This window comes from Numenius arquata, chromosome 10 (assembly GCF_964106895.1).
Source record: "Numenius arquata chromosome 10, bNumArq3.hap1.1, whole genome shotgun sequence".
In the NCBI taxonomy this organism is placed as follows: domain Eukaryota; kingdom Metazoa; phylum Chordata; class Aves; order Charadriiformes; family Scolopacidae; genus Numenius; species Numenius arquata.
Window position 1 is genome coordinate 6,467,052 of NC_133585.1, and position 70,040 is coordinate 6,537,091.

Below are 70,040 nucleotides of genomic sequence, written 5' to 3' on the forward strand. Positions count from 1 at the left end.
GCGTTTTGCTGCAAAGCACTACTCAAATGTAAGGAAGAAGTTAATCGACCCATCCTGGTTCTCAAATATGCTGAATTTACCGCAGCTTCCACTGATGTTACAGACTGCCAGGCCTCAGAAGCCTCAAAAATGTCTAATTTTTTTCATAGCAAGTCTGTGGACCAGCCAGCAGGGCTCAGACCTGATGATCTCGACTGTTTCAGGATGTACTTCAGCATACAGGCCCCGAGGCAGGGTGGCCTACTTTTTTTCTGTAACTGTAGTATGAAATATTCTCTTGTCATCAGCTGGTTAGTACACTTGTATTTACCAGCCATGTGTGTGGTTCCTGACGGTGGCTAGACAGAAGCAGCCACCCTTTCACGTGCAGCAATGTTGTACCAAATGTGCAAAACCTGGCCACCTTCTCATTTTGCTAATTATTCTGGGTCTTGCATGTATATTTATTTTATTCTTTAGCCACGGGAAATCATCTCTGTAGAGATCCTACCCACACTGCAGCTTTGACTGGATAAAAGAGAAGTGAAAAATATGGGCAGCTAAATGGATTTTCCCTGACCCACCCCTGCTTCACAGAATATAAACCCAAGGGTTTTCTGGACACACTTGCATTTTTGTAATATAAATGGGATCCTAACCATGTTTCTGAGGCAGGACAGAGGCAGGGGCAGAGTCTGCACCAGGCTGGGGTGGGCACAAGGAGTTTGCTTTACAGAAACCATGGCTGATAGGTAGCGCCACCAGAAGGACTGCAAAGATAAGAGGAGATAGCTCATCCACCCCAAGCTTTTCCGTGGCCTCTTCACCTCTGAAGCTTGGGTATATTTTGTTGCTGAATTGGACCTTTTATTTACTAGTTACAAATTTTACATGCCATTTTAATAGTGTGCATAGTAACTACCTAAGGCTGTGCTTTAAACAGGCCCAGACAATGTTAACAATCTCCACATCACGATATATTTTTTTGTAACTGCTTGTTATAGCATCAGCTATTAAGAATTTATTACTGGTGCATTTTAGGTGGTGCTTTACAGTCATTTAATTACAGCCATCTAGCAATCATTACATAAATATGCATCGAGAGCAAGAACCCCAATGTAAGGTGACCCAAAAGGCTTTTACCTGCCAAGACCAGAGTTCAGGCCCTCAGGTGGCAATGATGTCATCGGCATATGCAGGGAAACACAAACATTTAAAGCTGTGCAGGGAGCTGTGTTCCTCCCGTCACTAGGTGTTCGTGAAGTCATCCGCTGGAGCAAGAACACTGCAGAGCTCTAAGGGCCTGAACTTGGCTCTTGGCAAGCAAGCAAAGGAAAGTCGGTTCCCCTCCAGCCCCGGTCCCAGCAAAGACGCAGGGCTTTTGGCTGTGAGCACAGAAGTTTAGCTGCAAAATTGGGCCCTCTGGAGCCCCTTGGTACTCCTGTGCTCTCAGCTGCCAAGTGCATCCTTATACCCATTAACCCAACCTGATCTGGTAGAGAATCAGACACACTGCGTGTGACCCAAGGACAGTAGCTGGTCCAAAATGCATCTACCGCATCTCCATGCTGTATTTCAGCCTCTTTAGCTCCCTGGCAGGCTACCGCTCCTAGATCAAACATTATTGCTAGTTTCTTCTGTAATGGACATCAGACTTGACCAATGATCGGTTCTGACAGTCTGTAACTCCTTCCTTCATTCAGTACTGATATTTTTCACTCCCTGTTGATGACAAGCTTGCCTAAAATTGAGATATTCCTGTGTAAGGGTGGCTCTTCTCCTATGCACAAGGGTTGTTACATCACTTTATCTCTATTGTCTCCAGCAATGACTTTTCTGAGGTGAAAGCCAGTATACTCTGAATGGGTAAACTCTGTTTTTTCTTCTGGAAGCACCCTCAGAAGATTACTGAAAAACTCAAAGGATGAAACATGTCTGAAAGGCTGGCAAGCTGATGCAGGTTGCTGTAAATCAGGAGTGATGTGTGCCACTTTGACTTCCCTTCTGAGCTGCCAGTAACCAGCTGGGTCCTCTGGCTGACACTGGTGTTTTGGTACAGCCACTCCAAAGCCTTCACCCTCCCTGAACAACACAAATCCCAGTTGCTTCTTCATGGCTTTTAGTAATGCTCTACCAATATTTGCAGCCTGAGGTTTCAGAGAGCGTGTGGAGCGCTCAATACCAGATGATGTTAGTACAGCGTGACCCTGCGGAGAGGCACAAGCTTGGGTTTATTCACAGGTTGCTTGAAATGTGCCGAGTCTGTTTCTCTGAAGCAGATCCAGTGGACTGGAGGCTCGTATTTACTGAGGTGCATTTCAGCCTCAGCGCTGCTGCTGTGTGGGATGCACTGTTAATGCTCCACACCATGGGGTACGTTTTCTGCTCCCTCTCTGTGGCTGCTTGGAGTGAAACTGCGACTGCCAAGCAGCCTGGCTGCTACACGCTTTTGCGTACTGTCTACTTCCTAAGGGGTCTTGATCTGGACATCTCACTTCCAACTGAACACAACGCAAGAAAGCCATGGATGGGTTGCTGGGCACACTGCATCTAGCTTAATGAAAGACAAGTGTCACTCGGGTGTTGTTTCCAGTCTCTCAGCCATGGTTTTGCTCTTCAGGCTTACTCCGTGTTGCATACTCTTAATCTGGCCTGATCTAGGTTTCCCAGGTCGCCTCCAAAATGATCTGAGGCAGAAGTCGTGTTTATTTCTTGCTTCAGCAATAACTGTTCAGAGGCCAAGGATGTCCTGCTCTGCGCCTTGCACAGAACCCCAGTTGTGATGCAGTCCCTTAGGTCGGTATCTTGTGTCCCCACCAGAGTTTAGCAGGCCACATCTGAAGGTGAATGAGGCTACTTTAACAATAACTAATATAGCAGTGTCCTCCAGCCCAGTGCTGGAAACATCAGGCTTCAGAATTCAAAGAATCCCGTTACAAATGAATGCTTTCTGCCCCAAGGATTTAACCAAAAGGATGGCACAATGCAAAGCCCTGCTCCCCTGTGACTAGCTCTGGTATGTTCTTCTATCTTAAAAACAATATATTGCTCCTTTTTGGGTCTGTTCTGTTTGGGGGCATTGACAGCTTCACTGCTCTTTGTTCTTGCCCTGTGGTCCCTACCAGCACTATGAAGATAGCTCTGTGCTACCCAGCCTACAGGAGACAGCAGACGCCTATCCCTACGCTGGCGTGGCAGGAGGGCTGAGCAATCTGCTAGGAAGGAAGATGGGAAACAGCAGGAGGTAGGCAAGTGGTTCCCTGGTGTTTCTTGAGCAATGGAATGCATTTTATAGCTGTTATCGCAGTGAGCCTGTGAGGAAGACACTGCTGTTGCTACCGCACAGGTGGAGATGGTAAAGTTAAGTCGGATTTTTCTACATCTCTCCGCAAGTCTGAGCTGGGAGGCAACCCAGGGGCAGAGTGCTGCCAAACACTTGTAGTGATAACTAAACCAGGGTAAAGAGTCACCCTTGGGTTTAATTTGGGTCAAAAGCTGTGCACACCTCTAGTGAGTCAAAGGCAGCTTACATTATGAGGTGAAAGTCATGGTCCAGTTTGAACTTGCATGGTGGGTGACGAGGTTTCCTAGGAATGCTTCGGCAGAATACAATTCAAAATAGAATTTGGAACGTGAAAAATCAAGCCAAGGACACAGAAACCCTCTATCACTATGCTGTGCTCGCAAAATCCTTCTTTAGAGATATCTTTAAAAAGTAGCATGGCTACAAAGAAGATGGAGACTCCCTTTGTACAAGGAGCCACGTGGAAAAGACAAGGTGTAATGGGTACAAGTTACTCCTGGGGAGATTCTGATTGGGCACAAGAGGAAAATTTTTTACAATGAGAACAATCAGCCGTTGGAATGATCCCCCCAGGGAAGTGGTAGATTCCCCTACATTGGGCACTTAAGATGGCCCAGCACCCTGCCCAGCTGAATCTTGTCTAGATCGTGTTTTTGCCAAGAAAGGTTGAGGTCCCTTCCAACCTGGTAGTCTACGATTCCTTATTAAACGCAATGACATTATGGCTTAAGAACAACTGCATTGTTTTTCTAAGTATTTCTTCATCTTTCTTTCTCTCACCCCAGCCTTTCTGATCTGAGACTTTCTAGTAATGCGATAGCCATGGCAGGACTCGGAGAGGTTTGGAAGGCTAGTTCCAGTAGCCTGTGTTTCTCACCAGTATCTTCTGGCAGAAAGATAAACCACAGAACTGATAGCAAGTTCCTGTTTTCCAGGTTTCTGGCTACAGAACTGGGAAGGATAAACACCTCCTTAAGCTCTGTAAGATAGAAATAGAACAAGAGAAAGGAATGGAAATCCTCTCATAATGCAATAGCTAGAAGCAATCCAGCTGTTTTGTTTTATTCCCACCATGAGAACTACGGTCAGTCCCAGTGCAAGCTTGGCCACCTGTCAAATCAGGTTTGTGAACTAAAGCTTATTGGAATTTGACACGCTTTTGTCTTGGAGCACACTGGTATGGATCAATACATACTCCCCTTATAGCAGTGACCCAACACGTATGCTACCCATGCTGTCCCAGATGCCCCTCATAAATCATTAAAATACTGACCAGTTCTAATCAGACCCTTTGGGGTATAACGTAATACACTATTTGAGAACTAGAAACAATAAATCAAGTTAGTACAGAGGTCAGACTGAACAGAGCTGAGACTTGCTTGCTGATGTGTGTGTAGTCTAAGAGATGCAATGGAAGGAGATGAAATCCCAAGTCAGCTAAGCAAATTGCTTTCCTCTCATTGTAAAATCTCGCTACTAAGTCTGCTGAAGGGAAAAAAAAAAGGGAACTCATCATATTCTGTAGCACAGCTGATTTGAGGTCTAGAATTTCCCAGCATTTGTGTTAGCTCTTGGGAATACAGGTATTTGTAATAATTTGTCCTTTAGGTTAACTCTTACCATATTTCTAAAACAAACTAGCAGTTAAAAACATGTGCCCCCAAATGTCATAGATAACCTGGTATGAAAACAACAGAACTCGTATTCTTCTAGAGCTGGAAACCAGTTAACCATTAGCAAAACCCAATTCAGATCCCATCAGATGACATCTCCTGTGGTTGCTCTCCTCTGTCTCTCCTGGGACACAGCAGCAGCTTTGTGAAGGGGGTGGCCGTGCAGTACCCAAGTGCTGGGAACCAGTAACAGCCTGTGCGCTGCATAAACCCAAATAATCGATCTCTTCTCTTTGATACAGAAAAGGTTGAGTCCCATCTATGTTTTTCAAGTGTTGTCTGACTCTGGTTGTACTCCGTATCATGTTGTTCTCAATCTCCATGGCCAACATGTAGTTTGGCTACCATAAATGTTATTTGGCAAAGAATGGTACTAAAGGCTAACTCCCTCATTCGTGGTGTATCTGCATGTAGCTTTTGTTTCTTACCTTGCATTCAGAGGAGAAATAGCTAATAATTGTGTCTTGTCGTACCTTAAGGCAAGGACAGCCTGTGGCAGAAGATGCCGTGCTGCATGTACGCTGCAGATGCTAAAGCTCTATAACTCTCAGTACTGCTGCTCAATTTCCCTTGCTTTCCTTGCACTTCTTCCTCAAAACATTCTCTGTTTGGTCTAAATTGGGCAGAGTGTTTTTAAAGCCCACGCAGCAGAGTAGCTTGGCACCTGAGTTTTACCTCTGGAGCTGTATTTATACTAGTGGCCTGCAGGAAAAGCTGTCAGAGGCTCCAGTTGTGGTAGGCTCCCTTCATTCCTGAAAAGGGCTTTGCTCTAATCATGTGAAAGCTGCTGTTATGCCGAGCACCAGCTTTGCTGTGGGGAGGTGTGAGTTGTATGAGCCCTTGGGGTTGACGCTGGTGGCTCTGGAGCTGAAAGGTCTGGAGAGCAGTGCCAGGAGCTGATCTCAGACCTTGTGTATGGTAATGCAAGCCACTAATCCAGAAGGTCACCGTAAAGCAGTGAACAAAGTCTCTGTGAGACACTGGCAGTAAATAAAAAGAGCTAGTGAAAACCAGGGCGGTAAATAACTGGTGGTGAACAGAGTGGAACCTGGCCTGTTTGGACGATGCACCAGCACCTCCAAACTAGGTGCATGCATGGGGCAAGGTAGATTAATATTGTGTTTAAATTCAAACTTGCTTTAGGTCTAATTAGAAATAGCTTTAAGCCTGGTGGAGGAATAGTTGAAACACAGATGGAGGCACAATAATCAGTTCCATCGGAGGTGCTGCACAGCTTGGTGCGGGAACTTAATGAAGATTTGTTGGTCAACAACAATCTCCCAACCCGCTTAACGTGCTCTCCATTTAATTTGCTCTGCTATTGTAGTAACTTTGAAGCCCTCAGGTCAGACTCAGCTTTTGTGGCTCTTGCAGTCTCTGCAGTGTCAGCAGGAAGCACGAACCAAAGACTTAGAGCCTGGACTTGAGCAATGTGTGTTTCTCCTAATGAAACCCAAAGCCAGGTGAAATTTTTGGGAGAGAGGAAACAGGATATGGGGTCCCTTTGGGGGGTGGGGGGTGTTTATAACACTCAGAAACTTGGCCCACATTTCTGGTCTCCTCCCTTTCTACTCCACAAAGGGCTTGTAGCATTTTTAGACAAACTTGGATCCATCGTATGTTGTGAGAGAACCTGCTGGGAAATTTGGTGATTCCTGCACTCCAGGGCAGAGGAAACGTGTGTTTCTGCTTTGTGTTTTCAGGAAAGTAGGAAGATGAAATTCAAAATAAAACACAGCAGATGGGAATCTCAGAGAAGCAGACACTGGGAAATGTTTAGACAAGCTTTGTCCCCAGTCCTTGAGCTCAGGATTTAGCAACTAAACTGTAGAGAGACTTCAGAAAGACGATGAAATGCATTTTGGCTTCAAATACAGTTCCTCCAGAATCCAATGAGAGTTGTGCACGTGAATCTGAGGGCAGAATATAGCCAGCAGTTTGGGGAATAGATGTAATGTGAGAAACTCTCATGCTATATTATTATAGTCTGAATTGTTTCCATCATTTTGGGTTAAGTAATTCCCCACTATCCATCTCTAAAGTGCAAACAGTACAGCCTTGATGTGCCCCAGGGAAAGGAAGGAAACCAGCCTTTGAATCTTTACCCAACCTTACTGCTCATATTTTGCTTTCAGTGAATAACTGTTCAAATCCTTTAATATTTCATTCCCATAAAAATATATTTACCAGGGGTTTTTGTGGCAGCAGTGAGGCTGTGTTTATTATTTTAGGAACACCACACGACTGGCTTTAGAGAAAAGACAAGGCGGGAGCACAGAGTGCTGCAAATCTATCAGCGAACAGCATGTTTTCCACCTGTTGAGGCAGCAACCACAATAACAGATGCACATAATAATTACCTGTACCTCAAAGGCAGCACCAAGTCCTGCACCTTCTGCTCCCCACCTCGCAGACAGCTTGATAGCGGAATTACAAAAGAGGAGCACCGAGAGAGTAGAGTAGGGTAGTGCTTTGTGAAGAACGAAAGAGCAGCTCCTATTAAAGAGAAACTGGAAGGTGGAAGATGAAAAGGAAAGATCTGAGGCACCACGATGCTAAAATAAGAGTGGAGCTAAGGAACTCCAGGAGCTTGCCTTATTTTTAGAGTGGTGGTCAGGTTTTTGCTAATACCTTTTCCAAGGCTGCTCTCATTTGTACTCTTAGCATCAGAGATGATTTCTACTGATAAATAGGTGTCCCCTCCTTCTTGGAGATGGATGTCCCTGCAGTGGCAAGAGTGGCACATGTCCCCCCTGTAGGGTAAGGGCATCATCTCAGTAAGTGACACAATGAGTGACCATGACTGTGTGCCAAGGACCCTGTTCCTCTTCCCCTCCCTGCCTCCTGGCACTGTGCTGGAGCTACCCTACCCTTTTGTTTGCAAGTGCCCCAGAGCATCTGGTGTAAGAAGGGCTGGGGACAGTACAGAGAGCAGGGGTGAAATACCTTTGGTCTTTCCTGCTGAAGTGCTGAGGCTTAGGAGGATCTTTTTCTCTCCTTCCCCTCGCTACCAAGAGGAAAGAGGTGACATTTGGCTGGGTGAGGACCAGAGCATATGAGCTCTGGGGTGGTTTGTACCATGGTAGTCCCTCACTTGCAGGAAGGAACAGATCCTTCCTAGCAGGGATTTGCAGGGGAAGGGAATGATCTCAGCCTCGATTTAATCTTGACAGAAGCAGATGATGAGAAGACTGTGTGCTGAGTTGGAGTTTTCCTTTGAATTCCTACGGTGTTGAAGGCAGTGCTATAAATAGACACAGTATCCTTTTTACCCTGGTACAATTCTGTCTCCAGCTCCCCATATAGACAGCAAGTCTGCTGGTAAGCATTTAGCAGGAATTAATTTAACCCAGTCTTCTCTTTCTGTATTCTTTTACTCCAAGCATCCCGATGGCTTCTACAGTCATACAAACATATTTCCTCAATAAAAATGTTCTGAGAAAGGCTGTTGATATTAAAAATCCCATTTCTATCTGAAAACTCCATCCTAGTTTATAAATAATCCATAGAAGCCCCAAACTATAAAGAGTTAGTATTAAAAAAAAAAAAATCCTCTCAAGCCCCCCCCCCTTTCAAACTTAACTCTTTCTTTTTTTTCCCCAGGTTTTGTTTTTGAACTGCACAGCATTTGATTCATAGTCTGTTTCACATTTTCTCCAGCGTAACTGGCTGGCCAGTTTCTCCCCTCCCAGGAAAGACCCTCCTGAACATCAGCTGAGAAGGAAACCTGGAAACAGTGTTTCATGGCTATTATCTTAAAGATAGATCTGTAAGAAATTTAAATACAAGCCGGACTGGTATTTAAAAAAACAAACTGCTTGAATTTAAGCATCTTTTTCAGTGAGAGGTCCTCAGCCTGGGAATCCAGCTGGAAAGCAAACTAGAATTTCACAAATATTACAGTTTCTGAGTAGAAGAGCAGAGACGATTATCTGGCCCAGCTCTGCAGTTGTCTCGCTGCTTGCGGAGCCGGCTGTGGTTAAATTCATGCTGCTCAGTGCGTGTATTGGGTTCACTTGGGGGTTGGTTTGTAAACAAGCTTAAAAGTACTTGCCTGGTAGTCGAAGCTCCCGCGCTGCGGTGTCTTGGATTACCTTTGTTTGAATAATACCACTTAGTTTCCTCCTAACGTGCCAGTTGCACAAGAGATTTCTAGCCCCTCTGCCTTCAGCTTATTCAAAGTCTATTTTTAATTGTGTTAATTATAAAGCAAAATCCCTTACCCTCTTTGGACCTTCAACCATCAGCAACTGGAGGGCAGCAGAGGCAGGAGGCTGAGTTTTGAAAGCGGCCCATCGTCTGGTGGTGTCAGTAGATGTCACCTGGCCAGCCCTGCTGGCACTGTGCTGGTTGACACCAGGCAGGCCAGTGCTGGTGGCGATTTTGGGATGTGCATGGCAGTGGGCTGGTTGGGGTTCACCCCAGGAACCTGGGGTTTCACCACGTATGCTTGTTGGAGGGGCAGTTGTGGTTTACCCCAGATGTGCTCAACTGAGGGGTTGGCTGGGCTTACCATGTTGGTGGGCAGTTGGGGTTCATCCTGGAACCTGGAACAGGCTGCCCGGAGAGGTGGTGGAGTCTCCTCCTCTGGAGATAGTCAAAACTCACCTGGATGCCTTCCTGTCCAGCCTGCTGCAGGTGACCCTGCTTTGGCAGGGAGGTTGGATTAGATGATCTCCCAAGGTCCCTTCCAACCCTGACCATTCTGTGATCCCCGCAGCAGCAGCAGGCGCCAGTGAGGCAGCTGGGTCTTACCCCCCAGCCGTGTGCATCGGTGCAGGGCTGGGGTTACCCTGGCACTCGTGTCGGGGGGGGGGTGTGTGCCCGGTTTTACCCACGCGTGCCAATGGGGTCCACCTTGACGTGGCGAGTATGGGTGGGGCGGGCGCGCTCCCAGATGTAGCCCCCCCTTTCTCCCCCCAGCTCCTTTGCTCTCGGGATTTGACCCCAATTCGGAACAAAAAGGGTCGGGGCGGGGGGGTGGGCTGCCCCCGGGGGCTGCCGGCCAGCGGTCTCGCTGGTCCCTCGCCCCGGTCCCGCCGCCCGCGCCGGGCCGACAGCGCCACCTGGCGGCGCTTCCCGGTGCCGCGGCGGGCGGGCGGGAGGGGGCAGCGCCCGCCCCCCAACCCCGGCTGGAGTGTGGGGACACGCCGTGTGTTTTTGGGGGAAAAAAGATCACGTTACGTCACAGCGTGAGGAATTTCCGTTCTTTGTGCCGTTCTGCAGCGTTCACAGTAATTTCTTATGACAGTAAGATGCTGGTTTTCCGGTTGCGCCAACTAGAGTTTTAAAAGCACGATAGGTTTTTATTGCGTGAAATTTATTGGGTGCTCTTGTCCCCCCAGCGAGCGCACCTTCAGCGATGTCCTTCTCTCTACAGCTGAAGATGGCTGGCGGGCCTCAGTCCTGCGGCTGCTAACGGCGAAGGGAATCTTCTTATAGGTGGGAAGCAGAAGGAAATGTGGTTCTTGTGCTTGGGGTATCTCTACAGCCAGAGCTACTGGGGATTTCCCCCCCCACACCCCCCAGCTTGTTCTGTAAGTTGAAATCAGTTTGTTAGAGTTAATTGGTAACTGAGACATGCGTATTAAGTTTTGATTTGGGTCTGAAGCGTGCTTTTAAGCTGAGCCTTCCTACTTGCTGCGTTTTTGTTGACCTCGCAGAGCAGCCCCTGAGCTCGTGAGCAGGTTTCCTTACGCAGGGAACTAAAGCAAAGAAGTGCTCCAGCGCTGCTCTCCTGCTGCTCAGGGATGTCCACTCCACAGGGTTAGGCCAAATAAAACCCCCCTGAGATGGCCTCAGTGTGAGGGTCAGGTCCTTAGTGCCAAATGCTCTGTTTTGTGCTTTTGTGCCTATAGCCTGGCCTACAGAGCAGATGTAGATATCACCGAAGAGTATTATAGAAGGTGCTGAGTTGTCTGTCCTGAAGGCAGAAATCTGCCTTGTAGACAGCACTGGGAATGACAAGGAATGTTTTCCCTTGTTGCTGTGCTGTTCTTGAGCAGCCAGCTCACATGGTGGGGAGTATTCATGCCTCTGCATTCCTGAGTTTGGTACTAGGAATGCAAACAACTGCCATCCCCGAGCTGGCTTTGTGCTGCGAATGTTTGTCCGCTGGGAACTGAGAGCCAGATGTGCTTCACATAGTTTCCAGGCAGCACTGATCCATCAGATGACAGTAGCTATTGAGTGCTCTTATGGTGGCCCAGAGACACAGAGATGAAAGCCTGATGCCTGTCAGCACCTCCCTTGCCATTCCTGTATCCCTTCAGTTTTCACTTGAGTCCCCTCACAAAAGCAAATGCCACAGAACATGATGTTGCAATGTTAATGACCTTTATTTTGAGAAAGAAAATCCCGAGTTTTATAACATTGAACTGTCAGGCAAATTTGGGATCCTTTGAAGTTTGCTGTTGAATGCTTTCCTGCACCCGCTCCCACTGCCCATGTGGCTGTTTGGACCCTCAGCTGAGAACCCCCCTTCCTCTTCAAAAGCATTCTCCACAGCATCTCCTGGATGGATTTTACTAAGGTAGATGAACAGTACTTGAACGCCCTCTCAAACAAAGGTAGTTTCATGGACTAAAAAAAATTATATCTAATGAACAGTTAAAGGGAAACACTATAAATAGACTTGGATAATTGCTTAAAGAGTGGTTTGTGTTGTTTCCCAGCTGCTCTGCTTTTAAACAGCCTCTTACCCCCAGCTCACGGGCTCCACCAATTGTAAAAGCAAGAACTAACCAGTGCCAGATTCAAGTCTCAAAACACAAACCATTTTAGATGTGGGGAGCAAAGGGGTGGGGGGTTGATTCATAAGAAAACTTCTAAGGGTTATTGTAGCATAAATAATATGCCATCTTTCACCTCAAATAGCCTAACACTTCATAAAGTGATATGAGCTTCACTAGTTGCTGAAACACAGCTATTTCTGAAGTGGAACCTGATATCTTTTTCTTTTTTTTTTCTTTTTTTTTTTCTTTTTTTTTTTTTTTTACCAGTAGAGAGCAATGTTTTAAGGTGGAGAATGAGGGATACAACATACAACCAATTGTAAGTATAATGTAGGAGGGCTTTGCAAAAAGGAAAGATCAGGTAAAATCTACTTTTAGTGATAACATGCGTTCTGGCGCATCATAAACTTGCGTCCTTAGTTTACAAATAAAATTCACTTTAAAGAGATACAGGAAACTCAAATAACATTTTGTCCTCTCTTTTTCAGCAGTACTCTTTAGCAGCGGATTCTCTGGTTCCTTTCCTCTCTTCATTTAATTTAATGTCCAGGTCCCGCAGCTGGCTGAGGAACCCTGAATTTGGGCAGATGTCTCTGTGGGCGCTCACTGTTTTCAGAGCATCTACGAGCGTCATGTTTTCATGGATCATTAAAAAGGCAAGCACTAAAGACGCAGAGCGGCTTACCCCCATGGCACAGTGGACGAACACCTTACCTGCAAGAGAAGAGGCACAGTAAGGTGAGTGGGCTTTAGCATTTCTAAATCGAGAGGGACACAGGGAGGAGAAAAACTACTGGAAACAAGCTGGGAAAACCACGGTGACGATTAGCAGATACTCATGTTTTCATGGTTGGTTTGCATAACATCCTGCCATACATCTCAGGCAAGGTGGTATTTCATACTGACCTCACGCGTCTTGGGCCTCGGATTAAAATAGTTGAAATTTTCTATGGAAGGAGAAGCTTTCTGTGACTAAACTTGTTAGTATAGTTTTCTGTGGGAAAAAAAAAAGTAGTTTTGGCAGAAAATTTTGGCCCAGCCCTGACTGTGATCACTGACAAGTCCCATAAACTCTGTAGGATAGTCTGCCTGTAAAAATGGACTCATAATTTACTGTATCTCAGCAGCCCAGTGTGAGCTATAACTGGGGATTTAATAAAGCACTCCAGTGAAAGCAGCCGATCTCGCAGCCAGTCAGAGTCGGAGCAAACTCCGGAACAAATGGAAATTATGATAACTAGGCCATAATCCAAACTCTGCTGACAAAAATTCAGCAGGCTGTGGGTCAGGCTCGTAGTTTTTGACTTAGTTCATTAACTTCTGCTGCTTCTCTAGCTTAATAGACAGTCTGAATAAAGCTCCAATTCTGCGAAGCACTTAAGCCTGTGAAGCATTTAAGCCAGCGCTGCGGTGCCGTGGCTCCCAGCTGAGCCCATCGGGAACGGGAGCAAGGGTTCGGTACCCAGGGCAGGGTCTCTGGGCTTCAGCCCGTGCCGGGGTGCGAGGTGAGTGTGGAGGCACACGGATCCTGCAGATTCCTGCAGGATGGACCCATGGGGCAGAATCTCTGCTCTTCCCTCTTGCTCTGCTCCTAGAGTTGGCCCTTCCTCCCACCACGCTGGGTTTGGGGTGGCCAGCCTTCCCCAGCTCCCGGGGACCTGGCCATGGCCACCTTCCCTGCAGCACATGGCATAGGCACCCTTCTCTGGTCCTCCTCACGGCAGTTCTGTATGTGCCTTCTCGAACCGTATGCTGAGTCTAAGCTTTGCTGGCTGTCTCTTACAGCAAGGAGAAACCATTTGGCTTGCATTGAAGCTTCCTCCCAAAGCTTCTCTTCGCCTCCCTCTTACCTCCTGAAGTGTTTAAGGCTTTGCCTATGAAATTGGCAGCGTCGTAGAAGAAGATACTTAAATCAAAGGAAGGATCATCAAATGCTTCTACTCCGTAGTACTCTATTTGCAGATCTTTGTAATATTTGGCTCCGGTGTTGATGCTATATGGCCCATCTGCCGCATTAAGGATATGAGTAATGTTGAGGCTTTGAAGAGTGGTTTTGCTCCTAGCAGCCCACCTGTTGAAAGACACGAAGGGCTCGTTGGCAACACTCCTAACATTCTGCTAAAATAGCATGGTTTAAAGTTAGTGCCTGCTCCCGCTAGAGAAGGATGCAGGAACTGCAGCTTGCTTGCAGAGTAGCGAATTTTGAGAAGCGCATAGTGCTTTGCACATGAAAAATGTGAAACGGTGGTGTGGAGAGCAGCAAGAACACAGACTTGCTGATGGGATGCTGTTAGTTAAGCAAGTGCGTCCCAGCAGTTAATCGCTGGGAAGATGGCTTACTGTATAAAGCGGTCAAGATTCTCCTTTAAACAGTTGTTTAGCAAATTCTAGAGCTAATCTCTCATTCATGGTGTGTGTGGGTCCCTCATTCATAGTGTGTGAGAACCCACCCAGGTGCAGCAGCACCTCGTTCCTGGTTCAGACATGAAGTGGCTGCATCATCATCACCAGCCAGGTTCTACCCCCTTCCCACCATAAACTGGGACTGAAATTATTCCACAAAACTCTGATCCCTAACTGATGCATTCATGAGGAGGAGTTGGGAAAAACGATCCTGTGGTATCGGCAGTAATCCAAATAGAAGGAAATGGCAATAAATAGAAATTGTCATAAGAATGAGGTATTTGTATGACAATTCCGGTTTGGTGTTTTCAGTTTTACCATCTTTGAAAGACATTTTGGATTCAGACTGGCAAAATCCCTCTTGTATAATTCATTTGTGTCCTCCCCCATCTGGGTCTTGATCCTGCTGCTCCTGTTTGAGTGTGAGGGCTACTGTGCTCTTGTCTGGTGCCATAGAGCACAGTTTCCAGGGCAGATAACACATCTCAGAGTTTACACCAATTTGGGATGGGTTCTTTAAGGACTTCTGTCTAGAGTACAAATAATTCTTACCCTGCCAAATCCACTGTGGTTCACAGAACATAGAAAAGCCAACTCAGATGCACTACGAGTAAGTCACCACTTTGTATCTCATGTTTTTCATGACATCCAAACTACTTATGTTACCAGTTTTGGAAGCCTGTATGGCAAAAACATTCCTGTAGACCCAAAAGCTGCTCCCCAGTGAACCACACCCCTTCCTCCTCCTCCTCAGGACCAATAACAGCTTAATGATAGGACCATGTGTTCTTACGCATCTCCCAGGTAAATATTTGGCCAGACTTGGTCCACGTGATTATCAGACCCTCCTCTGAACCACAAGAGCCGCTGGAGGTCTGATAGCGCTGGTGTTTCATAGGAAGCTCCGCTCCCTGCACTGCTGGTCGGAGATGAAGAGTCTCTGGTGTGAGGCATCTTCCTCTTCTCTTGCTGGCACTCGGGCTGTATCAGAGACAGCTATTCTGAAATGAATTAAGAGAAAATTTTCATACAGAAATAATATTCCCTAGGAAGCAGTCCTGTTCATTACCCTCCAAATAGCATTACATTATTATAACTGGTATGTGCAGCAGGGCCTGCAGGTGCTGCTAAAAGTGCCCAGAGAGCAGGATCGACTCTGTGGTAGGACTCCACAGGCGTGTAATTCATTCCCTCAGAAAGCAGCAGCATAAGGCGATATGATTTAATTTCTTGTCAAGTAACACTGTTGAAAAAAGAACATCCTGTGCCACCCGAATGCAGCACTGGCTGAACCTCGTAGGTGCAGGTATTATTTCTGTTACTATAGCGCTGATGAGCGTATACAGGAAAGCTCCTGTACGTTGTGTTGGAGAGTTACCAACGCGTTTGTGCGCAGTTGATTCTGGTTAGTTAAAACTGGAAGTTTTTGAAAGAATGAATCATTGTACTGACTTATTAAGCTTCTAGGGCCAAGGTGGAAATCCTAGGATGTGTATGTAAGACGTATATTCGTATAGTGTATGTGTATACATATATAAAATGTATGTGCGTACAATTTTCTTTCATTTATAGGGATGCATTTAAACACATGTATGTACATACATGTATAACATGGAAGAACTTTCACATGCATATATACATACATATATATGCACGTATGTATATAAATAGAAATGGAGAGAATTGGAACCAGTTTTTTTCTTTCTCTCAGGTGGATACCCCTGAACACTCAGCTATACCGGTATACTTGCGTCTGTCTGTCTCAGTCTCTCCTCGGGGAGCTGTTCCACTTTGTATAAATGATGTGATAGCTATTTGCCTCCAGAGAGAGGCTGTTTCTCTCGTCTGAGGGGTCGGGTGCTTACCTGGGGTGTGAGAAAAAAAGAGCATCTGAATTTTGAGAAATTACAGGGCGGGCTTTGTTGCCCTGTTGAGAATCTCATCTAAGACTGTTTTCCTCCCTCACAGATCGTGCAGTGGAATATGGGCACCTCTTTGCAATGTTGTTTGCTGGTTTAGACCCAGAAGCTCAGGCCAGCGGGTCCAGCCTGCAGCAGAGCTCAGCTCAGAGCAAGAGTTCAAAGATACCCAAGCAGTCCCTTCTCTGAGACTCAAGGAGCATTTCTCCTGCCGGGATCTCATTATCCCGAATTGCTGTTCTCGCCCCAGAGAACGTTGATGAGCTTTGTTTGGCTGCTTGTTGGTATTAAAACCATCATCAACATGGGAGCCACACTAGAACTCTTCCCAAAGTGGGGTGGCCTGTGTTTATTCTGATGTGGCATCAGCTTTCGCTGTAATGCCTAAATCTAGAGTTTGGGTTTATTTTCTCAGCAATTCCAGAAAACAAGTGCAGATGGGACCTTTGGAAGTCATCTAGTCTGTCCCTTGTCCCACAGTTGCAGCAGCCAGATGGATGTTGTTGCTCCTAAAGCAAGAACATCAAGTACGCCAGGTATGTATTTTTTTTTAACAGCATAGGCTGATTTGGGGCATAAGCAGAAAGCAAGGGAGGGTATCTTGTTGCTAACAGAAAAAGAAGTAGAGATGATGCAAGGCAAATTATTGAAAACACCACATATATTTCTGTGACCTCAGCCTAAATTTGCTTCCCCTGCCCCCTTTCTCCATCCTCCTCCCCACAAATGTTAAGAGCAGTAACAGCTTTTTGTACATTCCAATAAAATGGAAGTTTCCCTAGGGTAACCACTTAATAAGCAAAATATGAAAAGCACAATAAAAATAATGGGAGAGATGGAAAAAAAGCTGACTGGTTTTACTTTTAACAATGAAGGAAAAGAACTGCAGGGAAGTAGAGGAATATAGGGATAAAAACCCTATGAATTTTTCAGGGCGTGTAAGACCAAGAGCTTTGGTAAAGGAGTATGTTGTGCAATCCCAGCACAGATTAGCATGAAGAATAGCACAGAAAAGATATTGTGCCTTGCCCTACAAGTTTTACTGCCTTGCAAAAGTCATGCACTGTGCTCAAGAGCTACTGCCAGCATCGTCATGATGACCTGTTTGTACTTTCACTGATACAGAACATTAAGCTGAAGCAGTAAAAGGAAATCAAGAAGAAGATAATACAGGTTCTACATCAGGAGATTCATAAGACCACAGGCTCATTTTCAAGGAGCGCGGATGACTCTCTGTCGCTGCAGATGTTTAAAAGCTGAAGTTGTGGAGGTAAGCAGATGTATACTAAACTTTCAGTTGTCCTAGCTCCCACTGCTTTAAATTTCTGTTGTAGTCTGTCACAGAATAATTTGGGTTGAAAGGTACCGATAAAGGTCATCTAGTCCAACCCTCTGCAATGAGCAGGGACACCTTCCACTAGAAGAGGTTGCTCAGAGTCCCATCCAACCTGACTTGAAAGTTTCCAGGGATAGGGCATCTACCACCTCTCTGGACAACCTGTTCCAGTGTCTCACCACCCTCATTGTAAAAAATGTCTTCCTTCTATCTTCCCTCTTTTAGTTTAAAGCCATTACCCCTTGTCCTATTGCAGGCCCTGCTAAAACGTTTGTCCCCATCTTTCCTGTAAGCCCCCTTTAAGTACAGAAGGCCGCAATAAGGTCTCCCCGGAGCCTTCTCTTCTCCAGGCTGAACAACCTCAACTCTCTCAGCCTGTCCACACAGCAGGGGTGCTCCAGCCCTCTGAGCATTTTTGTGGTTCCCTGCTGGACCTGGTCCAACAGGTCCATGTCTTTCCTGTGCTGAGGACTCCACAGCTGGACGCAGTACTCCACATGGGGTCTCACCAGAGCAGAGTAGGGGAGCAGAATCACCTCCCTCGACCTGCTGGCCACACTGCTTTTGATGCAGCCCAGGATATGGTTGACTTTCTGGGCTGCAAGCGCACATTGCTGGCTCATGTCCAGTTTCCCATCCACCAGTACCCCCAACTGTCAGCTAGTTAGAGTAATAGAGTAATGATTAGCAGAGAAAATTACACTGTGAAGCCTGTTGTTCAAGACCTGACTTTGCGGAGGTTCCCTTGGCCTCCAAGAATTGAGTCATTTTGGTGCCGGTGAAACTTAGCAGGCGACTTCAGCCTTTGCAGCCAGTGAAGAGCTTTGCAACAGAGCTCCCTTTCATACAGCAGTCCTCTTTCCAAAAAGTGCGTCAGCATCGTTTGCTTCACGTGACTAATGCCAGACAAGTGAGCTCCTCGTGTCAACACGAAGCATCGCTCCTCCCAAGCACACCGCTCTGCACTGGCCTTGAAATTGAATTGCTCTGCGGGGCCTTCGGGGTAGGCTTGGAAATAGCTATACCAGGTGATTGGACTAATGAGGAAAGTAATATGAATTTTTTAATTGAAGGCCAGGGACTTTGCTGAGGGCTTCCCCCTCTTCCCACCTCCCCCCCCCCCCCCTTTTACTTTAAGATACTGCAAAGCTAGCAAAAGTGCTACCACTGATTACATTTCTCTAAGCTTCTCCCTCTGGGTGGCTCTCAGAAGCTGTTTCAGATGGAAACAGCCAGTGACTGCAGGAGGGCAGGAGCCCCTGTAATTAGGGGAAAAAATATCTGCCTTGCAAGGTCACTAACGTTTTCTGCAGAGATCTAGACCATGCAAGTTGGTAGGATTACTTTGCTTTAGGTACTTCCAGGCTACAGTTTAAAAGACCTTCTCATTAGATTCTTTCTTTCTATCTTTCTTTATCTCTCTTTTTCTCTCTTCTTTTTTTTTTTTTTTTTTTTTAAAGCAAAACAGCAGTAACAAAATACCCGGTCCCTTCTGCCTACAGGAGACATTTGAGATGAGATAGAGATTTTAAGGGCTGTCCAGATGTATTGACCTCCTGGCTTCCCTGGGAGAATACAAGGTAGCACAAGCTTTAAAACTATTTTGTCGTTACACATTGGTTCCCAAAGACTCAGAGCACTGGGGTGCACCTGAAATGGCCGGGAGCTGCTTGGCTCCGCGTCTGAGCTGTGGAGCCTGTGTCCCCTCTCTAGGTGGCTTGGATTTCCTTGGTTGCCGTAGGCTACAAGTGGCCGTGGGGCTGGCATTGCACACCGTGCACAGCTCCTGGGGGACTTGGTGTTTCCAGGATCTCCAGGATCTCATCTGCAACAACCTAGTTGAGCTTTTTATCTCCCTGATGTTATCTGGCCACTTGAGTACTACAGTCTGCTCCTTTTTTTTTTTTTTTCCTTCTTTTTTTTTTTTTTTTCTTTTCTACACTGGAAACAATTACCATTTTCTACCGAAGATTTTTCTGGCAAACAGAAAAAAACACACAACCCCCACTGACTTGAGATGGCTAAAGCATTTAACAGATTTGTGTTGCATTTGCAGATTCCAGTGAAAGAAAACTCAGCAAAGTTCTAGAAAAAAAAAAAAACACTTTAATAATGTAGGTTTGAAATAGTTCGTTTTGTTATTTAAAAAAAAATTACTATTTCCATTTTTCTATTCAAAGTTACTTTTGTTTTGGAATTTTACTTCAGTGTTGCATAAAATCTTTTAAAATATTAAAACAATATGAAGTAGCTTGTTCCTGGTTGAGAAAAACATGTTATGTTTAACTAAAAATGAGCACTAACTGAGCAGACACCTATTCGCCTAGCCCTCATTTTCACTTCTGTAATGGAGAGGGGGAGCCTCTTGCCATTTTCCATGGCTGTTTCCTTGTCTCCTAAAGACTGAACTGAGCTGTAGAGAGGTTAAATGACTGTCTGAAATCCCAGGGGGAGTCTGTGGCAGGGAATTAGTTGGGCCCCGAGTCACCTTTCCTCTATCCCTTTTGCTATCACCTTGCTAGCTGCCACAGCCCTGCCTGTGATTATGGTGGTAGCTCAGATGGGGACAGGTGTCCTTCAGTGACAAGGTCTTACATGAGGTTATTGATAGCCTTGGGCACAGCAGGGCACTGATTTTGGCTGGACCTGTGGTTACTACAATAACACAAACACTAGATAACATGATACAGAAAGTTCCTGCAACCGAATATTCTAAATTACTTGAATCAAAACCCAGCAAACTAAATGGTCCAAAATACCGAAGCATGAGATCAGAATATAATTCACATGAAAAATAAAAAAAAGTCTCTCAATGCATTTGAAATTGCTGTCTACTCTGTTTTTTTCTTCTGTTTTCTCTCAGCAAGCATCTCTGCGCACATCTTTTACCCTCCTTGCTCTTTTCTCTCAGGTAGTGCTTAACACTACGGCTCTTTGTCCTCCTGATGGAAAAATCCAGATGGAAAGAAGTGTGGTTCACAGGGAAATGATCATGTAAGTGGAATTAATCTTTCAGATACTGTAATGTGAAATCTGATCTTCCTTTTTGTTAAGAAGACCCAATCTGTGTCTCTACGTTTTGGCCAGAATCCGATGCTAAGAGAACCCAGGAGTCTCTTGAGGTGGAGCTAAAAGCCTTGTGTGCAGAAACAGGCACATTTAAAAGCAATAGCAAAGTTAAAACAGCCAGATGGGAACCTAGCAGGCAACTGAGAGGGGAACTCTCTGTTTTCCTTGCAAGCCTACAGGGGCTTGTTTGCAGGAATTAGAATCTCTCACCAGCAGTTCACTGCAGCTCTAATACCAAGTGGTATTGAAAATGAGAAGCAGGTTATGGCTGATGGTTTAAATGAGGCACCTATGGGAATTTAGAAATGAGATCCTGGACTCGTCTCGGTGTAGACCGTGCACATGGCAGAGCAATATTGCTTTCTTGGCTGACTGCATCATATATTACAGCCTTTTATTTTGCCCACACTCAAACAGCAGGGAACAGTAGAAGTTCATTGCTCCTGCTCGCTGTTTAAACCCTGATCTGCCTCACCAGAGGCAGTGCCCCTGAATAATGGAAAGCAGAATCAGTCCCTCGGCCTCAGTGCGGGTACGTGTTCAATGCAGCACTGTATTAATGCCATTGCCATTATTCCGGAGTGAAGAGAAAAGCAGAATGTACAATTAAAGCTCTGTTTCGTTCGGTTTTTAAGAGAATTTACTACCCGGGAAAGATGCCAGATGGAGGGCTCTGGAAAACACAGCCCTCTCTTTAACCACAGCGTCGGGAAGGAGCGGGGGCAGCCCTGCAAGCCTCCTCCACGGCTACCCCCGCGGCTCTGCTCGACTCGCAGATGCCCCTCGCCCTACGCCGGCAGCCGTGTTTTACTGGGTGGGAGAAAATCTTGAGTCTTCACACCTCTTCACTGCTTGGTCTCCCTCCTGACACCTCTGTTCACGTCCAGCCTTTTTACATTTATGATGGGGCCCTCTGGCTCCTCCAAACTGAGCTTGGAAGGTACCAACTTCTGCTTGCGAGGAGCCTGAGCTGGGCTGGAGAGCAAAAGGCTCCTTCCTCCATGAGCCCTCCCACCACACAGCTGCCCGTGGGGCTGGAGGGGCTGCTGCAGGGCAGAGACAACCTGCCACTGTCCCACGGGACATGCAAGCACCTGGGGACAGCAGGGACATGCTGCTTCAGGAGCGGGAGCAGTCAGAGGGCAGGGCAGGTGAGGGTAACCAGCCCTGGCCAGGGGTTGAGGTGGCCAGGAGAGCCTGTGGTGGTGAGCTGGGTCCTGGTTGAAGTGGGAAGTCAAGGGGGTGCATGGCCAGGCATGGGCAGAGGTGGCACAGGTTAAGATGAAGCCTAAATGTCTCAGCTCAGGTGGGCTCCTGAGCGAGGTGGAGAGCCCCAGTGAGGCCTCCCACCGCTGGGTCTCACGCAGCTCCTTCCAGCAGCCCCATCCCAGGTTACAGAGCCACTGTTGTCCTTGGACAAGGTAAGCCCCCAGGAGGGCCAGAGCTTGCCGAGCCAGGCTTATGGTCCTGCCAGCATGATTCAGGCTGGTGGTGGGAGCTTCACCTGGTTTTTGGGGAGAGGATGTTAGCGCTATCTCATGGAAGTACTCCCAGAGAGCATTTCCTTTCCTTTGCAATGTAACGGATCTGCAGATATTTTCCCAAAACCGTATCTTCCCAAGGGGAGACAATCTCTGTGCTGCCTCTGGCCCCCCGGCTCCAGCTTGCCTCCCCCACGCCTCCCGTTTAAGAGCCACGCAGCCGAGGAAAAGGCACCTGCCCACGCACGGGACTAGCGCTGCAGGAAAGGAAGCTGGGAGAGTGGGGGTGGCAGGTGGAAAAACGGGGAGTCCTGCTTGCAGTGACACGCCGTGGCTGTGGCAGGACGACAGCTTTTACATCTGCAGCTTTCAGATTCAAAGGAAATTAAAAAAAAAAAAAAGAAGTATTACCTTAGCAGCTGGCATCTCTGAGCAATTCAGTGCACCATCCCCAGCAAGACAGCGCTGCCCTCCACAGGATCCTGCCATAATTTCCGACTCGGCTGTGGATATCTGTCAAGCCTGGGGTGATGCTTCCCCCTTTTATTCTCTTCTGGGGCCACTCCTGTCCAGGGTACCACAGCTAGGAATTAAAAAAAAAAAAAAAAAAAACAAAAACCCAAACCTACTGTTTTTCTTGACACATCTTGACTATGCACATGCTTCTCCCTGAATTAAAATAGCTGTAGTTTTAAGTCCTGCTGCCAGCAGCCATGGCTGTGCTATGTGCTGTAGTGAGGAGAGCACACCGTCACCATGCAGATAACTGCTTCTAATAGTAGAAACTTGGCTCTAGCCTTACATAACGCCGGGAATGGAGCAGAGAGGCTGCCGCTTGCGAGGAGCTCAGACGGAGACCTGCCTCGGGCAGCCCGTGCCCCCGGGGCCCAGGAACTCCAGCGAGAGCGAGGAAAACAAAGTGACCTTGATATTGATAACAGTTCAGTGAGCGCTGTCACCGGCAGCGCTGCGCCGAGGTCTCGTCGGTGTCACAGGCTGGCGAGAGGTGTAAGTTATGGGCAGTTCTGACACAAACGATGTCGAAGAGGCCAGAACCTGAAAGAGGCGGGGGAAAAACGCCTTGCATGCTTCAGGAAAGACAAACAAGGATGTTAATATATTGCTATTAAAAGGGGCTCCAAAGCTCTTGCCCTTCTGCAGGCAGTATGGATTTGTGTGACTGTGGATTAAAGGGTTGATTTCTTTTTCTTCTCCTTGATTTACTCCTCAAATGATTTTTCTCTGACTGCTGCTGTCAATACAAAATTGACAATGCTGTCAAGCTTGCAAGATTTCAGAATATTTGAAGGCACGAGTAAAGGGTTTTTGATATTCCTCAGTCGTTTGGCAGTGGAATCTTTGAGCTGTCTGCCTCTCCCTGCGCTTTTAACATAAGCAGTGAAGCGCTCTTCTTGCCTTGCCTTGCTTGAAAAGGCACATATGAGAAAGGTACCTTTTTCTAAGGTTGACAAAGCTGTACAACTCTTTGCAGAGGAATCAAGAGCAAAAGACTTCAAAACTCTACAGTGGAAGATCTATTTTGGCACTTAAGCTTTTTCAGGCAAATCACAGAGCTTTCAAGGGACACTCTCAGCTTTGTTGGTGCAGATCAGGATGATTATTTTAAGATTTTTTAATTGCTGACTTTAAAATAATAATTTTTTATTAAGTTATTTTTTAGGTAGGGCTATAGTTTGTGTCAAAGGAATTGACCACTGATGTGTGCACGAAAGCAGCTAAGAGGAGATACTAAGACCTAGAACTGGGGATTACTTTCTCTTGCAAACTTTTGATTATGTGTCTGACGAATATTTTCTCCTAATTTCTTGTCCTAAACTTGAAGAAATAAAACTGGAGATGGTTTTCCTGTTGCTCCTCCCTGGTATTGGGGAGCCAGGTAAAGCAGAGTGCAAGCAACCAGGGAGCTGCCTAGTCAGGGGCTGTGGTTGGTGCAGCCACCTCTCTGGGCTGTGATGGATGAGGGACGAGGGCTGGGGACACATACTTGCTCCTCTGTGAGATATCCAGTCCCAGGGTCACCGGGAGACCTTGTCCTGCCGTTTGCTGGCTTGTGGGAAGGAGTTTCCCTGCCAGTCCCTGCTGCTGTGCTGTCTCTGTGAGGAGCCAGCAGCGCTGCCCCACTCCCAGAAACCTTGTTGATGCCATCTGAGTCTCGCAGTTGGTCAGGAGGGGCAGGAGCAAGGGTTGTCATGTGACAGCAAGTTTTTGGAGGTTTTGTTCATTGTTTTTTTTTCACGTGTATCTTGTCAGGTTTTATGCTGCTGTTTTTCTGACGCTGTTTCTTGCTGAGGCTTGGCGTGGACTGTAGATCGATGCCAAAGCCTGTAGGGTGATGGAAGGAAGAAGAGCCTCCAGTGAAGCAGCAGCCTCACGGCTCCCAGGAGGGGTGAGTCAAGCACAGGTAGCAGGGAAGGGTGCAGCCTTGCTGGAGGTTGTGCCTGTTGCAGGCAGTTTATAATAGACAGTCTGGGAACAGGCTGCAAACGTTAACAGTCCATTTTCCCAAAGCAGAGCCCAATACCTCCAGCACAGCCCTGGGAAGGCTGTCCTCTGCTTGAGAAAGTTGCTGTGAGCAGGAATGCATTAAGGATTTTGAGCTTCTCAGGTACAATGGTAATGGGAGCCATCCATGAGCTATAAATAGCATTAACATCCTCTCTCTCCAAGGCCTGGCAATCCCAAGCAGTCATTTTTGCTGGTGCTAGTGAAAATGAACAAAGCTTTGAACAGCTTTTATTTATGTTCTCTTTGCAGGCTGGAATTTTGTGACTAGTTTTTCTCACTGGCTCTGAATTTTGAGTTTATTTTAAGGAAAAATATTGGCATTTTCTCCTTTTGGATTTTTTCCTTTTTTTAATTATCGTATATTACTTTCATAGTTTTAGCAAAACTATGCAGGAAAAGCTATTGTGACAGGAGAGTGGGGATCACGAGTAGTCATTTACAAAGAATCTCTGTATGACTGCAAGAAAAGGGGAAAAAAAAAACAGAAACTGTAATTTAATCTTATCTCAATCTTTTATATGTTTTTAACAAAATGCTGAAAATGTTTTGCTTTAGAATTAAGCAAACAATGCAAGGTGCTTTGGCATGATTTGTGGTGTTTACACTGAGAGATCAGAAAGAAATAGTTGTTGCAATAGAAGGAAAAGCTTTACATGCCTATAGGACAAGACCTTCCCGTGGTTATATAGGAAACAAAGATGCCTTTTGTCAAGGAGCTATGAAGAGCCGCGAGCAAAACTGGCAAAAAGGACTCTCCTCAAAATATTTATGGTACGCTCAATGAAGTCCTGTTATAAAATGATAAAGCCTCACATGTTACGCAACTCTTCTTTGCTGTGACAGACACTCAAGAAACACAAGGTCTACAAAACAGACATTTTGTCCTGGGATAACCACCGAGCCGCTGCCATTAGATCAACTGGTAGAGCTGGAAGAATTAGGCAAGCTGTCAAGTAAGCAAGAAGGGCTATATTTTTTTTCCAATTTTGTCAAGTAATCTAATTACACACTGCATTTACTGACAACCCTTGCCTCACACCAGCACAGCAACACTGCTGTTACTGAAAGACTGTAGTCTTTCATATTGCCAGAAGATGGCAGAAGAAAGCAATGTTGAATGATTTAAAAATGCACAGTATACTCATGACTGGCTTTTAAAGGGAGCTGTTACTGATATACAAGAAACTGCACTGGTTGGATAAAAGAAAAATGTGAAATGTACTGGATGAATTAAATTGATATTGACCTGAGTGTATAAATCAAATGATCTATGCTGTATCCTTTCCCGTGCAGAAAAACCTGTAACAGTGCTCATTTTTCATATGCACCTTGCAGTTTGGTCTGGTTTTGCTCCACTGGTAAAATCTGTTGAAGAAACCAGTCCAGGCCATAATGCAATCACCCAGAGTAAAAAGCAGGGTGACTCTTTTAGCCTTTTAGTCTCTCTCTTTCCAAATATGGTTCTCTTCCCTTTCTCACTTCCTCCAGTCATAGTAGGAAAAGAGCCAAGACAGTGTGAAGACCCTCCTGCTCCAGCTTTTGGGAAGAGAGGGGGGTGTGAGAGGCTGACGCCGGGTGGGAGAACACACCTGAGAACTGACAACCTGTTGCATTGAGTTGCTGGACTGGGCAGTGGTGGTCACCTCAGACAGCATCTCTCCTGCCTGTTCTCCAGGGAAAAAATGACCCTCCAGTCACATGGGTCTCATCTCCATGGCCTGGACTGAGACTCTGCCAGGAGCTGGGGAAGCTTCAAAAAAAGGCTTGGATGGAGGAGTCCATGCTATTCATGCTCTCTTCTCAGCTGCTTTCACTTCAAATACTTATCTTAAAGGAAATAAACCCTCTACATGAATGGAAGTTGGTTTGGAAGGTGCAGTCAGGCTGGCTGGGAGCTTTGAGTTAACTAAAGGCGTTTCCTCCTCCTCCTCCCCACCCAGGAGCAATGCTTCCCCTGCATCTTTCTGAAAAATAGAACTGAAGAAAACTTGCAAAGGTTATTGGGCACCGGTGAAAATTAGGCTCTCGTTAGCCGGTAGGAGTTATTTCCGAAGGTCCCGGTCCCGCCGCCGCTCCCCGCCAGGTGTCCCCGCGCCACCGCGCCAGCTCCCGCCGCCGGGGAAGCCGAGGCGGAGGCTGCTGCCGACTGGCCCTTCGTTCACCCCGGAAAAGGGGCATGGAGGAAATTTATCGTTAGCCTTTGTGGTGCCCAGCCCCGAGCCCCTGCCAGCGGCAGATGTCTCAGCTCTCCTTCACCCTTCCTTTTCTTCCCCCCTCCCCCCCAGCTGGAGCTAATCTCCCAGAGTTGACGGAGGCAGGGGGCTTGTTGGGGGCAGCGTAGGGGGAGGCAACTAATGAGTTTTTTATTAGGACCAGACCTTCTCATCGGTTTGCAGTAACAAAAAGCATCGTGAGGTTTAGGAAGTAGCCAATGTATTGAGGGCTAAAAGCTGGAAGATGCGTGGGGGAAGAATCACTTTAAAGTTGTCCTGTTTCTTACGCTGTCTTCCCCTAAACGCTGCTCTGCGCTGATGGAGAGTGATTGAGTAGCCAGACCTTCAGGTCTACCCTGCCTTGGCATCTTTTCCACATTTCCTATGAATGAGATGTCCACAATATCCATTACTAAATATCGAATTATGTAATATGGGCACCAAACGTCCAGCATCTGCTTCCCAGGCAGGGAATATATTTTTCATTGTGAACCAAGATCCGTTTCACAGTGGCAGCAAGGAGGGTGACAAGGGATCAAGAGCGAAGCAGCAAAAGAAAAATGTTTAAAGCAACTTTCAACTGTTATGACGATGCTGAAAAACAACTGATGATATGGGACAACCACCACCTGGGCAGGACCACCCTTGCACCATGAGACGATGCTAACACAGACCCCAGTGCTCTCACACCTTCCGCCTCAGGATTCTGATCCCACTTGGCTTTTTAAGGTATTGTTCCTTGTTGGTAAAATGACTTTGTTCCCAGCTTGGATCTGTGGTTAGCAGCAAAATCAGCTTCATCTTGTGAGTCAAGTGAGTGATGGAAGCTCTGCAGCTGCTGGCAACACCACAAGAGCACTGCCAGCATCCAGGAGCTCTCTTTTGCCCTTTGGCTGCCCACCTCTGAGTTACAGGGTCCCAGCTGCTATTCAGAAGTAGATTAAGTCTTCCTGAAAATGAATAGGTTTAACAGAGCACCAAATGACTTTGAATCTGCCTCCTCCAGGACATCCTACAACCTGGGTCCTTTTGCCAGGCTTCCAATAACCGATCATCTAGGTCAAAGCATCTCCAGGGCATGCTTAATCTTTTTCTGGTCATGAGGTGAGCAAGCACATACCCTTGACACGTGTGGGTTTTAGCAGGTATGTGTGTATGGGAGAAACAACACTCTATAGACATCTGTTCCCCTTCCATGCTTGAAAGGAAAATCCTCCCTTTCAGCACTGAAGCATTAGCTTCAAATGTTAATTTGCAATCTTTTTTAGTGAAGACAATAGTGAAAAATCTCTCAGCACACGTGGTTTATCCCCAAAACAAAGGCAAATTCAGGACTCTATAGGAATATGAAAGCTCTGGGTAGAAGAGATTATCTATTTATGTTCTATTGGGTGAGGTGTATATATCTGAGAAGGAAAAAGCATATGCACAGGTGAGCTCAGAAGGGAAGAAGCTCCTGCACAGGTGACAGAATCATGGTTGTGGTGCCAGATCACATCTTGAGAGGGCTATCCTGAACTCTTCTCTTACTTTTGACCATTGCCACAAGTAAGGGCTGAGTCTGGGTGGATCAGTCCTAGCCCAAAAGGTCAACTTCGGTCTGAAATGCAGGAGCCCAGAGCTAGGTCAGCTCAGCTGGGCCCTTCTCGCTGTTTCTGGCACCATCGGACAGAGGAAGATGGTTACTGGCTTGCTGACTGTTGGAACAGATAAACGTGGCACAGATCAGAAGTGCTTTCTTATCCTCACTTACTAAATGCCCCACTTTCTTCATCCATGGTGACAGCAGACCGTACTAGGTTCTGCAGATCATGCCTGTCCCATTTTCTGCCTTCCTAGGGCCATAAACAATTGTGATTATTAAATAAATCCATCTTCTCCCTCTGAATCGCAAACTGGGTGACCACAGGCAAGACCTCTATGGTTAAAGCTAGCGGAGGTGCTGGCGTGGTGGCGAGGCTCTCTTTGCACACACGCAGCCTGCCTTCTGGCCGGTTGCATCTCCTCCATGCAGGATGCTGCATCTTGAATTTACAACTCCTCTACGTGGCTACATGCGCTTTCACAGCGGGATCTATTAGCCCCAACCAGCCCCCCCTCGCAGAGATCTGAAAACGTGCCACCTCTTGGCACAGGAGTGCAGCCTGCTACCCCCAGCGGGAATAAAGACAAGATCCTGGCCAAAAAGGGAATCATGAGAACAGAGCTAAGGTTATGACTTTCTAAATGTTTATCTCCAGTCTGTATTTGATGTCTGGATAATACGGTGACCAGTCTCTTACAGAAAGCTAAAGCAGGTTAAACAACACAGAGGAGAAGGGTGGTTTTCCTGAGCTGCAGACAGAGGATGCGCAGGACCTCACCATTCCTCGCCCACAGCCTCCATGGCTGAGAATTTCATGCAGTGTCTCTTCCTAAGCCCTTCAGATCTGAGCTTTAGGTATGGTCAATACAGCTGCACTTCTTTTTTATTTCTAAAAGGAATGGCTTTCCCTTTGTACTGTTTGCTTTTTTTTTCATGCTGCTTTGGTTCACTCATTGTTTTCCTGAGTTTGGTAAAGAAGCTGTCCATGAAAATAAGAATGGGGGAAAAAAAATATTATCAAAGACTTTTTTTTATATATATGGGGGAGAGATTTTTCAAAGGCAGAAAGGGGAGTCTATCAGGTTATGCACATAAGTACTATTTATGCCTTTGAAAATCTTTCACTTACAGTGCTTAATTGGTCTGTGCAAATCCATTGCCAGAAGAGGTAATTGAGCATTTTTATAGAAGGATCTGTAACAAAAACACTCCAGGCTATTGTTCTAGAAATTAAAAAAAAATTAGGAGTTATGGAAAGAATATGTTTCAGGGCATCAGCCAGCCTCTCCTGAAACTATGCAAATTCACTTGGTGAAAACAACAGCAGACACAATGAAATGAGTTGTATATGAAGAACTGAGATCTCAAATGTGATATTATGCAGAAGGTAAAGAGTCTGTACTAGATAAGTAACAGCTCAATGTGTTATCAAGGGTGCACTTTGATTTTGATGAATGTTAAAAGAACCTTTAGCCTTGAAAATAAAGAGGATAATTTCTCTCTAGGCAATGGCTGCTCATGAAAGTCATAAAATAAGAGCACTGGAGCCCTAATTTTATAGTGCTTTTTAAATGATTTTCAAATGGTCCAGCTGCTTTGTGCCACAATAACACAAGGCAGAGATATTTACGCCGGCGATAACAAGCATGCAGCAGCCTGCCCGAGCTGCTCTCCGCAGGCAGCCCGCGGCAGGCGAAACACACATGGAAAGCTGGTACTTGCCAATGCGGATTGATCACAGTTACACCGTGGGTACAGCGATCCTGGGAAGCCGCTTTTTTTCCACCAGACAACTTGATTGTTTTCCTTGCCTGCGTCTCGCCTGTGAAGCACGGTACACGCACGGACGGCTATGCTGGTTCTATTTTGACACCGGAGAGTCTGCCAGCTCTGTGTGCCTCTTGGGCCATACCGTCCTTGGCAGGCTTCTCTTTTCGGAAATAGGAGGGCGAATTCAGGCCTGGGTTGCACCACTGTTTTTTGCTGGGAGTTTCCCCAAGGATTAATTTGGCCCCAGTGTTGGTGTTCCCATGCTGTGCTGTGTTATCTTGTACGGAAATGCATGCGTGCGGCAAAGGAGCTCTGGGCAAATGCTACGTAGTTCTGCCAAGGTGCCGCTTTCCCAGGTATCTTACCTCTGTGTGTCTAGGACCTCAGCCTAAAACTACAGTTTGTTTGCCAGGACCAGCTCTAGGATGAGAACTACCCCAGGGTGGCCTAGCTCAGCTTGCCAATTTGGGCAGTCATTTCAAAAGCCTGACTATTATTTTATCTTTGCAGCCCCCTCTCCTTTGTGAGACAGGGACAGAAGGCAGGGTACTGGGAGAAACTTGTCTTCTGAGCAAGCAGAGTAGGCTTGAAAGACTGGTTCCTTTATGAAATGTTCCTGTAAAACTGAAGAACTTGGCTCTTTCTGTGTTTACTAGTGCTACAGAAACAGCGATGTTTGTGTAAAAAGAATTCTGGTGGGAATGGGGAATTCTGAGCATGAAAAGAAGGCCAATTTGTTGCTGAAAAAATATTACATTTGCTGTAAATCTCAGGTCCATAAAGCTACGGTAGAGCTGGGTAGAAGGCATGGCAGGAGGATGGTACCTCTGGAAAGTCCCCAGCCATTGAGCATCTATTGTCACCAGGGTGGGAAAATCCTGTCCCCTATCTGGGTAACTTCTTCTACATGTTGGACTGCAAAATTTTCCCCCCTCTTCATTTGCTGATCACAGTGCAGCAAAACAGGTCAGCATCTCTTTATGTTCTTAAGAGCTTTAAACAGGTGCCTATTTCCTCTTGGAGTTGATTTTTATGAGTTTAAATGAGCAGAATGGACAACAAACTGGGAATGTATCCCAGAGGAGCATGTGGCACATTTGTTGCCTCCGTTTAACCAAATGACTGAGGAGCATACGAAATTCAGAAACCTTCAACCCTCTAAACAGAGAGGAAAGATAGGTTTGATGCCAAAGCTTTAGGTCATGTTCCTTTCATCTTTATCTCATATTCAGATTGTCTGTCTGACTTTTCTCCCTCTCACTTTGATCTTTTTTTATTTCCTAAGAGTTTAGAGTTTACATAGGTGTATGTTGTATCTCAGTTCAATATGTAAATCCTGCAGCTTGATGACATTCTTGCTACTGGATAGCTCTTTGGGTGGTGTTGCCTAGAGGAACGTGACAGGAGATCAGAAAGTAAGCCAGCACAAGGGAAGCAGATCTGCTTTTTCTAAGAATGCAGTGAACGAAGATTTTTCCTTTCAAAATAGAAATGAATACATGTAATGCTGTTCCAGGCTGCACGGAATAGTGCCATGGTCACAGATTGCCTAAGTTCATACTTCTGCCTCACTCGCATCTCGTCTCATCGCTGAGAGATCCAATTTACAGCAGCTGAGATAAAGTAGCCTCCAGGGCATTACATTCATCCCTTTCATAAATCAAGAACCACTTTTTGTTACTAGAGATCTGAGTCCAGAAAGACAGGAAAACACATGGCATTAAGCTTTGCAAATGGCCAATTGGCAGGTCTCTGTGATAGCTCTTTGCAGCTTTTGGCTTTTTCTCAAAGCAGAAAGTAGCAATTTTTGTGTTGTGTATTCCAGTGAATCAATACAGAAAAAATTTAAAAATCAGTGGTTTCCAACTGAGAACTCAGAACTTTCTCCCCACTCCTTAAGATACAGCATCATTCCCTTTTATAATTGCTTTTTTTTTCTCTCCTAGTACAGAAGATATATTCTGACAATTACCAGTAGACCTTGTGTGATCCTTGCCACTGATTTGGACATAGTTGGTTACTCCTAATCTTTCAGGATCCTGCTGTCCTCCCACCTGCCAATGGACAGTATGTCTGTAAGTGGATAATTAGGCTTACCCGGGTGGTTGAGTGAGGTTTAGTTAACATCGCTGAAGTAATTTGTGATCACTTAATGAAAGTGCTGCGTAAGAGCAGCGGCTTACCACCAGGGGAGGGACGACTCATTTGGCCTTGTGAATGTACTCAGAGGTGGTACAGAAATGTCCACCAAGGTGAAAGTCGGCCCAGTCCTCTGCAGTTGTTCTCTAATAATGCATTTCCTGGCCGCAGACGGTTTGGTCTCCTTTGCTCCCCCATGCAAGGTGTGCAGCATTCGGTGTGTGGGTGACACCAAACCTCCTCAGGTCTTCCTTGTTACAGGCTATGGAGCTGGGGAGAGTCATGGATGAAAGCTCAGGACAGAAAGTAACTCAACGTATCTTGTTGCCTTGTAACGTGTCCATGGCTGCAGAGCCCAGTGCTCACCACACTTTGAGACTTGTGTAAAAAAAAGTATTGTAGTAAAAGAAGGTGAAATGTTGTAACTTCTGAATACACTCAAAATAGATGCAGGAAATGCAGAATTCCAAGTTATTTCACTTCTGCAAAGAGAGTTTCCTGCCTATAACTTCCTCTAAATTTAACAAGTGTTACAGGCTCTATTTGACTACACAAAGGCATGGGGATCTACTGGCCCAAACACCTTACAAAAATTCACTTCATGAGGTAACTCATGAAGTCCTATAATTGGACTTGAAATACGTATGTTGAAAGAACAGACTCAGGTTTTAGCATAGACTGAAACCATCTTACAGTTGTACGATGTGTCTTTGCTGGAGTGGTATTAAGCTTCCTAATCTGGCTAAACTCCAGTTGATAAACCTGTCTGCTGAAAATCAGCATGAGGTTTGATTTCTGGAGGATATTTTCCATCTTGTGCCCTCAGCTGCTTATTATGTGGCACTTTAAAAAATATTTTACCTTTCGACCCAAAGGGTCTTGGCCTTGGCCTTGCATATCAGCAATGGCTGATAGCCAGACAAATATTTAATAATCAGTTTGTTGACCACTTCAAAGTCCTCTGGGATGAAAGACATCATGTAAAGTCAACCATCCATACTTTATTTTACTAGAGATATTTAACTCATTTAAAGAGGCTGATCATCAAATGTCTTAAAAGAACATAAGGAGAAATACTTCTTATAGAATACAGCTTTAATTCTAAATTGACCTTTATTTTCCAAGTAGCTCCTCAGAAACTGCACATAACTGGTTCCACAGAAACAAGCAGTGACAGTTTATGGTACCGCTTCAGGTTATTTTAGCTCTGGCACAAGCCCTGATGCTGGCACAGGTTTGCTCCATAACAGAAACATCCTCTGTTTATTGACTTCACTGAGTATTGGGTTGGGCCCTAAATGCAAATCCTCTCTCTGTTCCCCATCTCCACCTCAGAAAGATCCCATGAAACCTTATTCTCAGGTGTTGTTCATATTTGTCATATTGATGTTGGCAGATAAAGAAAATTCCATCTATAGCACTTGATAAACTTCCAATTTCACTGATTGCAGTCTGTAGCTCTTTGTATTTAACCTCAATACTAGCAATCAACTGTGGCATTAGCAAACAAACCTGTTTACATTTTTACTCCTGTTAGCTGAATGTTCTCAAAGTTCACCTTTTCCTCACTACATGTACACACTGTTTTTCCCACCATTCATTTTTTTCCCCAACAGACAGAATGTGACTTGAAAATAAACATGTGAGAATAATTTGGAGCATACCATAGGCATTAAAAGGAGGTCTTAAAACTGCACTTAAAGAATGTCTAAAATCAAATGATAGTGTTAAGACAATACAATTTCAGTGATTTTTATAGAGTCTTAAATCTTTGCTTTTATTGTCTGTTGGGCTTAATTCTGCAAATCCTTAGTTCTCCAAATGGTTCTAACAAAGTAAAAAAGTTAATTTCCAAGTATAGTTACAAGGTTTAATCGGAAAGGCAAAGGTTGGTTTCCCACTCTTGTCACCAAGGCAGAGGTTCAGTGAAGCTCTGCATGTCGTGCTGGCTTCTGCCTTTCCCCACCCAGGGCCAGAACTGCACAACCACGTTTCTGGGTGCCCACCAGTGCCGACCAGTGGGCGGTGAGATTAGGAAGCAGGCTGCAATATGTAATCTGTGCTTGCAAAACCTGGTTTTATTTCCCCAAAATCACCTAGCTCGTTTTTAGGCTTTGCTTTTTCACGGCTAAAAGAATGCTCACTTTTAGCTGTAACCAACGGGCAATTAGCCAAAGGTTCGTTAGTTCCTCCTGCTTCTCTCGTTTAGGAATTATTGTAATTGTATATACTTTCCAGCTATTTCAACAAGTTTGCAACCTGCTGGTGGTGGAAAGAACTTGTTTTAGCATAACACTGGGCACCAGTCGTGTTGAGTGTAGATGACTGTGTGCTTCCTCCATGCTCCAGACTGAAACAACCATCTGCACGAGTTGCAGAAATGAAGAGTGAAGTCTGCTGTCATTCAGAATATCTGGGGTTTTTTTTTGTCAGAACTTCCAACTGCGAATCGGCTTGTCATACAAACAGCAAATATTAGAATACCTTTTTTTAATGTGAAAATTTCCCTTCTAGTTAAAAATAAACTGAACAAGGTAAAAAAGTTCCATTTTAAGGCTACTCAGGATCATAAGTCTGTCTTGTGCTTTATACGGTAAATGTTTGCAGCATTTATAAAAACTATTTGTTGAATAATTACAAAATAATGCAAAGCAATAAAGAGACTTATTCTCATTTTAATTTAATTTTATTCTGTTCTGTAGGTTCTTTCTTTAATGGACAGCCCCTTTGCTGCCTTCTGTGCTAATCTTAAGTCTATTTTAAGGCATTGAAGTTTAACAGCGCTAACTAAATAAAGTAGTTGGACAGCATATGTTCACAAGTACTGTATTCCCCAGCCCTTCAGAACAGCTCAGCCTCAAATAACACTTACATATTGCCTATGTAGAGATTAGGAAACCCTTCACCCGTGTGATTTAATTCCACCTTGCAGCTGTCCAAAATATCTGGCAGTTCCTGGGCAGAGGGGGGTACCGTGCTCAGAGCGTTCCTGGGCTGGTGGGGTCTGACCGTCTTCGGGCTCTGAGCCTTTTGGTGGCCACGGGCAGATTTAGGCAGGGGCGAGCCGGGGGGTGCCGCTGCTGCAGGATCTGCAGGGGAGTTTTTTTTTTGCTGAGGCGTGCTCTCTGCTGCCGCTTGATGTTCCCAAGCAGGTGGCTGTCTCTAAATACGGCACTCGCCTTGACGCCTCCCCGGATTAGCTCAGTGCTACATCCCCGATGGAATGGGGAACAGCCACAAAAGCGAAAAGTCTGCATTAAGCAAATCTTATGCAAAAAAACCCGCTGCTCCCCTCCCCACAGAAGCTACATTGCTGTGCCTGCCAGCACAGAGCTCTCCCCGTGAAAGAAATGTCGGTCAACGCAACTGAGACACCGTCCCAAATGCCTCATGTGACCCAGTTCTAATAATAAAGTACCAGGAAAGAGGGGACAGCTCACATGAAGGGTGAGTTCAAAATAAAGACCATGAGAACAGCTGTCCTGGGCCTCACCAAAAGGTCCATCCTGCCTCTGACTGTGGCTGTAAGTGGATGCCTCCAGAAAATAAGAACACACGAGCATGAATTATACTGCTTTCTAACACTCTCCTAGCTTCCAGCTGGCTGCAGCTTATGAGCTTCCAGATCTGGATGGGGTTTCTAAGTATTTGTAACCCTGAATGGATTTCTGTTCCATAAAGTTTTCCAGTTGACCATTTACCCTCTGCAGCATCCCGTGGCAAGGCATTACACAGCTCACCTAAACTCCCTCCTCATCTCAGACCTGGCTTCTACTGACTGCATCCGATGCCCTCAGTTCTTGTACTAGAAAATGAAATTAATGGAAGTTTCCGCTGGAATTTTACGTGGCTCTCTTCAGGTGACACTGTGGGTTTGTGATTGCTTTAAGCAGATTTAAGTCTGCTGTAGCTGGGACAATCCCTTTCATTGTGCTCTTGCTCACAGACACACACTGGCACTAGCCCTCACGACCCCCTTGGGTAAGGTGGCTCAAAAGAACTAAAAATTGGGTTTCAGATCCTCTTCAGAGGAGGTCTAACTCTTCTTTCTGGCATAGTCCTTCCCCATGGGAAGAGCTCGTTCCTGAACTGTGTGCACTCTGCTGTGGTCTTTCTCAGATTCATTCTTAGCTAAACATTAAAAAAAAGTTGAAAAGAGATAAAGGAATTAAGAACAGGTAAGGCAAGCCTGGGGCAGGCAAGCCTTGTTTCAGAGGAGGTGGAAGGTGATCGGCTCCTCATCGGGCTGACAGTTCCTATGGGCTCCTGGGAGGGGACACAGGCACCCCTGCGTGAACCCACGTGAACCCCAGCCCAGCAGGTACAGCTCACCTTTAGGTACTTAAATATCTTTTAAAAGGAGACCCTCCCTCAGTTAGGAGTTAACATTCAGTGTCTTTGGTCTCCCGGGTTGTGTAGACCCCGTTGACAGATGTGCACTTTCTGAACAAAGTGCCGCTGGTGAGGCAGTATTTTTCTTTTGTTCCTCAGTCTAACTTGCCAAACCAATATTTGAAATACAAGTTTTCCTGCTGATAGTGGAAAACAATGACGCACTAACGTCATGTCACATCATGACCCGAACTATGGGTAGTGTAAGTGACAGGTGAGGTGTCTTTTCCTCCTAGCACACCACAGCAGACAGTGTTTTCTATTTTATGAAGTTACGGGACTAATTCTATCTCTTTTGCTTATGTTGACTGGAATCTTTTTCCCCAAGCAGACCTAGAGCCAAAGTTAAGCTGTGTATAAGGCAGGAAATACAGGCAACACACTCCACAGATTAAAAACACTTCTGTGATTTGCCAGTGCCCTTGAAAAGAGTTTCTAACAAATTCATTCCCTCCACTGGGGTAAGTAAGTCTTGCCGTACAGGATCACTCTGGAGCCATTGGTGCCAGGGATGCCGTACTGACTCAGCTTCGCTCCGTACTCTTCTCTTCTCCTCCCTGGTGAAACAATACTCTCCCAGGATGAGCAGTGTCTCCGAGAGCAGGTACTAATTTACAACAGGAGCAGCTTTCACAGCTGTGGCTTTGCGGGACAGATGTTCAGGGGCATGCAAAGCATTATCCTGATGGGAGGTTCCATTAATCTTGCTCACACGTGTCTAATTTTGCCCAGCCTAAAGCCATTAAGATGCATTATTTCACTCACATGAATTTCAGATTTTTCAATGCCATGTCTTCAAAAGGTTTCCAGACTAAAACCTACTGTAACGTGAATGAAGTATAAATTATAATGAAATATTAACTCATATAAATCCCTATTAACTCTAATGGAGAACTTCAAAGCAAACCCAGCTCCTCCTCCACCACTCCGCTGCTTTGTGAGGTATAAAGATTGTCCTAGCACTGTTGGGTTTTAGATGTGATTTTTTTCTATTTGATCTTTTTACAGTACAATGTCTTCTCTTTCTTTAGTCAGTGGAGCTCGTTGGCAAGATTTAGGAAAATGTGAACAGACAGTCAGATAGACCTCTGAAAGGATCTTAAATATGCTTATTTTGCAAAGCATTTGTGTACACTGAAATAGGGGGGGGATTTCTATATTGCCGCAAGTTCTAGGCAGAATCAGCATTCATGTCATAACCTCTCCAAGGATTAAGGAGGATAGGGGGTCTGGGAAGGAAGATGTTCAACTCACAAGTCACCATTATTTAAGTCTTCTAATAATATTGCAAGTGTCTTCCAGCAGAGAGGAAAATTATCAGAACTGATGCTTCAAATGCAAACAAAAAAAGCAGAAATGTATTTACTTAATCTGGCAGGGGAGGTTTATACAGTCAGCTAATCAATAAATCAAACCAGTAGTAAAGGGCAAAAATAGATTTGATTATCGCTTCATGGTTCATCACAAAGTAACAGGCTAATTTTCAGGCAGTGGTAGCATGAATTTCAAATGCTGTTGCTGTATGAAAAACATCGCATTGGTTTAAGTACCGATTAACTGGCGATAGGAAAACTGACATCCTCAAAACAGCTTGAAATTAATTTGTATCAATAAAGCCTAGCCATCGGTGTAAGTTAAGTTTCTATCTGTTGTTAAACCAGAGATGATTCAAAGCCACTTACACCGATGAGTGACTTGGGATAATTCAGAAGGAGAGTGAACTGACGAGTTCGAGCTTACAAAATGCTTTGAAGATCTGACATCTTTTTTTTTAATGTCCTCAATATCCTACATAATATACATTATTGTGCTGAAAACACATTTACACAAGAAAAGGTTTGTGGGTTTGCTGATCCAGAGACGGCAGAGAGAGCTGCACAGAAGTTTATTCTGCTGGTGTGGGTCTTCAGGCTGTCACAGCTTTCTGTAGCACCGCAATATTTAACAGACCAGCGAAAAAAGAATGTTTCTGAGCAGTCCCATGGCTCTTAAGAAATTGCCCTCACCACATATCCAGGCCTGAAACACAAAAAGCTTTCTTTTATAAGAATATGCACATGAGAACTGTAACCAAACTGGGGAAGCTGGTTATATTACACTTCCAAGCAGACGGGAATCAAGCATAGTGTACAGCTAGAGCCAGTTATTGAACTTGTCTCTGGCATATAGCACAAACCAGGAACAAACTCGGTCCATCTTAACCACTGTGATGTGGTAGCACCACACTGGGCAGAGCAGCTCTGCAGCACTGATACTAACTGTGCGGTCTTGGAGGAGCTGAGCTATCAGAATTAATCTATTTACACTTCTGATGACTTTTTTCTTTGATGCATAATTTTCTTCATTTTTTCAATGTGTGTTGACCATAGGAAGTTGTATGCGCAAGGCTGAAACTCTGCAAAGTGAATGTAAATGGGTTTGCATTTTTCAGCAGTCCTTCTTCTGCCGTAGCTGAACATCCAAATTTCGCAGGTGTTTCAGAAAGCCCCGATTGGGCGAAATCCATCGATGTTCCTTCACTGTTTTGATGGCTTCGACCAATGAGAGGTGGTGGTTTATCATGAGATATGCTAGGACTAGGGAAGCTGACCTGCTTACTCCAACTGCACAATGTACCAATATTTTAGCTGGTTAAAAAAAAGAATAAAAGAAAAAAAAGATTACAACCATGGAAGAGAAGCAGTGCAGTGGATAAAGTTTAATTGAAAGGGAAGGCAAACCCTTTCTGCCTTCTCCAGCTTGGTCAGAATAACACTGCAAATGTGAGGTATTTCTTACTGTTTTGATAGATCACATGAAGTGCTATCAATTAAGTCTAATTTGCAATTATTGCTCTCAGTTGTATGAGAAGTGCCATAAGATCCCAACCTGATTTCAGAAACACTAGTAAATCAAAGAAAACCCCGTTGAAGCAATGAAGTTGTCCTGTTGAGAGCAAGAAGAAAATCAGAACCACTGATTTCAGAGGGCCTTACTTAGGTGAAGAAGAATGCTAAAGGCTGGCCTGAAAGGATGGCACTAACACATTAGCCACCAAGAAAAATGACTGGCCTAGTATCATTGCATAATAAGGCAATTTGCTGTGACTGTAATTCTCTTTTGAAGGCAGAACTTGTGATGCAGACTGAGACAGCTCCATTAATGCCAGTTTACTCATGCTAAGAGATGGTTTTCTATGTAATACGGGTTAATTAGTATTTTATTGCACTGGTGTCAAGAAGCTCAGTCTCTTGTGCAACATGCTATAAATCTTCTTGGGTAAAGGTAAATCTTTTCCTCAGGGGCACAGCCCTGTTCACGCAGGAAGTTCATCTGCAATATATGAGCCTCTTCATGCGGCTGGTGGCTGTAGAAATTGGGACTTTTGTCTCTTTGTTCATTTATTCTTACAAATACAGTTGCCATAAGAGGATCTCAAAAGAGGGTGTCCATTTTAAATGCATGGTTTTGCTTCTCCCTTTTTGAATCAGCCTTTCCTTCCAGATATTTTTGATCTACTTTGCTTCCTTTCCTCTTTGCCCCAGTCTCTCTCCTGCACTGTTCGTCCCTTTTTCTCACATAAACTTTTTTGGGACTTACTTAGGTCCCAGCACTCCCTCCTCCCACCACCCACCATGCAGGTGACCAGCAGCTGGCAGGAGACCATGTAGTGACTTGCCCACCACCAAGCTCATGGCGCTGACCTGTTACGAGAGGCTGCCAACTCACAGAAAAATGGGACCAACAATAATTGCATACCTCCTGGCGTGTTCAAGGCGTTGTGGATAAACTGTGCCGCAGGGAAAAAGAACTGGCTTATATCAAAGCTCGGGAGGTCATGGGCTGGGACACCATAGTAATCAATGGTCGCTCCATAAAAGTCCTGGCCTCTGTGGCTGTACGCTGTGCCATGGGCAGCGTTTAATACATGGGTCACACCCATCTTCCACAAAATAAATCTGTTGTGAGCTGTTACTCTGAGGAAAAGACAAACACAAACCAATCGAGATGGGTGCAGAGATATCCACGGAGCAGGACAAGCACCGCGATTCCATCTCCTGACCCACTTGCTGGCGCCTCAGCCCCGTGCATCCCTTCCAAGAGCTAACCCAGAAGCAAGTACCAGCTTAGTCATAATTTAATCTCGGAAACTGCACTGTCTGCAGTGTAAATGACAGCAATTAGCAAAACTATGAGCTGTCTAAAGCCGCACCCATAAGGCATAATAATAGATAGAGTGTACGGCGGGGGTGTGTCGGTAAAGCTGTACTCACAGGTCTCCTAAAAAGAGATTAGGCCATACTTCATCAACGTGGTTGCAAGAAGGCCTCCCGGTGTTCAGGAGCTGCTCGATTTCTTTAAGGGAGGGGACGTCCCCCGTGCATGCCCCAGTGCCTTCAGGTTCCGGGGTGCCCAGTGCCTCCGTCTCAGACATGCCGGGAGCCAGGGACAGACCCCGCTCCCCCCGGCCAGAGGCACGGTGCCGTGGGCTGGGGTGCTGCCAGCCCCCGGTGGTCACGGGGAGGCCGGGAGATGGGCTGGGGCAGGTGCTGGGCAGCAGCTCCCGCCGCCAAGCCATGTCACCCCTGTGCCCAGCGTCCCCCGAACCCCTCCCCGGGGCTGGCCGCTCGCCTGTGCATTGCCCTGGCAGCCACAGCCAGCTGAAATGATGGCAGGTACGAACTGGGCTTTGTTGCACCCTTGCTGGTTCCAGTCTGCTGCCCGGGGTTTGTCCCCAGAGCCACACTGCTCTGCGCACAGCAGCCTCAGTGCTGGGAGCGTCGTCAGCCTTGTGTGGTGGCAGCGCCCTGCCCGCAGGACAGCCGCCAAGACATGGCCATGGGTGCCCTTGGCCGTGTCCTCGACACAGCAGTGGCAGTCAGTGAGGTCTGTCCCCTCATCACAAGCCATGAAAGGCCCAGTAAAGGAAAAAAGAAACCTGTCCAGTGCAAGACGTGGACCTGTTGGACCAGGTCCAGCGGGGGGCCACAAAGATGCTCAGAGGACTGGAGCACCTCTGCTGTGAGGACAGGCTGAGAGAGTTGGGGTTGTTCAGCCTGGAGAAGAGAAGGCTCCGGGAAGACCTTACAGCAAACTTCCAGTCCCTAAAGAGGGCTACAAGAGAGATGGGGAGGGACTCTTTATCAGGGAATGGAGCGATAGGACGAGGGGTAACAGTTTTAAACTGAAAGAGGAGAGATTTAGATTAGATATTAGGAAGAAATTATTTGCTGTGAGGGTGGTGAGACACTGGAACAGGTTGCCCAGAGAAGCTGCCCCATCCCTGGAGGTGTTCAAGGCCAGGATGGATGGGGCTTTGAGCAACCTGGTCTGGTGGGAGGTGTCCCTACCCATGGCAGGGGGGGTTGGAACTTGATGATCTGTAAGATCCCTTCCAACCCGAACCATTCTATGATTCTAAGAAGAGTGGCAACTATCTTCCAGTAACAACTGTCTCCCAGTTACTTTGAGGTGCTCAAAAACACAGCTGCGAAAGGGTCAGAAAGGCACCAGTGGGTCCTACTGACATGGTCAGCAGGAGGCTAAACACCAAGCAGATGGTGAAGTCTTGCCTATCACCACTGATCTAGAGAAATTTATTTCTTGAAGCTACTGTTTTTTCACCGAGTAAAATTATCTGAGGTTAACTGTATGTTATATGCTTAATCTTTTCTGTTGCGGTCTCTGCCTTCACAAATGTGTTAATACAGTACACCTGACACATATTGTATGATACCTCCCTCTGTTGAGGAAAGAACAAACAACACGAGTACAATGGTTGACAGGTGAAACTTGTAAGCCACTGAGTTAGTCCATATAGGAAGGTCTGGTGAGCCATAGGTTGGGGATTCATTATGTCAAATTGTAGTGTTAGTGGGCCCTTTAGGAGTACAGGAAGGCCTGTGTTTCTGGTCTGCAGGCTGGGGGACTCCTGGCAGGGGCTGCAAAGCTGTCAGTGATAGAGCTACAGGGCAGAACACATGAAAAGCTGGTGCTCTTTGTAAGCCTGGCAGCTGACAATGCAAAGCATGGTTCCTCTACCAAAGGAGTCTAGAAGAGAAGGTGACCCAAGAGGAGAAGCCTGCGGATGATATCATCCCCTGTAGAAAATCAGTGAGGAACCCTTGGTCAGGTCTGAACCACCTTTATTCCACATGCATTGACTTACTATGATGGAGAAAGAGTTTGCTTTATTTTATTTTATCAAGAGACATTTTATGGAGAGTCATCTGAAACCAGATATTAAAGACTGAACCAGTTAACTGTGTTTATAAGTACTGAGGGTGAGAAATCACCCTAATACAAGGTGATAGTTTCCAGCATCAGAGGGCAAAATTAATATGTAAGGGAAAAAAAAAAAAGTTACTTTGTTTTGAATCTCTTGTGAAGCAGAAATTGTTAAAATTCTGTTGATTTAGAGAAGAAACTGTTTAAGAGCCTCCTGTATACAAAGAGACTGTTAGTTCCTATTGCCATACGTGTTCTGGCCTAAAAGGTGAAATAAAAGAAACTGCAGACAATAGTGTTACTGTGCTTATTTCAAGGGGGTGGTGGGACACGCAGCCAGGCTTGGCTGTGAGTGGGGCACCCGGCTGGCCACATCCAGGAGAGAGCTGCAAAAATGGTTACAGTTATGCTTCAAGTGCTATGTGTATGTCCTTAATGTGTTATCTTGTTTCTCTGTTTTATTATTCTTTTTTCCTTTGGTAAACAACTTGGTGCTTTTTAAGCTGATTGATTTGTGCTCATGAATAAGGAAAACTGACTGATCGAGCAGGTAAAGTTGTTTAATTTAGTTTACTTTTCTCAGATTCCTGGGTGGAGGCTCAAGTTGAGGCTTTACTTGCAGGAATTTTTTAAATGTAAGCCCAACCCTTCTATTGCCAATCAAGTTCTGTCAGAAATGTGACGCTCATGTTCAATGCTGGCCCTTTTCAGCTGTAAAACTTTTATTGGCCTCTACCTCAAATGCACTGACTGAGAATTCAGAGTTCATCTGTGGCATGAAAGCTTTTGAGCAGAAAAACATGAACTCCAGATGAACGATCTCCAACCCCTGTGCGCCTCCAACATTTGTATGGCATAAGTCCATTCGCTTCAGAACTCTGGCCCTTCTAAATGTTTAATAGCCTGTAAACACGACTTTGGTAGAGCTGCGTTACTGACTTTCTTTGCCAGGAGCTGTCTTTGAAGCATACAGGAGGCAGAAATCCGGCTTTCAGACCAGTTCCATTACACATTAACCCACAGGACTTAACCTCACTAGAGAGAACAAGACCATCTCTTCCCTCTCCATGTTTTCCCTTGCCTGACGTTTTGCCCACAGCACAGGGCCCCGATGTCTCAGAATACACCTCTCCTTCCATGTGTTTACACAGGATTTAGCCACTGTGGGTCAATCCAGAGCAGTCAGGCTTTCCTCTACTGAGCTGCACCTTGCCGTGAAAATCCCAGGAAGCTGGCAATCCTCAGCAGAAGTGCTAACTCCCTTATGTGAAGCAGAAGGCTTTGCTCCATCTTCTCCTTGCTCCTCTAGTGCCTTATGTTGTCCTTGTGTTACCATTCAGGGCACGGCCACAATTCTCTGGCTCTGTGAAGTATTGTTGTATTTTAGTTTGTATAAAGGTAGCCTGGATTCAGATGCTAAAACCTATGGAAAGCATGAACTTAGTTTTGTCCTCGAATTTGGCAGGATATTCCTTCCAGGTGTAACCTTTTGTGCAGATGGGTTTGGCTCCCCACAGCTTTGCTTCTTTCCTGGCCCTTTTAAAGCTACTAAGGAGAGATGTAAAAAGCAACAAGCTGATACGTGGTCACACTGAATAGAGGTAAAATCAGATTTCTGTGCAGAAAATGCCTTTTTGAGATTCCAAGGATTAGAGCATTCCCCTGACTGTTGGGATGGTGGGCAGCTCGAAGCCAAACATCTGTGTGCAATTATATGTGACTGTAAAATAGCTGCTGTTTCAGTTGAAATTAATGCATGATTAGTTTTGGAACACCCAATCCTTGTAATGAGTGGACTATGCCTTCGTGATTACTTTGTGGGTAGTACTAGGTACAATAACCTAAATCAAACATTGCCTGGCTAATAATGTATTAGGTGGCAACAGTGTAAACTGCCCAACGTGGCATCGCCAGGAGAACGTGCAGCGGTTGAAAACAGGACATTCGTGGAGGCTCTTCTATTGAAAATATTGCTATCGGTACTAACTGATGCTGTGTCTGTGACACCCTTTCATCCCTCTAGTGAAAACTGGGCCAAAATCAAACTCCTTTCACATATCCTGAAAGAAGAAAGGATTTATAGTGAAAACGCTACAGCATGGAAGTTCAGCTAGCTGTGATTCTATAGCTATGATTTATAGATACAGTCATCTCCAGCTGCAAATGATCTACTTGTTTCACTCATCAGCTTCTTTTCAGGATTTGATTTTTGGAATGGTTTGTTATTGAAGAATTTAATTGATTGAATGCTGGTACATTTAAGAAGTGAGACAGTTTTCTGGTATTCTACAACATAAACATTTTTTTAATGTAGGGAACTACTTTGTCTGATTAGCACATGACATTTACTCTTTTTTTTTTTCCTGTTTTTTTTCCCCTGCCTCTAATAAGATTATTTTCTGCCTTGAAAAATAATTATGTTTCACTAACTCGATTAGTTCTTAGGCATTCGGTCTCTTTTTCTTCTTTTATGGGAGTAAGAAATTTGAAAATAAAATAGATGCTTGAAAGTCCACACACGACTGTTCTAAGTATGCTTCAGCTCAAGTACAGAGATTACAGAGTAATTACAAGGCAGGACCTGATCTCTACAAAAATGAGATTACCAAAAAAACCCACCCCCAAACCCAGAAAAAGAAAACATCGTGATTTAGATCAGCTAGCACTTCCAGTGAAAGATCTCCCCATTGTCATGTTGTATTCTTTGCTGGGAGAGAATTTTCACAAGCAATTTATTCTCCGTTCACCTGGGGCCTTTCTTTCCTGCATATGGTCTTGAGATTTATTTGAGATAGGTTATTTCAAATTATTAAATGCGAACAGTATTATCTAATGACAGAGTGTTTAAAAAAAACCAACACCAAAACCATTACATTAACACATCTTATTTTCTTTTGCTATATAATATAACTGGAGCGAGTTGGGGAATTCCAATATAAATTTCCTTTCCTTTTTATTTTTTTTTTGGATTAAGTGTCAGCCTGAACATTGAATCAACATAACTGTGAATTAAATAAATTGTTTTCAGTCTAAAGATGTACCCAGTGTAATTACACATTTTAAAGACCTTTTTCCTTGTCAATCTGCAGTAGTTTTAAATATATCTGTAGCATATAATTTGTCATAAATTCTCAGACTGACATGTCAGCAGTGGCGCTGCCTGTCAAACTTACATCAATGCCTTCATGTCACATGGCATGAAGTGACATAACTCAAAGTGACGGAATGAGGTTTATCGGAAATTGCTGTTAAATAAAGCACAAATTATTTAGATAATTCACCCTTTTGAAGAACATCACGTTAGCAAGGAGAAGCAGTTTTCAGCTTTGAAGCGGAGCAGCTAAGCAGTTATTGTGTGTCTACTTTCATTTAAGAGTTACAAGTTCTAAATTGTGCTCTTTATCACTTTTCTGTGCAAGCTAATTTGGTCATTTTCAAAGTATTTGTTAGGCAATGAAACTAGACAGAGCAGAAAAATGCCATTAGCAGCAATACCTTCAGATAGAAACTGGCTGTCGAGGGCTTCTCCAGTGCTGAGGTTGCCAAATCGCTGCTGTAAGCCAGCCCAGTAGCCCCCATGGCCAGGCACTGGCTATCTCCAGTGACATGTGGCCAGGCTCTGCCTTCTCCACTTTTACTGCGGATGCAGCTCTCGGGCAGGGGTTCGCTGCATGGAAATCTGTTGCTGATATAACACACCTTGGGGCCTGTCAGCTTCAGAGGGTCCTGGAGCCATGTGTGTAGATAACTACGGCTCATTTTCCAACCTGGACTTCTAAAGTCTGGAGCCTGAATTTGGGAAGTCGTTTGTAGGTGGATTGCTGGCCTTGCTATAAACAGTGTAGGGAAACAGGATAAGGAAACTTTTGCTTTTGTTTTTGCTTTCTTCCTGCAATCTGGTGGACTCTAGTGCATGTTTATATTAAAAAAAACGAACAACCACACAACAAAGCCATAGCGCTCTGAACAAAGCAGCACTTTCCTGGTACCTCCTGTGAAAAGGCAAAGGATGAGATCCTGGATGGTGAGTTAACTCCAGGACTGTGCTTCAGACACTGTCACTGCGGCCGGTTCTGCGATGAGACAGCTCTGGAGCCTGCGACACTTACTTTGGCAGCAATTTTTAATTTCAGTTTTATCTTATTTTTACATTTTTAGCTTAAAACAATTTTTCAGCTACAAGCAAATGCAGCAATGTATTGTAAATTGTACCAACTCAGCACTTGGAAGCGTGCAAGAAGTTGTGATTGACTGGCAGCTGGGAAGAAAAATTCATGGCAGAAAAAGTGAAGAATACACAAAGCAGAGAAGCAGAAAGTCTTGTTTAACTAAATTGCTTTGCTCTCCTATAATTTTGTTTTCCTTGTCAGAGAACTGCTAGTTATTTTGAATATGAATATGTGGACCTGGAGTAAGCAAAGTTACCTCAACCTTTGATCAGCTTTATTAATGGGTCCATTATTAACAGGAAGACAATGTCCAATTGATTTTTTTGGTTTTTTTTTTTTTTCAGATTCATACATATGTGTTCTACAGTTTGTCACTAATGAATTCACACTTGTCCGTTTTTCACCCAGGGCATGTAAAGGGAAAGAAGGGGAACATTGCGAGGATGGAAATTGCACTTAATTCCTACACTCTTCGCAGAGGCTGCTCAACTGGCAAAGGAAGAGGAACATTCCCTCCAACTTCAGCAACTCATTTGGGAAACTACGAATCATTTGGTGTAAAAAATAAAAGCAGGGTGGAACAGACAGCTAAGAGAGAAGCATCTCTGAACAGGCACGTGGGAATGAGGAGAAGTTCATACAGCTTGTTTCTGTTCTGAATATCCAGTATTTGGTCTATTTAAAATGTATGTAGCCCATTACAAGTAAGATTGTACAATTGTGGACATTTGCATTAGGTCGCTCCATGACTTGACGATGTAGCTTTGAAGTATTTCGAAATGCAAAATTTCCTTGTTTTACTGTAGTTGCACGTGCGTAAGGATTGCAAAAGTTCCTTTTTTTTTTTTTTTTTTCCCCTATGTGAAGAAAGAATACAAGGCCAAATTCTCTGAAAATCCTGGTGTCATTAACTTAATGCAGCTACATTGGCACCCATTTTTACTTCAACTGAAGCTACAACTTAGACTTGTCTTGGACCTCACAGTAATTACATCATCAACAAAGCAAATTCTGAATGTTCTTCCGACTGCATTGTGCTGCTGCAAAGGGCTGGCTGCTGCCACAGTTAGTTGATGTACAAAATAAATTTATTTCTGGAGTCATTTGTTTCTAATTCGTCTGCCTCCCTCTGTCCCCTCCATTTGTATTATTTATAGGTTATGGAGCGCCTGAAGTTAGGGTGCCTTGCTGAAGCTTTCATAAGTCATCTGTGCTGTGGATCACCTTGGATGAACGACTGACTGAGCGCTGTCAGACAGCTGCCAGTCTTCAGATTTATTTTTTCTACAGACATCAGAAAAGAATAACAGTGCAAAAAAACCCAGCGCATCTAAAAAGAAATGTTTTGTAACAATTGCTTGATACGAAAATTGACAGTATGAGGGTGCTGCAAGTTTTCTCTGCTATTTTCTCCTGACATAAGCCTTTAAATGAAGGATGGGGATATTTTCATGACTACGCTAGTGGGTTTTTAAATGATGGCAGGATCATGCCATGTGCTTATTCATTTCTCATAAAAAAATCAACGAAAATTCTGTTTAGCGTGGTTAGAAACTTCCACCTCTTTCTCACATCCAGGTGGTACTAAGGAATTTCCCAATGATGGATAGAAAGATCATACCGGAAAAAAATACACTATAGTATCTTCCAGGAGTACAGTTCTATACCTTTACTTTGGTTTAAGCATGTTCTATTTTTCTTCAGTTAGAAAAACAAGATACAGTTAGAGAAGCAAGACCCCGTTCGGCTGATCTATGATGGAATTACGGAAGATTTAGCCATTTCTTGTCTTACGGCCTCTAAAAAATTTGCCATCGACCACCTATGGGGTTTGAGTTTCTTTCACGGCTCAGAGGACTTGTGACTGCACTTCTCTGTATTTCAGCCTTTCATCCCCAGAACGGAGGCAGCCCATCGAGCCGTCTGTCTGTTGGACGGCCCGGGCCCCGACGGGAGGTTAATATAGGGGCACGGGGGCGACAAGCTGCCGGAAGCCCCACGAAGCCGAAATCGGCCGGCAGCAACCCCTCAGGACCTTCAGCCCCTGCCGGCGAGTCCGCGGTAACACCCGAGCAGGGGCCCCGGGGGCGGCAGGGACCAGCGATGGCCGAGGCCGCGCCGCTCCGCGCTGAGGGAACACCCCGGGCCCGGGCCCGGGCCGCGCCGCTCAGCGCTGAGGGAACACCCCGCTGCGGCCTCCGCCGCCCCTCCCGGAAGCCGCCCCCGCCCCTTCCGCCGCCCGGGAGGCGCTGGCGCCGCCGGCCGCCACTTCCGGCTGGGTGATGGGGGGGTGGCGGTGGCCGCCGCCGCCGCTGCTGGAGAGAGGGAGGGCGCGCAGGAGCCGCCGCCGCTGCCGCCGCCCCGGGGCCGGGCGCTGCGGCACCGCCACTTAGCGCTGCTGCCGCGGCGGCAGGTGAGGCCGGGGGAGGTGCGGGGTGGGGGGCGCTTCCTTCCTTTCCCTTCCTCCCCGCAGGGATCGCCCCGCAGCGGGGCGCGGTGCCGGGGGCCGGGGGACGCGGGAGAGCCGCCCCGGCGCTGGGAGCTCGCCGGTGAGGAGCGGCCGGGTCGCCGGGCGGCGGGGCCGGGGGCGGCGTGTGGCCGGGCCGGGCTGCGGGTGGGCTCGGCGGGTCTCGGGAGGGAGAGGGCCGCTGGGCTGGCCCGGCGTGGGCCGGCGGGCTCTCGGCGGCGTGTACCGGGGCCAGCTTCTGAGGGAACCCCGCTGCCGAGAAGCTGAGCATCACGCGTGTGTCTAGCTGGAGTTGCCCCGTCTGCCTGGGGAGAGGATGCAGCGTTTTGAGTCTTCCTGCCCGGTTGTGTCGCTTTCGTGCTGAACTTTGTAAATTTGCTTCTTCGGCAGTGACTAAGGAGGGGAAAAAAAAAGCCTCGTTTAGCGGGCGGGGGTGGGGGACAGATGATGGAGGCGGCGGGTCCGCAGGGCGCTGAGCGGGGCGGGTGTCGGGGCGACCACGGCGCCGTGTCGGGGTAGCGGGTCTGGGGGGGGGGGGGGGGGGGGAGGTGGCGGGGCTCCTCAGCCTGTATCTGGCGGGGTTCCTCAGCCTGTGTCCCCCTGCACAGGGGACACACCGCCGGGGTTCTTCAGCCTGTGTCTGGCGGGGTTCCTCAGCCTGTGTCCCCCTGCACAGGGGACACACCGCTGGGGCTCCTCGGCCACACCGCCGCTGGACGCGATGCCGAGGCGTTGTGCTTTGTGTCAGCCTCGCAGTTCGGTGTCAGAACAGTCCCACCAGCTCCAAACGGATATTCAGCTATCTTGCTGTTTTCTCTGCCAGTGACGTAAAATTGGTGGGTTTTCTGAGGGCAAAGTATTTGGTTTTGCTCAAAAAGTAGTTTTTGGGCATGTAGGATTTGATAAATAGGGCAGCAGCACGGATAAGTTTGCACGCCTGCTGTGTGCGTTTCAGGATGAACTGGAGGAGTCTGCCCGCGCGGGACAGATTTTGTGTGAGTTTAGGGCCTGCGCGTGTTTAGCAAGTTGAAACTCTGCAGGAACTGTTATCCGCTCCATCTCTCAAACCTACACTGCTAATGCTTTAGGTGGCCTATCAGACTGTTCACTTAGTGATTGCTATTTTTAAAAAACAATACTTCAAAGGGGTGGGTTTTTTCGGCTCTGTAATTTAATGGAAGAAGAGGCAAATGAGAGGCAGTTTCAATGTTCACATATTTATTAGTTTGTGGCTGGAGTTGAAGTGGTTTCATGGTTTTGTCTTTGATGCTTCAGTTTGCAAAATTCACTTTATAAAAAAAAAAGCGCGCGTTCTGCGTTGTAAGGTGACTTGATGGAAGATCCCACTTGCCCTAAGTATGCTCCATCTCCACAGAGCTCCGTCCGACAGCTGGACACTGTGTCCGTGCCGCCTCCACAGAGCAGTGGATCATGCTGTGCTCTGGAGTGGCAAGAATTCAGGGAGACGTTTCCTGGCATTTAAATACCCCTCATCTTTGGTAGGGGGTGCCTCTTGCTGGATATCAGAGGTAAGGAAATTCCTCTGGTCTTGTTCTTCCTTTTGCTTTCTGTGATACAGAGAAAAGGTGGAATTAACTGGCAGGATTGGGGTGAAATGATTTTTATACCCAGTGGAAGGAAATTCTGTGGGAAACTTCACAAGTTTTTTGTTGCGAAACTGCTACTTAGATGTGAAGGAAACGTTCTGTAGATTTGTGAAGAGCAAGAGTTTTAAATTATCTTGTTCGCTGTCCTATGTGAGCTTTTTTTTCTACTGGCTCGTTGGGTTTTTTTTGGTAGTATACAATTGAAAACACAGCTTGGCCTAGGAGTTGCAATCTTTCAGGGTCTATACCGTCACTTTTCTTCGCTACAGAGCTCAGTTTTGCAGCCTGCTAAGCTGGATGAGATCCATAAACCATATTACATTATAAATGTTTATTTGATAGTCACATAATTAGAAGTTCTTTATTTCTTATCTATTTTAAAGCATCTAAAATGAGGAAGGCTCCTAGATTGTCACTAGACCAGAAAGATCAGGTTGTAAATGATTGTGGAGGGTAAGAACAAACACATTTTCATTGTATTATTCTGGTATTAATTTGGATGGAGAGTTTGTTCATGTCTTCCCCGATTTCCATCCTAAGATGAGGGTGTGGGAAGAAAAGAAAGAAATAAAAGGGGAAAAGCAAACCTGAATTGTTCTACTGCCAAGTCGTGTAAGGATCAAGAGCAGCAAACATTCTGTTACAACATGGATATACTATTTCTTGAAGTTGGAGGAAAAAATGCTTGACACCTAGCATATGAAATGTTCAAGATCTTGTACAAACATTAATGAAATACCGTGAATTACGTACTAAGATAAGTGGTGGAGTACTTGATCAATTGTTTAAAAATCACTTGTGTGTTACTTGAATTATGGTGGTAGTATAAATGTTTTGTTAGCAGATTAGGAGTTGAGCCGCACTTAGTGTTCACTTGAGTATAGTACAACCCATTTGGTTTAATGAGGTGTTAAAATCAGGGAGCAGTATGTATTCTGTTCAGCTTGCTGCAATATGTAACTGCACTTAGCGGTTCTTAAGACAAATATGTTTAGCTTTTGGGACTTTCTGTAGTAGCTGCTGTCAGTTCTGCGTGGAGGCGTTCCGGCAGAAAGACTGTTCTAAGCATATGCAGCTAATCTTTGATTTTATAATATCTGTTCTATATTTTCCACGGTGCAGCCCTTCAATAAATAATTCTTGAAAAGCACATCTTTGGTGGTTTAAAACCTAAGACATACAATAAACTAAATGAGTTTTACAGGAATAATTCTGCATTTGAAATTATTGTACGCTTGCATGAGGAAAATACTTATCCAATTTTTCAGCCTCACAGTGGGCATTGTGCTGTGTTTGATCAGTTTTATATATTGCATAGGAGCTATTGTATTAAAAAAACCTTGGAAAAATCATGTATTGGTTTTGCAAGTGTTCTTTTCTCCTTTTGTTTACAAGATACCCTACTATATATGAAGGTACTGTATGAGGTATACCATACTATACCTTAGAAGGTAAGGATTAAGTCACTGTATACTATATGGCAATGAAACCTGTGGTGCTATTTGCTTTAAATAAGCACTGAAGAATTCGAAGTTTTCAGGAAGAGCAAGTGACTAGCTTCTGATGCAAGTCAGCAGAGTATCCAAGGCTTTTGGTGCATAACAAGGCAGTGCTGTGTGTTCTTTTTCCAGCGCAGCATGACTAAGTTGGTGTGTGACAGTAGCCTTATTATTGCAGGCTGGCTCAGCGCACGTTTTTGTGTGTATGGCTTTTTTGTGCAGGGGGAGCCAAGGCTTCAAACGTGGGTCTTGTCTGTGTGGCGAACCAGCAACCTTTCTGCAGAGAAACTTTTCCTCCGAGGTGTGAGATGCTGTGCTCCTCGGCCAGCGGAGCCAGCGAAGGAGGGGCTGAGTTGGAATTGCCTGTATTCAAACTTCAGCTTGGAACCTTCCGCCAAGAAATGTGGGTTAAATCTCTTGAGATCTGATAGTTCTTCAGTGTCCTTCCTAAAATTCCTCTCAAGGATGGTGAGGGTTGAACCTAGCTGGGAAAAAAAAAATCAAAGAGGCATATCAGCAAGGAGAGCCCCAGGCGGTCCCAGGCCCTGGAGGGCAGGTGATGGAGCAGTCGTGGTGCTGGTGGAGTTCTGCGTGTGTGTCTGGAATAAGCAAATCTGGTCAGTGTGCTGCTAACTGCTGTGGATGTAACTAGGGTGTTATTTAACCCTTCAGCTATAGTTCTGCTGTAATTGAGTTTTGTTTCTGTAACAGGAATGCGTCCTAATGTTAGTGTGATATTAATGCTACTTTTCCTTGGCTCGACTAGGGATAATCACATTCAGCTTTCCACATTTTTACCTCAATATACTGACTCAAAGGCTGTGTGCTAGGAAAGTTAGGGACTTAATGGTTGACTAACAGTAATTCAGTAGAAGAAAACGTGATAGAATTGTGGATAATAATTTTGAGAGAGACTAATTTTCAATATTTAAATATACCTCTAGGAAAAATATTGTGCTAAGGGTATATTCAGCCTCTCAGAGGCATCTCGTTTTTTGACATGCCCGAACCAAATTGTAGAAATGTTCGTGGCTCATAAAGTAACGTTTTTCTTTTAAAAAAATAAATATTTATACACCCGTGCATGAACTTCATACTGAGTTGTGTTCATGCTGCTAATTGAAAGGCTGGGGAAGGAAAAAGGGAAACGAGACACATGATACATACTGCTGATGAGCTGACTAAATATAAAGTCACGGTAGCAGGACAGTAATCAGTTAGGCAGCCACAGACATTGCTGATGTCAGGCGAAAAGTACATTTTGCCCTCTGACGTTTAAGTCCGTGCTTGCTCTGTGTTTCTCGTGTATTATTCATCATTAAATAATGTTATCCATTATTTGGTTTCAGCAATAAAATCAGTACCGTAGAAGGCAAAGCGGTTACCGGTGCTGTTTTCTTTCAGAAGACAAATACGGTTATCTTGGTGACTTGGTCTCTTCTGCTAAGCTTGTCCGTCTTGCGTTGCAGGCTGGTCGTGTTGGAAGTGTTGTGCGGCATTCCTAAGCTTCAAAAATGAACAGGAGCAATTGTGCCCAGAGATCTGTATTGCATTCCAGGTGCAAAGATTACTAGGGAAAGTGCTTTTTACCCTTTAAACTATGAAAGTGGCACTAAATGAGTGGTGGTCTGAAGGAGAAGGCAGTTTCTGAGTTTAAGGAAATTGCCCTGTCGTCAAAACTGAAGTTAACTGTTGCTGTTGAGATGAAATTAGCTGCCGGCTGTGTGAAATGGTTTGTGTTTTGTGTAAGTGCTTGTTTCTTTTGTTGATTTCTTTGTCTTTTCCAGTTGGTTGAATGTCTTATCTTAGCACTTAAAAACGGGAGCAGGTCCTATCAGGTGCATCTTAAGATTAATGTAGACTTTCTCCCAGGTCCAGGCCCTTCAGTAATGACCTTTGATGGGTACCTTACTCACTGTTGTAAGGTCACTTTTATTACACTAATGTAAGGCTGGATTTTTATTCCTGCGGTGCCAGATGAAGAGACACCAGGCTGGTGTAAGGCTACTTGACTTGTGACTAATGAACAGAAATCTTGTTGTTTAGGGAGAGTTTCCTGCCTTTGCCCTCAGAAGCTGCTCTGGTTAGAATACAAATCAGTAAGTTGAGTATATTTTTGGTGAGTCTAAGTTCGCTGCTTTTAGCAAAAATTGCAATGCTTAGTGTTACAAAAACCACCGTGGTTAACAAATTTTGTCTTTATTTCGTCTGTATTTCCAAGTAAGGAAAGCTGGATGTCCACATAAGGAACTCAAGTTTGATTTTTTTACAGAAGTAAGATAAAAATGTAATACAAAAAAAAAGTCAACTAACTGATAATTAATTACAAATTAAATGTCATAATTTCTTTTGTTAATAGCTGTGAGTGCTTCATAGTTGTTACAGTTGTGTTGAGCAAGATTTTCAAAAACAGTAAGATAACATAGAAATGAGGAAATAACCTTTTACATGGAGAAGGAAGAGTACAGTAGATGCAGAGATTCTAGTAGTGGTTTATGGATGTTGTGGCAACTGTTTAAATTGAGGTATTAAAGCTTATATACATATTGCCTGTATATGAAGTTTTGAGAAATTAAAACTATGCATTAATTACATGTTAATATACAGTCAACTCCAGAGAGAATATCTGCAGAAGTACCACTCCCTTAATTCTTTTAGAAGGGCAACTTTGATTTGTGCATTCGTTTTTCTTTTAAACTATTTCTTTGCATGGCTGGGAGATCTCACGGGACAAATCAAATCTTCTCTGATGTAGAAGAAAATATTGTGTGGTCCTTTTAGATGCAAGTTAGAAGAAAAAGTGGCATCCAATAATTATGATAAGAGCTACTTCTAACAATAGGTACAGTATCTTTTTAAAAAGAGAGGTGAGAAGGAAAGAGCTTCTGTTTGTGGAAGGCCTGTGCCCCTGAATGCAATATAAAACTTTGTGTGAATATTCATGAGGGATTTGAGTACCTGTTTACTGTATACAGAAGGTAAATAATAGATTAAATAGACTGTTTCCTTGCTTTCACTCTGAAAACCTTGAATGATGCATGTGACACTAGTGTATTGTACTATCTTGTATTTTCTGAGATTTGGTTGGCATGATTGAAGCATTCTAGTTAATTAGACTGTTTTTTCGAGCACAAAAGAGCTGTGAAATTGTAGCTGTTTTTTAGATGGTAGCTGTACATAAGCCACCAAATATAAATTATGTACAAATCCATTCTGTACTGCTGTGGGTCTTAAATATTGGATAAGCTTTTTATTACTTTTACATTACTAGTAGCCTTTCAAAGTTTTTTCGTGTGTTCCATGTAATATTATTTTTTTCTGGTTGTTGTTCTAAGTTGTTCTGGTGACTTGTCACCTCCATGTGATTAGGATCAAGAAACAGTAACTGAGAAATCTGTATGATGAGAATACATTTTTTTTTTTTTCTAATTTTGGTAAGTTATGTTGTTACCTGTTAGAACATCACTTTTAAAGATGCTTTGGAATTAAAGCTAATGCTGAGATTCCAGTAATGTTATTTTGAAAGATGAATATTTTAAAGGATTTGCAATGTAATAAGCATGTATCTAAATTACTGAGATCAAACAAATATAGAAATATGATGGCTGCACCATCAGCATTCAACTAAGATGCCCCAGGTCTATATTATTGTAGATACCTAGTCTTAAGTTTACTTTGGAGGGGCGGATGGGGGGGGGAGTATCATGCCACCAAAACTTCAGTGTGTGTGTATATATATATTTTAAAACAGGGGAATGTATTGGACCTGTAATATATTATTTTAGCTTTAACTCAGTTTTACGTCGTTGCTGGCTATACTTTCTTGCTTAGTTTATGAACTGCAAACAGTGGAAAAGACTAATGATTAAGCCGGTATTTAAACAGAGTAATCTTTAGGTTTCGTTGCCTTGTGTAATTAACAAATTCTGATGTATTTATTTTTTTAACAAAAGAATAAAAGTAGACTGGGTGCATCTAGGAAATTTTCTGCCTCTTGATGGCTTTAAATTTCTATTTAGGAACAAGTGAGATAATCTTAATTTGGTTTTGCTTGAGTAAAAAAATGTTTTAAAAGCATTTTTGTATTACCTAACAAATTTTGTGTCTGTTTTTTAGCAGGCTCTTATATGAAAAGCCTTTGGTTAATTAAGCATCTAAAATTGCACGAAATAAGCTGACATTTCAGTAATCTTCATTAACATTCAGGTCTTCTCTCTTTCTCCAATATGTAACAGGTCAATTTTGTTGGCGGATAGTGGAGGATGATGGCAGGCAATAACCAGCTTTGCATTCGACGTTGGACCACCAAGAACGTGGCGAGGTGGCTGAAGGAAGAAGGCTTCTGTGAATATGTGGATGTTTTGTGCAATAGACACAGGCTAGATGGAATCACACTGCTGACACTCACAGAATATGACTTACGATCCCCTCCTTTGGAAATCAAAGTCCTGGGGGACATCAAAAGGCTCATGTTGTCCATCCGCAAGCTGCAGAAGCAACATATTGATGTCCTAGAAGAGCTGGGTTACAACAGTGACAGTCACGTTGGCACAGTGTGCCCAAGTGTTGGCTCGCTACAGAGCGCAGATTGGTTTTGTAACGGTGAAGTACCTCGGGACTATGATGGACCAATTACTGACTTGAATGGTGATCAGTATCAATATGCAAATGGCAAAAACAAACACTCTACGCGAAGACTGGACCCCGAGTATTGGAAGACAATTTTAAGTTGTGTGTATGTCTTCATAGTGTTTGGCTTTACATCATTCGTTATGGTTATAGTACATGAGCGAGTACCTGACATGCAAACATATCCACCTCTGCCAGACATATTTCTAGATAGGTAAGAAATTTTCTTTTAAAACAAAACAGTAACTTGATGGTTAAATATGGGCTGTCTTTTCTTCGTTCTCAAAAGTTTTGTGTGCTCTTGAAGATGCCTCTGCAAAATAGTAGTTATAGTGCAGTAAACCCTTCTGCTAAGATTGAAATGCGCATCGGTTAGATGCAGAAATTTAGTCTTCTCAGGGGAAAACAAATTGAGCTGTTGTTCTACCCAGTTTCTACTTAATTCTATATCTTTAGCTAATCACAACACAGGAATTAATTTGTCCATCCTCTCATTCTGGTAACAAGGGTGATGGTCAGCTGGCGTGGATAACCAGCCATGTGCTTTTTCTGAAATCCAGATGGTGCTTTGAAGCTTAACATGCCGTGATACAGAAAAAAAAATTAATGAAGGATTTTTTTTATCTGCCGGTGAGCAAGGAAATTGAAAGGGAATAGCATTCATACTGTATTTTTGCTGTCTCCCCACTGTCTATTTGTTGAAGTTGGTTTAGGGAAACTCCGATGTAGACTGAATAGACCAGCATCTTTTTGACCATAGAGTATATGTACTAAAACACTGGTGTGACTTATGCAGCGCATGCTCATTTTTAAAAAAAAAAATACTGCAGGTAGAAAAGAGACACAAAAGCAAAGGTGAAGTTCTAGTCATTGACTACAGATTTAATGGAGGATAAATACTCCCTTTAAGGAAGTGCACTTGTGCAATAGAGAACTTACTGCCTAGAGAGTTTTGAAGGACAAGAGAAACAGTCTTTGTGGTCTCCTTATTCCTGACAGTAATTTCCATTTTCATTAATGTTTTTCGTGAAGTCAGTAGGCGTCTAATTGTTTGAGTAAGCATGCAGAATCCCCCATAAATTTAGCTATAACTCAGCAAGGATGGACAACATCCAGCAGAGCGGAAGGAGGGGAAGGAGAACGGGAGCTATGATATTACTGGATTTTGTTCCCAGGGCACGGCTGTGGTGTTCAGTGGTCAGGATGGGGAGGTCAGAAAGCAGCAGCTTATGAAAGAAACAATGCGAGGGAATTACTACAAAGCCAGCATTTGCTCAGCACTTTGCTACCCCTTTGTATCAGGGGCAACACGAAACTATGAGGAGTAGCCTCTCTTGAAGTCTGTCAGTCTGTACTTTGGTGAAACTGCAGAGTGGAAATTGTTACTGGTGCCATATGTGTGCAAGAAAGTCTTTAAATCTTTCGAGAAGCAAGGCTAAAAGGTTTGCATACAGTGATCATCACTGAAATCTAACTTTGAAGACAATTTTTATTTTTTCTAACGCTTCTCTTTGCAGTTCTGTTTCATTACAAGTAGGATTTTAGGCTTTGCAGCATTTCATTAATTGTGTTGACATGGCATTCTTACAAGCACAAGCAGCATAATTGACATGATGCAAGTTTGTGTCAGAATGAGAAAGGTTGTTGGGAAACAACGGTGGAGGAGCACATTCTGTTAGTAAATCACACATGTAAATTAAGAGACCATACTAGAGATTTTCTTTGAAGTAGTGAATTCTTTATAAATGTCTGCTGAAAATACGTGATTAAAAGGGAAATAATGTAATCAAAAATTAATTCATTCACTATAACAAAACAATTTTTGTTTGTAGTTTAACCTATTGGCAGATTAATGCAAGTTAGTTTTGTAGTTAGAACTTTATATGCCTTTATTCTCAATACTGACTAGAAAGAAAAATTAAGCCTTTGTATTGTAAGTTAACTTTCTTGCTCCATCCCTTTTTTTTTTTTTTTTTAGCGTCCCTAGGATACCATGGGCTTTTGCTATGACTGAAGTATGTGGCGTAATTCTTTGCTACATTTGGCTGTTGGTTCTTCTACTTCACAAACACAGGTACAGTATATAAAATTCAAATTTAGTATTTGAAATTTAGTAATTCAAACTAGTGCTTTTGATTCAGCAAAAGGGCTGTAACAAGAAGTTATGATGATTGTTTAAGACTTTCCATTCAATAAGAATCTTGTAAGCTTCTAATATGTCCCTGTTAAAATGGATTAGGGAGGATTTGATCAAGAATGGGGACTTGTGAATCTTAACAGAAGAGTTATGTGAATTTACTTTTCTAGCAGATTTATATGTATTTTCCTTCAGAACATATGTATTTCAGAGATTTGTCAGTATATACTCTCATGCTATAAAAATTTTGAATATACGAAAATCCTACAAGAATGAAATTCCACAGGATGACTGAACCAGCCTGGCAGCTTGCTGCCACTGAAGGGTAGAAACCCCTTTTTTTGTGCGTGCGTATTTTAAGTTAATTTTTTACCAGTTTGTTGATTTTTATCCATTTGCCAACAGAAGGTATGAGCGCCAAAGCCAGTAGAAGCGTAACTGCAGAGGAGTGGAGCTGTACCTTTTGGTGACAGCGAGCTTGCTACAGTGTCTCACCCTGTTACGTGGAACCATACTTTCACAGTACTACTTTTTTAAAAAAAATAGTAATATATATATTTTACTGTGAAACTTGTAGCAATGATGAAGGGACTCGTGGGATTAAGTTGGGGTGCAGGGAAGTGTTTTTTATTGTAGCTTTCCTGATTTAAAAATACAATGTATTAGGATTCTTGCAATCGGGTCCTATGTGCTTTTCCTAGATCTATACTTCTGCGAAGACTGTGCAGCCTCATGGGGACAGTATTCTTATTACGTTGCATTACAATGTTTGTTACCTCACTCTCTGTGCCAGGCCAACACTTGCAGTGTACTGGAAAGGTAACAACTTCAAATGCTTTACATTATTTCTCCCGTTTCCTTTTTAAAAATTTTTTTTTATTTATTTTATTTAAGATATGATTGTTGTGACCATAATGTTAGATATGTGTTTGTAAGAACAGTGCTGTTTCTCCTGTTACCCTCCACTCCCCTTCATTAATTGCCATTATGCAGGCAAGCATCCTTAGGAGTCTTAGAAGCACTTGATGCTTTGGAGAGGAGAAAATTACTTGGGGAAGGATGTACAGAATATTTCACAACATGAACTGGGGAGAGTACATCAGGGAAGTGTACGCTTAACATACTGACTTTATAAGAAAGGCTGAAAGTGGAGTAATCACTTCTCTGTCACATTTTTGAAGAAACAAAAAAAAAAACCAACCAAAAACCCAACAACAAACCAACAAAACCCCCAAACACTATTATTATTTCCCCTCTTCTAATAAGGGATATTCCATAGAACATGGGATTCTATGGTTTTATACCAACTTTTAGGTGGAAGAGGTTTGAGCTGAATATATTGAAAGCTTGACAATGACACACGGGGAGGTTGAATACGGCAGACTCTGTGTATAAATCACTTCCAATAAAATACTTCCTTTAAATTCCAGTATTCATCAGAGGTATGATGAATACAATTAGTAATTGTAGTTACTAATGTGACTCACTGCTACAATAAAACCAAAAGATGTACTAACCTGCATTTGAATGTAAGACCCAACATGATAAATGGTATTAAACATACATAGTGGGATACAGCTAACTTTAAGGACCTACTGTCTGGGTGGTGGGGTTGGAACTTACTAACGATTAACGTTGCTGTCTTTTAGTTGTATGGCAATGTTTGGGCAAAACTCCAGCGGGCATTTGCAATATGGAGTGGTTTTGGAATGACTCTGACTGGAGTACATACGTGTGGAGATTATATGTTCAGTGGCCACACTGTTGTCCTGACCATGCTCAACTTCTTTGTCACAGAATGTAAGTACAGAGTGTCAATACTTAAATGTCCTTAAGCGTTAGGAATATGTACTGCTTGCTGTCAATCAAGGGTGCAAGAGTGTAAATACTTAAATGTCCTTAAGTATTGAGAATCTCTGCTGCTTGACCTCCTCAAAAAGTTCAGAGTGTAACGCTAGAGCAAACAAATATAAATTCAGATTTCTGTGCTCTTCCTCAGGTTTGTGACAGTTCCCTTGCAGAGAGGAAGGATGAATAGGGCACTTGGGAAAGAACACGAGCCAAGAAAATTAGAGCGGCTTCTAGCTTGCTACTGGGAGAATATGAGGGAAGATATTTATGGTTGTCTGTTCCTGTACCCTTCCCTAGGTATCTGCCACTGGCCTGTCAGGCGAAATACCAGGCGAGGTGGCTGTACACTTAGTATCATCCATAAAGCCAAAATGCCAAACCTCTTAATGAGTGAGAGCATATGAAACAATAGTACTCCTCTATAAATAAGTGTGATTTGATACATAATCTAGTAAGCTAAGCTAATTAGAGTTCACCTATGATGGAATAATTGCAGTAACAGAATAATGTATGCTTTATCACATATTTCCCCTTATTATATGGAAAAGGCAGGATTTTCACTAAAAGAAGTTGGTTGAACAAAGAATTCTGCTTTGCGTGGTCCTTAGCCATTTTAGGATGCTCTATTAATTCAGAAATGCATAATAGCTGTATTTGTAAATGAAGTCATGAAGCGATAGATGTTTATAACTTGTGTGGTTGTTTTCATTGGATTTATTGGACCTGTAGATGTAAACAAAAATTCCAAGTGAAGACAGTAACTTCCTCACATGCTTCCATGAAAAATCTGTATGAAAACTTGCAATGTCTAGGCCGGGATTTCATAATGACCCAGATTTTTGAGACATTCAAGGTGAGTCCCTCTCTGTTTTCTCCTAGATACGCCAAGGAGCTGGAACTTCTTGCATACTTTATCCTGGGTCCTGAATCTCTTTGGAATCTTCTTCATTTTGGCTGCACATGAACATTATTCTATAGACGTCTTCATTGCCTTTTACATCACTACCAGACTCTTCCTGTATTACCACACGCTGGCTAATACTAGAGCGTATCAACAGAGCAGGAGAGCAAGGATCTGGTTTCCGATGTTTTCTTTTTTTGAATGCAACGTTAATGGTACTGTTCCCAATGAGTATTGCTGGCCCTTTTCAAAACCTACTATACTAAAAAGATTGATTGGCTGAAGAGTGTGGGAGTCAATTCAGATTTTTGTGAAGTGTTATGACTAAGATCCTACAAGGCTAGCCGGGGGGGGGAGGATGTAAAGTAACATTTTTTTCGCTCTCTGATTTCCTCCTCGTCTTGTTTCTTAGATTCTTAGCCATATAATGGGGTTCCCGTACATCACAGGGATGTGTTTTGTTTTCTCGTTGCTTTGATAGAAAACAATGCAGGGACAGGTAAAGGCTGTCAGTGAACCATGACTATGAGGCAGAATATTGCTGCCCTTAGTAAGGTTCTGTGTGAATGTTTAAGTAACTGTAACCTCAAATATGTGCTTGTACCGAGTATAATATGCCCTTTACAGGTCCAAATAATCTCCGTTACCTGACATGCCGGCCTTTACATATACTGACTAAAAAATTAAAACTTTATGAAGATTTTCTTTGAAAATGGTCATAAATGTGATTCTCAAACAAACTCTGTGTATACTTAAGGATTGAGGAGTACTGTGTCATAATGAGGAAAGCAGTATAGTTCCTTGCTAAAAGGGTCTCTTAACTGTTATTTAACAAGTCTTAAAGTATAATTGACGGTATAAATGGTCTGTGTACAGGTTGCCAAAAATGAGAGTCTGCCTTGTGGCTATGCAGTGATGATGATTTTTTAATGAGAGCTTATTTAGTCTAGTCTATCAGTTGTCTACATGGTTGTTCTAGCACTTGGAAGTTTTCCCTTTTGTGTTTAAATAAATGAGTTAAAGTAAATGCTACATCCAATGAAAGTAAATTTAGCGTTAGTGAGTTTAAAGCCACAAAATAACTTTTCTGTGTGGTTTTTAATTGCTTTATACCCAAACCTGTGCATGCTTTTTAGGAGCAGCTCTTTAACATTGGAAAAACAGAACAGTTATCTTCATATATCTTACTGTCCCATAAATGGATGGGGAAAATGCATGTAGTAACTCTTTCAGGAAAAGTAATAATAGTGAGTATTGGAAATAGTGCTCATATTGATATATGTTTTAGCACTCTGGTGTCAACAATATGGTGAATGTGTCTGGATATATATATACACAGTATATTTGTTTATATATATATATTTAAAAACACACAGAGTATATGTTCTTCTAACAAATGTGAAAAGAGACTAGTTCTTAAATTAAGTTGCTCATTTACTACACTCAGAAAGTACCATAAGCAGTTGAGTTTTGGTTGTTTTTCAAAAAAATAAATAAAAAAGAACGACAACAACCCCCCCAAAAAAAGCCCCAAACCAACACTCTGAGTCCATAACACGTGAGCAAGGGTCACGCCGTTGGTGATCCCTTATGCATGCAGTGGTTTGTAAGGGGACAGTGCTAACATTGGCTGTAGGGACTTGCAATTAGATTTATGCTAGATGGAAACTGATAGGCAAAAGGTGAAAATCATAAAAAATGGTGTAGACCTTTTAATTTGGTTACTGCAGTTCCAGAATAGGTGGTGTGTGCAAAAGGTAGTGCAAGTCAGCCTTGGAAAGTCACTGGAAGCATTTCCAGCTTGGTACAAGCTGACTTAATGGCCACAATGTACTTGTGTTTGCCTGGAAAATAATCCCTTTGGAATTTTGCAAGAGTTTTGTATTTGGAGGTTTGTACCCTTCTGTGGGCTACTCCTCACTGCACTGTGTTCCTTTTATAAACCTGGATTGTACTAACTTGACTATCTTCCACTCTTAGCAGTATATTACTTTTGTAACTTAATTTAGCTCCTGTTCCACAGAGGAATTGTGCCTCTCGGAGTATCTCTGCCAACTGTATTGAGCACACATACACTGTACTATTCTGCAGACTTTTATATTTGTAACATTCCGATTTTTAAGCAAAATTGCAAGTGTAATACTATATTGTTCAATCTGCCATAGCCCAATGGCTCTTCCCATCCGATCTGGGAGAGTATGCCTACACTTAAGGATAAAATTTTCTGAAAGATTTAAAGACTTCTCATTTGCTGTCCTTGCCTTTCTGAAATCAGAAAGGCAATTTGAACATTCCTCTTGAGACTTTAGAATCAAAGAGCTCTATTTGTTAATTTATATTTGCCTTTGCAATGCACACACAGCTATGAATGCTATTTTTTTTTTTTTTTTTAAACTCTAGGAAAGCATCTGTTCTCAGGATGGGCAGGATCGTATTCTGAGTTGTAGCATGTGGAGAGAGATGCAATTAAACTTGCAAAGCTGTTGATTCTGAAGAGAACCATGTCAGTGCTAAGTGGCATAGCTGTATCTAACCTGAAAAATTATTTTGCAACTTAGACGTGCAGGAGAATTTTCAAGTACAGCCCAGTGTAACAATGTTTACATAAAGTAAAGCTATCATTTCAATACTTTTTTTTTTTTTAAATGAAGCTCATGTACTTTGAAACGTAAGGCTTCTCTCTTTGTTCTAATTTAATTTTTCAAATTCTGTTAAGTAAATCCGTGTTTTAAATCAGCATTGCCTATCAGTGTTTTTTAAAGGAAGCTTGTTCTTTTGTGCTGTTCCTCTTGATGCTAAGTATCTGAGTCCAAGACAAATAATATACAAAGGTTGCCTTTTGTGAGCATTGAAGTAGGTTAAAGCATTGTCAGGAAAACTGTCCTCTTCTATTTGGTCGTTCTATAAACGACCAAATTCTTAATTTTGTCGTTCTATAAACATGCAAGAGGAAGGCTTGAAATTGATAGAAGACAAAAAAAGTCTGATGTGACATGCAATAGAGCACAGGTCATTCTGTAAAGCTGGTGATGTAAGCTTTGTTGTTAATTAGATGGAAACAATTTGCAAGGAACTGACAGGCTTAAAATTCTGTACCTCTTTTTTGAAAAGTCACGTGTTTTAAAAGCATTTTTCTGCTTCTCTGCTGCTAACAATCGTTTTAAAGTAAAGGCAGGAGAGCAGCGTTGGGCCTTGGATTTAATGCTAAATATGTTCAGGGTTGTCCTCCTCCCCTGTGTTCACACACCAGTCTTTTTGCTGTCCTTTAACTTCCTGCATCTGTTTTGTGCAAAGTCATCTTCTGTGGTCTGTGGGAGCGCACACGTAACCTGGATTCAGAGAAACGAATGAATGTTGTACCGTGTCGGCAAGCGTCCAGCAGCATTAGTGCACAAAGTAATCAAGTAGAAAAGTCTTAACTGAATAACTCCGGGTATACAAAAGAAGGGGAGGGTCACATTTTTTTGGTAGTTTAGCAAATCTGGTAATATTTGAGACTTGAGGATAGTCTTCATCTCTTCCTTATTATCAGTTTGGGGATATGTATGCACGTATCTGAAAGCGATAGACAGAGGCAATCTCCCCTCCTTCCCTCCCCCCCCCCCCTTTTTTTTTTTTGCCTTGTACCTTGTGACACAGCTTCTTAGAATAGCTTTTCTAGGCTTTTTGCCTTTAGTTTTTCCTTTCTGGAAGATCCCTTAAACTATTGGTTTTATGACATTACACCTACATACAGAAATTATACTTTCATAGATGGGTGTTTTAGCAAATTCTGATCACACTGACAAAAGCTTTTGGAAGGATCTTTTAAGGAAGGTTCCTCCACCTGTTCTGGAATAACTATATAGAAAACTTCCATATATGTTAATTATCTTTATGTCCTCTGGCAAAAAACACTTATAACAGAGCGTTGGTCCAGAAATGTAGATAGGCCTGAAGTGTTTAAATGTCCAAGACTAGCAAGAATTGGCTCCTGTAAGTAGACTGCTTGTGATGAAGCAAATGACATGCTTCACTTTAAGTAAATCACTAAATACTGACTTCAGTGAGGGTTACCGTTTTAGTTTGAGCGTTTTCTTGGATAAGGCCAAGTAGGTGCTGTGTGTGGTACATTCCAGTAGAATTTCAAAGAAATTACTACTTAACTGGATTCTGAGAGAATAAATCTGTAAAAAAAAAAAAAAAAAAAGCATCAAAAGAAACTCTTGATAGTTAGCTGCCACAAGAAGCAAGTCAGTTAAATGATTTGAAAAAAAAAAAAGTTATTTTTTGATGCAAGCGTGTTAAATAAGGTTATTTAGAAGTATTGTATTGAAACCCCTCAACGAGGACGAAAGCACAGGTTCCCATAATCTTCTTTTCTGTACGGCTGTGTTGCATGTAGTGCCAAAAAGAGTATCGAAGGGAGGGAGGGAAGTGTTGAACTCAGACATCAGTACAAGTATTTTGCAATCTCCTTGTGGTTTTTTTTTTAAGCAGTGCTTGCGTACTTCAGAGCTACGTTTGTTCGTTATCCTTTAGCTAGTTTTTTCTGACGTGCGGGAGTCCACTAGGTTTTCAAGCACCAAAACTATTGTGGAGCTGAGTCTTAATATTTGAAGAAATAGCAGATGTCTTAGGAAAAAAAAAAAAGTAGGTATTGTGGACCTGGAGAATAAGAAAAGTAACATAACGACTGTGGTAGTTTTTCATCCTGTCCATGTAGTTTCTACTGAAGAGAGAATTCTGGGGAGAATTTGTAGTAATCTACAGACAATATTGCTTTTTCTGGGTTTTCTTGAATAATCTAGGACGCTTTTTATAAAAAAACTTAACCTGTAACTACAAAACCCATCATAGTCTTGTCAAGATGGAAGTGTACCTGGCAGGAGTCCTAGCAGGGAGCCAGCTTACCCTCGGAGTTATTTTGCGTACGTGGACTTTATCAGCCCAGGGTTAATTGGTAGGCCAATGATCTGATGATTCATACAGATCACTATTGCTGATGTATCTTTGACGTTGTCACTATTCTAATTGAAACAGTATTTCTTGGGGGGGAAAAAAAAAAAGTCCTTTGGAGTGAGCCTGCTGATGTTGTCTTCATTACGTGAGGAAAAGCAGCCCCTCACAACCCTTCCAACACTATAGTATTGTGAATTCTGAACTTTCCCTATAGCAATTTCCTGCATATTTGCCACTTGTATCGTAGGAAATTTACAGTGAGTATTATGTACATAATTCAGTGACATGCACATTTTTAAAGTCGGTTTGTAATAGGTGTGTAATTCCTTAAGATGATAAATGTGGAGCACGATAACCCGACCCGTTAGCCCAGTGACTGCGTAGTTAGAAAGACTAACTGTAACTTAGTTTTCCTCTTCCAATTCAGTTTTGTCAAATAGGAGAAATTCGTCAAGTGTGAGAAACCACAAACTGCATTGTACATGGTACTTAACATAATAGGGATGTAGAAACATGACTTTTTACACTGAACAGTGACTTCAATTTTGTTCGAACAGAGAAAATAGTATTACCTGATGGTTAGAAGGTATGCCAGTGAAGCTTAAAGTGAGTACTGTAAATAAGTAAATATTGTTTTGATTCTAAACTCAGATTGAATTAATATATTGTTTTATATCTTTGTTGTATTAAAACGTATTTAAAAGTACTAAAATAAAATATTTGAAAGATGACAAATGTTTGATTTACTTTATATGTAAAATTGTGGCTCATTATCTCTGTTACTGTTGCGACCTTAATCTAGCTAAAACATTCTCCGATTAGTGTGACCCAGGTAAACTTAATGTACTGAACCGTTAGAAAGTTTTTCATTTACCTCCCTCGAATTATTAAATCTTGGTCAATCTAATTTAGATATTGAATCCCAAATATGAAGCCTTTCCTCAGTGTGATTTTTTTTTTTTTTTTAAATTAGTTGTTGAAGACCGTAATGAAAAAGGAAAATGGATGTAGAAATACACCTTTCTGAAAAAGAAAATAAATAAAATCACAAGGAAGAAGGGGAAGCAAAAGCAATAGGATTCAGTGTACGAGTTGCAGAGTACTTACTGTGGCCTTTGGTCTAATATTCTGTGAAGCAGTGGCTTGTGTTCTAAGCAACTCAACACAAGTACGTGCTTTGTGCGTTGTAAATGCAGATTGGGAAATCTTCCAGGGAAAATAACTGCCTGCTTCCCAGAATATGTTACACTACTACTTAGAGATGTGAACTCTGAATAAAAAAAAAAAAAAAAAAAAAAAAAATCTTTTCCTTCCACAATAACTTGCTCTTCTCTGTGTTATTCCTACAACCAGAGCTAGAAAGAGAAATAGTTGCTGCTATCTGTTGTGAAGAGAAAGAAACCAGAGTCTATGCAGATGGGCTTAAGTTTGGTGTTACAATGCCGGTGAAACCCCCCCTCACTAGCCTACACTCTTATTTGAGGAGAATCAACTTCAGATTGTTCTTCTCGGACTGTTTTGTTCAGATTTATTTTCAAAACTCTCATAAGGAAATTGGGTACAGAACAGAAACAACTCTCCTGATTAAAATACCTTTAGTATCTGCAAACTGTTTAATTACATCATTGCGTTGCATCCTTCAGTGAACTTTGACTGCAAGGAAGTAGTTTATTCCTACGTAATTAAATGTGCAGGTGCCAGTCTCACTAGTCATAATTCAAAATATAGATTGGATATATATTTTGGATAAATTCTGCCCTTTCATAGAGCTGTCAAAGTAGTTCACAAAGCCTGGGCATATTTTCAGAACTAACTTCAGACTAACTGAAACTGATTTCTTAAAGCATAGGTGTGAGAACAAGATTGATGTTATGAGCTCTTCCTCCAGTGTGGAAATCAGTAATGCTGGCAAAATATAGCTGGCACGTACTACATGAATCTGTTAGAAGTATGTGTGTGTACCTCAGACTATTTCTGGATAAATAACTGTTCTGGGTGATGTAGTAATTAAAGGTTACAGTTACAGTCTTAAGTCTGCTGCTATCTATGACTGGTTTGCTTTTTATTTCGGCACTGATCTGTGACAAAAGCTGGTGAAATTACTGGTTCTCTCTAGATTGCTGAACAGCTGCCAAATACTGAAATACAAATATTCTTGCTGTTGAAACTGTACTGAAGTTTGATACTAGGATAGGCACTCACTGGACTGTTTGTAGTAGTCATTTGGCTTCTGCAAAATATTGACAGCCAATTCGATAACAGGTTTTTTTTCTAACGGTGTCCTTAGTTTCTCAAAAGGATCTTTTCAAGCTCTAATCTCTAGTGTACCAGAGCAAGAAAGATCAATTTGAAAGGAGGTAGGGAATGCTTATTTTCAAAGAAGAGACATTCGATTTAAATATAAAAAGCAATTAATTTTTTTCCCCTCACTCTGCTAGATGGATTGCTCAAAACTAAGTCTGTGTCTCTTGATCAGTGGTAGATTCTCAAGTGCTATAATTGGAGGCGATAGCCCTGAAAAGAAAGGGGCAGAGAGGAAGAGGAGACAGCAGCAGGCAAGAAGTTTGCTATTCTTACTGCAGCGCTGAAGCAGGCTCTCCAGTGAATGTAGGGAAAAGCAATTCATTTCACAAATAGCGTGAAGGAGAGTGGAGAATGAAGCTCGGAGGGGGATTACCAAAAAATATCCTGGAGGTGATTCTGTCCGTGAAGGAATCTCTCTGCGGTAGGAATGGAAGCACCGAAAGGGGTGCTTAATAAATCTGTATACCTGCAATTTTGCTGGCTTTTGTAAATTTGTTACACGTCTCATCACAAAGGGCCCATCCAGATCTCAAGTTTTTGGATTCAAATTATTTCATGATGCTATGGTTTTGTGGGTTGAGTTTGGGGTTTTTTTGGCAAAGCTAAGAAGTTAAGACTTCTGTATCTTAATAGCACTTTTTAAAAGATTCCTGGCTTGTTTTTTATTTAATATGGGGGAAGGCTTGTAATAGTGAATATGTACAGAACAATAACCTGATATGGCTCTTGTTTACACAGGCATAAAAACCATTGTACATCAAAAAAACTGTTTTCTGCCAGAAATAAGGTGAGTGATGTTCTCCCC

General features: G+C 43.5%; 4 protein-coding genes across 6 annotated transcripts in view; 1 reads left to right on the forward strand and 3 right to left on the reverse strand.

Annotated features, from left to right (window-relative positions):
* Window positions 1-9,314, reverse strand: part of LOC141469143 (dual specificity protein phosphatase 13B-like) — a 24,232-nt gene extending 14,918 nt beyond the window's left edge. Inside the window, exon 1 of one of the 2 annotated variants that reach the window (XM_074154493.1) lies at window positions 9,180-9,314. The gene's annotated coding sequence lies outside the window, so the exon portion shown is untranslated. Of the gene's footprint in view, window positions 1-9,010 lie in introns of both variants that reach the window. The other variant, XM_074154494.1, reaches the window with a different exon arrangement.
* Window positions 9,315-11,277: 1,963 nt separating this feature from the next.
* Window positions 11,278-30,066, reverse strand: LOC141469075 (dual specificity protein phosphatase 13B-like). Of its 2 annotated transcripts, none has more exons than XM_074154366.1 (4): window positions 29,945-30,066; window positions 14,887-15,094; window positions 13,541-13,761; window positions 11,278-12,404 (listed from the first exon to the last, which is right to left on the reverse strand). In XM_074154366.1, exons 2-4 carry the CDS (start codon window positions 15,045-15,047, stop codon window positions 12,175-12,177), a joined length of 612 nt encoding a protein of 203 aa, XP_074010467.1. In that variant the 5' UTR covers window positions 15,048-15,094; window positions 29,945-30,066; the 3' UTR covers window positions 11,278-12,174. The 2 variants fall into 2 exon arrangements, with proteins under 2 accessions (XP_074010467.1, XP_074010466.1); XM_074154365.1 differs by lacking the exon at window positions 29,945-30,066 and adding an exon at window positions 22,310-23,093.
* A 7,726-nt stretch (window positions 30,067-37,792) lies between these two features.
* Window positions 37,793-40,963, reverse strand: DUSP13A (dual specificity phosphatase 13A). Its single transcript, XM_074154561.1, has 3 exons — window positions 40,777-40,963; window positions 40,262-40,479; window positions 37,793-39,150 (listed from the first exon to the last, which is right to left on the reverse strand). Exons 1-3 carry the CDS (start codon window positions 40,935-40,937, stop codon window positions 38,951-38,953), a joined length of 579 nt encoding a protein of 192 aa, XP_074010662.1. The 5' UTR covers window positions 40,938-40,963; the 3' UTR covers window positions 37,793-38,950.
* A 15,744-nt stretch (window positions 40,964-56,707) lies between these two features.
* Window positions 56,708-63,473, forward strand: SAMD8 (sterile alpha motif domain containing 8). Its single transcript, XM_074154936.1, has 5 exons — window positions 56,708-57,315; window positions 59,080-59,175; window positions 59,940-60,057; window positions 60,888-61,038; window positions 61,969-63,473. The coding sequence occupies exons 1-5, from the start codon at window positions 56,735-56,737 to the stop codon at window positions 62,271-62,273; spliced, it is 1,251 nt and encodes a 416-aa protein (XP_074011037.1). The 5' UTR covers window positions 56,708-56,734; the 3' UTR covers window positions 62,274-63,473.
* The last annotated feature ends 6,567 nt before the right edge of the window (window positions 63,474-70,040 follow it).

What these genes read in the sequence shown, in the direction of transcription:
- SAMD8 (XM_074154936.1), top strand. Translation starts at nt 56,735, where the DNA reads ATGATGGCAGGCAATAACCAGCTTTGCATTCGACGTTGGACCACCAAG. An exon ending in CTTCTACTTCACAAACACAG is followed by an intron (nt 59,176 to 59,939) that starts GTACAGTATATA and finishes TGCTTTTCCTAG; the next exon opens with ATCTATACTTCTGCGAAGAC. An exon ending in CAACTTCTTTGTCACAGAAT is followed by an intron (nt 61,039 to 61,968) that starts GTAAGTACAGAG and finishes GTTTTCTCCTAG; the next exon opens with ATACGCCAAGGAGCTGGAAC.
- LOC141469075 (XM_074154366.1), bottom strand. Translation starts at nt 15,047, where the DNA reads ATGCCTCACACCAGAGACTCTTCATCTCCGACCAGCAGTGCAGGGAGC. An exon ending in AATATTTACCTGGGAGATGC is followed by an intron (nt 13,762 to 14,886) that starts GTAAGAACACAT and finishes GTCTTTCAACAG; the next exon opens with GTGGGCTGCTAGGAGCAAAA. An exon ending in AGCCTTAAACACTTCAGGAG is followed by an intron (nt 12,405 to 13,540) that starts GTAAGAGGGAGG and finishes CTTCTCTTGCAG; the next exon opens with GTAAGGTGTTCGTCCACTGT.
- DUSP13A (XM_074154561.1), bottom strand. Translation starts at nt 40,937, where the DNA reads ATGTCTGAGACGGAGGCACTGGGCACCCCGGAACCTGAAGGCACTGGG. An exon ending in AATCTCTTTTTAGGAGACCT is followed by an intron (nt 40,480 to 40,776) that starts GTGAGTACAGCT and finishes TCTTTTCCTCAG; the next exon opens with AGTAACAGCTCACAACAGAT. An exon ending in CGCCTTGAACACGCCAGGAG is followed by an intron (nt 39,151 to 40,261) that starts GTATGCAATTAT and finishes TTTTTTAACCAG; the next exon opens with CTAAAATATTGGTACATTGT.